A 72,089-nucleotide genomic window follows, 5' to 3' on the forward strand; every position below is an offset into this window, starting at 1 on the left:
ATATATAGTTAACCCTTTACATGATGGGTTAGGTGCTACTTTATCATGGCCTTGACATCATTGTAGCTGAATGTTTTAGTATGACATTTGTGTCCTATGCTCGCCATCCCCAGGAAATTGAGGTTTAACATGCCAGCTACCCGTGTGCTAACTTGGTAAGTATCCACCATTTGGGAGACCCACAATTGGTAGTGTGCATTGATCACCAAGGTTTTGTGTTGGTATGTATCCTACTTCACAAAGAGTGCTTCCAGACTTGTTATTGTGGGTAAATTGAGAGGTCGGACAGCAGTGTGAAGTTCAGGGAGATCTTTGTAGATGAGGAGTTGTTCACACTCTTGTCTTGTTGCTTTCATTGCTGACCTACATCATGTGTGTACTGATTCTGCATGACTTTCCTTCATGGAAGTATACTCCGTAAGGGTTATTGATGCAGTGTAATTTGTTAATGTTTCCTTACATTTTGCAGCATTATTTCTTATTTTAGTATTGCATGGTGCCTACATTTCTCAGCCACCATTAGTTGTCTAGAATAGCTATAGATGGTGCATCATTCTGTCCAACACAGCATGATTGTGTGTGGTTAGTCCCTTCATCAGTTATTTTCATCAAGATGGTAAGGCTATGATGCAATCCTGGCCACTGCACAGATGTTTCAGAATACATGAAATCAGGACAGTAGTATTGAGAATCTACATGGTTGCCACACAGGCACTTTGGAGTTAGGTACTGCACAGTTGAAGTGTGAAATAACACAGAGACATAATAGGTGTGCAAGTGCTATTTATTTATAGGTGCTGTAGTGCAAAATGTCCATTCACCATGTTTGCTGAGTCCGTTCTGGTGCATTCTTACATGGTGATCCTACAGAAGGGGTGTGGATGATGCTCCTGACATGCTGGGGTGATGTCACAGACAGTGCAGAGGGACAGGAATTGGCAAATAGTAGGAGAGAGACGTTCACTGGCAATGGGGACAAGTCATACAGTGGATTGCAGAACAGTCATTGAGTGTAGTTGTAGTGAGACTGGCATTTGACAAAACGAAGGACCTTGGTCAAAGTAGGCCATGGTGCAGGGACTAGTGCTTCCGGGTACTCTTCCGTGTGAATGTTATCTGTTCCATGTCTTCTTCTTCTGATGTGTGTGTTGCCTGGTTTGTCCTTGTTGTTGTTGGTTGTGAAGGGGCAACACACACCTCAGTGTTAGAAGACATGGAGGAAGACATCCCGGGGGCTGCTCCCTGTGGAGTTATGAAGGGCAGTACTGCAGCAAGGAGGGCCTGCTGGTTTTTCAGAATGGCAGCCACATCACGATGGTAGGCAGCCAGGTCGGCCCTGAGGGGTTCTATGTTGCATTCATGCACACGTTGACTGGATTGCAGTTGTAGTTGTTGTGTCAACTGGATGACAGCTGTGCAGATTTCCTTCTGTTTTTTGACAAGTTCCTGCAAGAGAGATGTTCGGGTTTGCATAGCAGCTGCCTGATCCTCAGAAGACATCATGCACGAACGCACCCCCTCAAGGCTGGCTGCCATAGTTTGCATCCCCACCCGCACTTCCTTGGCCAGCTCCCACTGTACCCCAACGACGGTTCTTTCGAAGCTGGTGCCAGTGTCGTCAGAGTCCTCAGCTGTGTTGGAGCTGGCAGGTCTTACAATTGGGGTGGTGGGTGGTTCTCCTGTGGTGGCTGCTTCTTCTGTGCTCCTCCTTGTGACTGAAGGTGGGGTTTGGAGGCTTTCAAGGACCATTTGGATGGTCTCCTGTGGAATGTTTATGGGCTCGTCATCCATGTCATCAGGGAAATCAGGGACAGGCATATCGTCAGGAGATCCATGTTCCTCTGCAAAGAAACAGGGTACAATTAGTGTGTCTGTGTTGTGACAATTTTGCACTAAGATACAAGCCTTTGGATGCCTTAACTTTGTGCTCTGTTTTTGTTTTGGTATCTGCTGTCCTTCATATGGGCATTGTTGTAGGCCTATGGCCCACCTGTGTGTCACATGTATGATATGGAGCTATCAGACTTGTCTGCCTGATCGCCTTTAGGTGTTGCTTTGTCAAAATTTAGGAATGGGCATGTTTTTGTCCTACTCCTCCCTCCGTGTTTAACTATTCTTATGGAGGGACATTTTGTTGGGTGGGCTCTCATTATCCTACATGAGATTACTGGCTTTCTAGGCAGCAGGATAGCTAATGGTGTGGGGGACTAAGTCTGACACACTTGTAATTAACTCTGTCACCCTGATTCTTTCTTTTTGCTCTGGCTAACTAGCAGTGCCTCTGGTCTCCCACAGCAAAGGAATGTTTAGACATCCGAGCGCATGACATCTTTGGAACTTCTCAGGGAAGTCGTGGTCACTCAGATCCTACACAATTCTCTCTTTTCCAGTATGTTCTCATACACAAATGACAAAGACCGTACTTGTTTAATATGATGATTTCATTGTACAACTGACTTGTACATATTTAGGTGTGAGCCACAATAACCCAAACAATACAAACTGTTAGAATTGGAATAGTCAGCAGGAGAGTAAAACATTTGTACAAAACTATCATGCAGCCTAACTGTTTCTACTATCCCTCTGCTTGTTCTATTATAGCACAGCATGTTAAGCTTGGAGCTTGCCTGTCTGAATCACTGGGGAGACATCATCCCTCATATCAGAGCAATGGCCTGTGATCTGGTTCTGCATCTGCAGCAAGGCAGGCAGCGTCTTGTTGTGGTTCTCTGTTTGGAAACTCCCTCTTGCGTGTCTTGGGACAAGGAAGTGATTTTATGAGTCATATGTCATCGTGATGACAAAGTGTCCCTACGCAGGAATGCCAAATCATAACCCCTACCACGTCTATCGGCAATGTACCAGACCGTATCCTTGACTGGGACACAGAGTGAATATGTTCTGGCAAACTCCAGTGCAGAAGTAGGCAAAACAGTGTGATTTGACTAATTAACAACACCGTAGGACTGGCTATTTGCTAAATTAACTGATAGGAAGGCCAATAAAAAGCATTTAGTGCAAAGTGCTCTGAGGCTCTTAGATGTGAGCAAATGAGTAAAAGTACATTCAGGGCAAGGTGCACAAAGGCCTAAAGCCTGAAGCTAATGCGCAAAGTATACGTTACACTTACAACACTACACTTTGACTGGCTGTGGGTGTTCTGAATGCCCTGGCAGCACACTTGCCTCTCAGGACCTGCCCCAAACACTTTTTATTCACATTGCCCGAAATGTACATGTGACGTGGCATATCCTATGCATGTCAATGTTAGGATGTGGTATGGATGTAAACATTGTTGATGTTTGAAGATGATGTTGGGTCATGCGTGTTTAATTGGATTGGCCTGTTTATCGTATGAAGGTTGTATTTGGTTGTCAGACTGTGCAGGTGTGTTTGAGTGACCAGTTGCCTGTGTCCCCTCCTCAATGTTGTTGTCTGAGCAGTATGACATTAGTGATGTAGCCTTGTTAGCCAGGCACGTGAGAGACCCTGACGTATGCAGCATGTGTGTGTCCTTAGTGCTGTGTGGCTCCTATTGCTGTTTACTTTGCCTTATGTATGTGTCAAGTATGGACATTCGGCATTTGAGTGTATTGGTGCCTTTGTATTATTTCTATGAATAGTTGCAGATGTCATCCTCACCCCCTAATTTAGGTATGTAGGTTCCTGCCATTTGGTACTATAGCTGCACAGAGATGAGCGGTGTTCTTGTCAACTGTTGTGGCAGTTGTTGTTTTGGCTACTGCATTACTGATAGGGACCTAGTTGATGTAGGATAGATTTTGCAAGACAAGTGCCTGGATGTGAGTTTGACGTAGTGGCCTTCACACCTGTCGCTGCTTTCCCTTGGCTCTATTGTTGTACTTACAGGATGGCCCCATGGGACTGTTGTTGGTGCTGTATTTTGTCGTGCCCCAGATTCAGTCTGTGCTGGCCATGCCCCCCTGCCGTGCCCCTTTACCCATGCCACTTCATATATGTGCTGACTTACATGCATTGTGTAGTAGGTATCCCCCCCCTGCTTACAGTCCCCATTATTGCAATTTAATTCCCCATGCGACTTACCCTGCATGTGCGTTGTCTCGTGGTAGTCTGCGCTGTCCTGTCCTTGAATCCCTGTGACGATCTCCTCCGGGATGACGGCTGCGACCATCTCCTCCATGTGGTCCAGGGCCTCCTGTTGTGCTGGATTCCCCCCACCAGTCTGCATTGCTGACTTCCTGTTCCTGGCCATTTTTTCTTTTGTCCTACGTTTGCAGTCATGCCAGCGTTTCTTACACTCGGTGACTGTGCGCCGTTCTTCAGCCACACTGTTGATCTTGTCCACAATTTGTTTCCATATGGCCTCTCTCCTACTGAGTGGCAATTTAGAGGTGATGAACAATTGATGCTCGTGTTCCGTCACCTCTTTCACCAGGATTTCCTGCTCCTCTGCACTGAAGCGACACTTTCTTTTTTTTCTAAAAATGTCCTGGTTCCGGTATGGATCCTCCTGGCTGGTTCCTGGTCTGCTGTCATCCTCCTGGGGTCTGTACTGGCTTCTGGGATCCATTTTGGCTCTCCTCTGCTGAAAGGGCAGTTTTCGCGCTAATATTTGACCCAATAGCGTCAAGAAAAACAACGCTTTCCGGTTTGCGCTGTCGTAAATCGACCCACGGTGATTTGCGTTGCGTTAACGTTGATTTCCTTTACGACGTAACGCCGCTGTGTGCGTCACGAAATAATGACTCCCACCTGTTGGTTGCGCCGCCGTACGTCAAAGTATAAATTTGACGCCCGCACGGCGCATCGAAATGGCGTTAGCCGGCACTAATTTTTTTGGCGCAAAACTGCGCTAGCGCAGTTTTGCGTCAAAAATTATAAATATGGCCCTTAATCTACAGGCCTGGGGGCACATGTAGTGCACTTTTACTAGGGACTTATAGCAAATTAAATAAGCCACTTGGGCATGAGCCATTGTCATCATGTTTTAAGGGAGAGAGCATATGCACTTTAGCACTGGTCAGCAGTGGTAAAGTGTGCAGAGTCCTAAAACCAGCAAAAACAGTGTCCAAAAAGTGGAGGGAGGCAGGCAAAAAGTTAGGGGTCACCACCCTCAGGCTGTCAGATCTAACATGAGGATATTATACATTCTTATAGACTTATATAGACTTAATTAGGACATGATCGAGGATTAATTTGGCAAAATTGAACGCAATTTGGAGCCCACTCCAGCAAGGTTGCATGTCGAACAAAGTCATGTGATGTTCTTGGTGGTGCTCCACCTACTTGACTATGGGTAATTCTAGAGCAGATATGCAAAAGTGGCAGGCACTCTCTGCATTTCTGCCATCTGTCCTAGATAGCCAGTCAGTCAAGCTCTATTCTGACAGTAATGACATAAAAGCACATACAATAAAAAGACATTGACACAAACAATCACAGTTATCAATATAAAAGTGGCAGGCACCCTCAATATAAAACACATTCAGATTAAAAAAGACATTCTAAAAACATAGAAAACCTATCATAAAACATTTATAAAATCATACATAGTTCATAACAGTCTCAAAAATTGATTAGCCCAATGGTTGGCGTGTATGGTAGATACAATGAGGCAGGTTTTATACAATTCGTACAGCGTTTCTTCATTAGGTCTCCTGGGTGGCACACAGTTTTTGTCTAACTTTCGAAATTGACATTTAGATAACAGGAGATTACGAAGGCCATTGACTGGCTAGAGATAGATTTTATAATTCTCAGAGCCACCTTGTGTTCTCTGACACCCTAGACTGCAGTGCAAGAGTAGTAGCTAGGTCTTCCTACTTCTCTGGTAGGCTTGGCAAAAAAATAAGACATGTTCAGGTGTTTTCTGGGATAGTCACAAGAAGGACACTGGCAATGCTCTGCCCTAGAGCTGGACACCCAGTCAGATGTGAAAAAAGATAGATGGGAAAGCTCCCATACTGGAACTGCAGGAATAGCCTCCTGGCTATAGTATGCTCAATCTCATCCAAGAATTGTTCTCTAAAAAAGTGTCCTTCACTGTTAGGAAGGCATTGGATAGGAAGCTGAGCTTTGTCTGAGAATATAATCATTCCTCTTTGTGGTGCCACTACTTGGACTTACTGGGCATCTAAGGAATTGCACAAGCCTTCTCTGCATTGCTCCAAAGACTCTTGCACTTGAGGGACGCTTTTATATACCTCAGCTAGGGTATATTGCAAGAGCCAGAAATATGCAATATTTTTTTAACCCATGGCAATAACAGCACAATTCAGTGATGGCCCAGACTATTTTTCAATAAAGGATCAGTCCTTGCTTCTCCGAAATGGGTCTAATCCCAAGGTCCAGCATGAGGGGGAATACTAATAGACAACCCTGTCAACTGGCACATAAATCCATTTTCCACTATTAGTAGTGAATTTGCATTCTCCATGTCCTCATAGTTCTGCATCATATAGAGCTGTACTTAAGGCCTAGTGAACGGAGATCAGAATGGGCCGTAAGAAAGGATGAAAATGAGAGCCTTGCAGCATTTTTATGATTCCCCTGATACTTGTTCTAATTTGAGCCTGCACTGGATTAAATGAGTGAGCCAGTGTAACTGCTCTGTAGGTGTAATCTCCAGATAGTCATATGCATGTACACACAACAAAGATGTCGCTAGTAGCATAGGATTGGGTCTCGTTGTATGACTGGGGTTCAGGACCCTGAACCTAGTTTCCCCTACATTAATCTCCAAACCCCTTTGTCTACAGAAGCATTCAAAATGGTCATATTATCTCTGGAGGCCAATTGGTGATTTTGAGAGAAAAAGGGTGCCATCTCCAAATATGAGGGAAGGAATCCTCATGTTTGCCAAACTCGGGGCATCATCACATTGCTCCAGGAAAGGGACTAATTTATTAATGTATAATGTGAACAGATTGAGTGTAAGTACACATCCCTGTCTGACATCTCGATTGACAAAAATTGGATCAATTAGTTCACCCAATTGTCTGCATCTGACTTGCACAAAATCGTTTTCTTGGAGTCTGATCATAACATTCAGTAGGTACCTGGGGATCCCTATTTCAACAAGCATGTGCCAGGGAAAGGATATCAGACCAGGTCGAATGCTGATCGCAAGTCCAAAAAGACAGCTTAGAAAAAGCCACTAGCTAAAGTAAGCTTTTTTCAGAACATCAGCTGGAGCAGAAACACTTGACCAATAGTGCTTGTTCATTCTCAGAAGCCCACTGGCAAAGGAGTCAGAATTTCATTGGCAGTCAACCACTCATGGAGCCTGTCTAAGATTATCCTACTAAACAATTTTTAGAAGCTATGCAATAGGCTTATGGGCCTGTAATTAGTTGGTATGGCTCTGGAGCACTTTTAAAAGATGGGAATGATTTCTGCCCCTGCCCAAGTTGGCAGGATGGGAGACTCTCTCATTATAGCATTAAAGATAACTAAAAAAAAAAAGGAACTCCAAATATCAACTTCATCCAAGAACAAGACCCTAGGGTTCTTATCTAGCCCTGGAGTTTAGCCCGGGGTGATTCTCTTGAGAGCCTCACTAAGGGGAATATTTGAGAGCCGCTAGCACCACCGATGCGTCACTCTTTTACGCTCCAGTGACGCTATGCCCTGGACCGTATTTACATGGTGGAGTTAGGCCACTTTTGTGGCTTAAAGTCACCTTGTAAATTTGGCCCCTTCACATGAAGCCCTTTGCTTGGAAGGGGCATGCAATGGGTGTTGCTGTGGGCGTGCCAAAGCAACACCCATTGCATTTTGGCGCTGCCTCAGATATACGACAAAAATCTAACACCACCACATGGGTGGCGTTAGCATGGCAAAACAAGGAGGAATGCTGTTATTCCTCCTCATTTTTTGCTTTTTCTTTGCGTGCTGCACTCTGCATCACGCACAGAATGAGCAAAATGCCAGACATGATTGTTTATGTGCGGGAAGGTGTCACTTCCTGCACATAAACAATCATTTCAAAATGACGAATTGGCACTTCTGCCAAAATGCCATTAGTGATTGTTTATGTGCAGGAAGGGACACCTTCCCACTCATAACCAATCAAACCCCTTAATGCAGACATCCTTGCACGATGGTGAAAGGATACCTGCGTTAGCGCTAGGCAACTTAATTTAGCGCCAGCGCAGGGGATAACACAGGGGAGCACTGTCATTTTCTTATAAATATGGGCCTAACTTTGAGAGATGTTATGTCTAAGGCTTCAATTTGAGCAACTGAATCAGTAGGCCCATACAACGTCAATGCAGAATTGGGCTGCTGGGCTGCTGTGGCTTCACATGATAGCCAACCAGCCAATAATTCTGCATGATTGCTACTGTGATCGTAGGGGTCTCCAGGCAAGGAATAAAGACTCGAAAAATGTACAACCCATCCTATTGGATGTTATTCTCAATAGGGCCTAATCATATTCGCTACCAATAGACACTACATTCCAGATGGATTGATGGTGCTTCCTCCTGGCAGCAGCTGGCAGTCCCTCCCATTTTCCTCATTCCCAAATCCTTTTTAGCTCAATGATGGTTTTTCTGTAGGCCCATCTGGTGACTAGGATCTGTAATCTGTTGTGCTTCCTTCTTGCATTAACCAGGGCTTTTCTAGCTCCTCTACATTGTTTCATGTACCATGAGGGAGGATTTCTCCATTTGACTGCACGTTTGGTCTCCATATAAGATAGATTCCTTAGCTTGTGGAGCAGCTGGATGTAAACCAAGGATGCCCCTTCGAGGGATTATTGAACATCCCATCTTAGATCAATCTACATTACAACCCAAATGCTGTTTGCTACAAGTCTGTTGATCTCCCCAACAGACTCCTTGGAGTGCTTCACAGTACTCCATTCAACTCTACGCTTGTTGATAGCTATCCTAAGCCTTCTGTCAAATGGCTCTCTGCAGTTATTGGATTTGGGATGGAATGATAACCGAATGACTGGGACAAGAGCCTTATGATCGCTATCAGGTTGTGGAGTTATGGTCATGTCAGTGAGGTCATAGCCTTACATCTAGCAATACATAGTCAATAAGACTTGTGCTGTTGATACGATTGAATGCATGACTGCCACCTTTGACTGATGGTGTTCAGACATTGCATGCTCTCAGGCCCATTTATTTACACTGCCAATGGAGTTAATTTCTTGATGGGAGGAATTTCCAGCCTCGGGATGGATCAAACACAGTCCTCCTCTACAGTTAAGGACACACAGTGGTTCGAACTGGCAGTTAAAATCACCCCCCCAATTTTGCTTGCAAGTGCAGGTAATGCAGTTAGATGGACATTTAAAAAGTCTATTACATGGGACTCAGTTTTGCAGCTTGCAGGTCTGCAATAGACATTGTCAGTATATTAGACTTTAATTAGGCGAGTGGTCAATCTGATGCATAAAATGTTGGGGGAACCCAGCTTGATCTCCTTAAATACAAAAGCTAAAATGGCCCTAGCCCAAACTTCGACTTCCCCCGGATGGCCTACCCTTCCCAGAAGATATAGCTTTCTGACTAAAATTCATAAATCCTGAGGTTTTATAGACCAATGGCCAGATTTACAAGGCCCTAGCGCCTACTTGTGCCACATTAGCATCATTTTATTTTAAAGTTAATGTAGCTCAACGAGGCAAGAATCGCTGCACCATATTTACAAAGTAGTACAATGTATGCATTGAGCCACTTTGCGATACTTTGCACCACATTATGTCTGCGTCAGGCATAATGCATGCACAGGGGACATTCTGGCGTTTGGAGTCCTGCAAAAATGGTGCAATTAAATCTACAAGAAGCCTTGTTAAAATAGCTTGTCAAGACCAATTCAATTAAAAATAATGTCATTAAACTTTCAGTTGTCATGAATCAAACACATAACCGTGTGTGGGCAAAAAAGTGAGCAGAGTTTCTTGCTGCGCCTGTTCACGTGATGTTAAATATTGCTGGCAACGTGAAGTACATCCTTGCATTAGAATTTTGATGTGAATGGCACCACAATTCTGCCATCTGCTTTTTGCTTTGCTGTGGTTCTGAGGCCTACTTTTATACATCTTCAATCTGTCCCATCCCACACTTAGAAAACTTTTTTTCTCATAACATTTGTTTATTATATTACATTTTCTTTTTGTGTTGTTATATTTTAGCGTTTTTCCTAATATGATTGTGTTTTTTTGCAACTTTTTGACTTTGTAAGTTTTTTTTTGCTTAACTTTCTTATTTTTCCTTTCTTATCTCCTCCCTCAGGTCCCCATCGCCATGCCAGAGAAGGGGAGCAGCCGCACCAGGCCCCGAGCCACCACTGGCAGCCGCCTTCCTTGTGGGCACCACCACTATGAAGTGGTAGAGTCCTGTGCCATTTCTTCGGAGGTGGAGGAGGCTGCATTGGTCTTTTATATTCAGTGCCACCTCTGCTCCACCTTGACAGCAGGCCCGGTTCTGGGTGCGGCCTCCAGGAGAGCCAGCAATGCTGGGACAAGGTGTGCCCGGCTGTGTGCCTCAGCTCTGGGGTCTGGTGCACCCAGCAACAGCTAACACACCAGTGGGCCAATATCCTGTACCGTAAAACGACCTTCTGGACCTGCTAGGCATAGAGGCTGTGGGGCTCAGTGAGTAATAATTAATTATTAGTTGTGTTTTATGCTAATAGTTTCTTCCCAAATAGCAAGCATGCTGCTCACATGCAGGTAAGTTAACTTTATGTTACAAATATAATATTATGTGATTGTCTCATCCTTTAGACAGGTGCTCGGTGCTACCTAATTGAACTTGTTGTTGGTGCTTGCTTGGGCTGATTAAGAAATAATGCAGAGACTCCTCCTGTGCCCTGTCCTGTCTAAGATAGTGATAGTTCATATTAGTATAAGTGAGTTAGCACATTCTCTCACTTCTCTGTGCCTCTATTTTTTGTAGCTCGTACAGTGCCAACTGCAAAGCAATTTTCCAGAGATGTGTAGCTATGCTTGCATCTTTCTATGCATTGAGAGATTCAGAATGAGCTGAGAACTGTAGAAATCAATCATTGCAATTTATTAGTAAATACAAAATGTAGTTTAGGAAATTTGGAACAGAAGTAGGAAATTTGGAATAGGATGGTCCACAATTCTAGTATTATTATACGGGCGCTCTGACATAGAAATGTTACTGTATTTGCCTTTTCCTTTAAAAAAACTAATATTCTTAGGGAGATTATTTATTAAGTGTACCATTAATCTTTTCAAATTTGTTTCTTATATCCTCCAACATCCAGGGGAAAGAAGAGGGCTGGTCAGGTGGGTGAGGGAGCTGAAGGTGCCCGTTCCACAAGTGTCGTGGCAGATGGCTCCGCTGGCCCCATGAAGTCCTCCTGTTGTTTTTAATATTTATATATATTTCCATAACTTTTACCGCTCCACATTTAGAATTATTTTTTAGCTTTTTACTCTGCCTGTCTCCTAATTTTTTCCAACTCTTCTTTCATTTATATGTTTCATAAATTCTTCTTAGCCCTGCATTATCCTATTTACTTATTTTCTATATTTTAAGTTTCTTTACTTCAAACTGTCTGATATGGCCCTCGTTATGACATTGGCGGTAAGTCCCACTTACCGCCATGCTGACTGCCGCTATACAGACACACGCATAAGTCCGCCAGCCCAAAGGTCAATGATTAACCGGCGGTAGCAAAACCCACACCGTTACGCCAACAGAACTACGCCCACAGCATTATTACCCACGAATCACCATGGCAGACATTCAACCGCGGTAAACCATTGGCGGTACATACCGCCTCGCTCAAAATACACACACACATACAACACAACACCACATTGGACAATTTAAACTACACACACCTGACACACATACACACACCACACCCACACCAATATAAAACACACACCCACACTACCCACAACCCTTTACGACTAGAAAGAATTGCCAACAGAGAGAGATACAGCTAGAGCAGACACACAACCCGAGCCACAGAGCACCATCTCCCATACACCATCCAGGCACCTCACAGCACACACCCCAACACATCACCCCACACACCACTAACACTACACCCACAGCACCACAAAGACACCCCAGGTTCTCAGAGGAGGAGCTAAGAGTCATGGTGGAGGAAATCATCTGGTAGAGCCACAGCTATTTGGAGCACAGGTGCAGCAGACATCCATTGCTAGGAAGATGGAGCTATGGCGGATAATCGTGGACAGGGTCAACGCCATGGGACAACATCCCAGAACAAGGGATGACATCAGGAAGAGGTGGAATGACCCAGAGGAGAAGGTGCGTTCTGTGGTAGCAAGGCAGCAGATAGCTGTACAGGGGACTGGTGGTGGACCCCCACCACCTCCCCCACTACAAACAACATGGGAGGAGCAAGTCTTGGCAATCATGCATCCTGAGGGCCTGGCAGGAGTAGCAGGAGGACCGGATTCTGGTAAGTCAAATCTCTATTACTATCACCCCCCTACCTACATGCCATCACAAACCCCTACCCTCACCCCATCACTCCACCACCTCACATACACCCCACCATCACATTCCACCCCTCCTACTATCAAGCCTTGCATGCAATACCAATACATGGACACCACTCACAGACCTGCATGGACACCCATCACCAAAGCATGCACACTTGAGACAATCACCTATCCAACCAAATCACCACTCACACAAGCCTGAGCTGCCAGTGCAATCACAACCATACAGGGCAACACACCCATGCACAAGATGGCACATGCAGAAACAATAACACTGCATTTACATCCCCACAGGTCCCCCACCAAACATCACCGGAGAAGAGGTGCCAGCAACATCCAGTCCCCCCACAAAAGAGGCCCATAGTGATGACAGCACCTCTGGTCACCTGGATCTGGATGACCAACCTGAACCATCAGGGATCTCCAGACAGTTGGTTACCGAGGCACAGTCCCATACCACCATAGAGTCTTCCCCCTCAGGAAACACCAGCACAGCACCCACCAAGCGGGCCCATACCTCTGTCCCCAGGACACGTCAATCAGCAGAGTGTCAACCACTACAGGGACCCCAGGCTACCCCACAAACACAGGACAATCAGGGACCTGGGGTCAGTGGGCACACGGTTCAGGGGACAGGGGCACAGGACAACAGGGAAGCTGGGAGGACTGCTGTGCGACAGGGGGAGGACAGGCCCAGGGAACCGACTCTCCAGGAGGCACTCACCAACATCCTGGGAGCATACCACCATTCTCAAGAGATGATGGGCCAGATACTGGCCAAGTTGTAGGAGACCCAGCGGCTGCAGGAGGGGCAATACCTGGGGATCAGGGAGGACTTGAGGGACATCTGCACCACCCTGGTCACCATTGCAGGGGTGCTGGCAGACATGGCCAACACCATGAGGGAAGCAGTTGCACACCAACGGGCCCCTGACATTAGTTACACCGATGAACAGCCTTCCACCTCTGCTGACGCTACAGAAACAACAGGCCACCAGCACCCCTCCCCCTGCAGAAGGAGAACCACCCGCAAATGGTCCCTGCGATCCAAGCAGAAGCCAGAGAACATTACCAAGAACCCGCCAGGAAATAAGACTCTCCTGATTGTCACCCTTGTGTCCCACTGTGTCACCCTGTCCACCTTGAACTGCCATTGCTCCACTTCCTATGCCCCTTTGGACAATGCACCTGTGATACAAATAGACCGGTACTCTTACCTGGACTCGCCTCCCCCTTCCCCCAGCCTATAGCAATACCCCATCCACCTTTTAGCACATAAATAAACATCCTTGTAAAAAATACAAGTACTGAGTCTGTCAAGTGATTGAACTATGTATTCATTTAACAATCCTTAGACATTACAATTCAACTGTACAGTAATGTATACATAGGTAAGACCTGTAGTTTGCTGCAGTCAATACACCAGGAGCCAGAGTGGGGCAAATATGTCTGTAAATAGACATGTCAAAGGGTACAGTAAGTGGCCATAGTAGTGGGAATATCAGCCTGCCAGTGACAATTTACAATACAAAACTGCAATGGAAGGTGAAGTTACAGTGTCTTACCTGTGTGTCACTGGAAGTACTGGCGTATGATTGATGTTCTTTTGTCCTTATCCCCATCTTCTGCCTCATCTTCGTCACTGTCCATAGGCTCCACCGCTGCCACACACCCATCTCCAGCCTCATCATCCTGCAGAAAAGGTACCTGGCGACGTAAGGAAAGGTTGTGCAACATGCCACGATGATCTGGCAGACCTTCTTGGGTGAGTAGCATAGGGAACCACCTGTTAGATGGAGACACCGAAACCTGGCCTTCAGGAGGCTGATGGTTCACTCTACAATTCTTCTTGTTCAGCCATGTTCCTCATTGTAACGTTCCTCTGCCCTTGTACTGGGATTCCTCACTGGGGTCAGTAGCCATGAGAGGTTGGGTAATCAGAGTCACCTGCAAATATCGAGGGATACCCGTTAGCCAGACACTAACCCTTAGGGCCAACCCCAAACCCATACACCAATATATACTGGGTGGAAACATGGGCTCACCTATTTGCCACACCCGGTGCCTCTGGAGTTGAGCCATCACATATGGGATGCTGCTATTCCTCAGGATAAAGGCATCATGCACAGACCCAGGATACTTTGCATTGACATGGGAGCTGTACTGGTCCTCCAGGAACACAATCTGCACATTCATCGAGTGAAAGCTCTTTCTATTTCTGTAAACCTGTTCATTTCTCCGGGAGGGGGTACAAATGCAATATGTGTACCATCAATTGCCCCAATGATGTTGGAAATAAGGGCCAGATGTAGCAAGGGTTTAGCGAGTCGCAAATGGCGAAAATCGGCGTTTGCGAGTCGCTAAAGCCTCATTGCTATGTAGAAATGCATTTTGCGAGTCGGAACCGACTCGCAAAATGCATTTCAGACTCGCAAATAGGAAGGGGTGTTCCCTTCCTATTTGCGACTCGCAATGCTATGTATTTTCATTTGCGACCGCGACTGCGGTCGCAAATGAAAGCGCAGTTACCATCCACTTGAAGTGGATGGTAACCCAGGCGCAAACGAGAAGGGATCCCCATGGGACCCCTTCCCCTTTGTGTCTGGAACAAAAAATAATTTTTCAGAGCAGGCAGTGGTCCAAGGGACCACTACCTGATCTGAAAAATACCGAAAATAAAGGTTTCGGTATTTTTTTCAAAGTGCAGCTCGTTTTCCTTTAAGGAAAACGGGCTACACTTTGAAAAAAAAAGACTGCTTTATTTAAAAGCAGTCACGGACATGGTGGTTTGCTGTCTCCAGCAGGCCACCATCCCCGTGAGTGCCCTGAATCGCTATGGGGTCGCAAATTGCGATCCACCTCATTAATATTAATGAGGTGGGTCTTTGCGACCCCATAGCGACTCGCAGAAGGTGTCTGAGACACCTTTCTGCATTCCAAATTGCGAGTTGCAATTTGCGAGTCGCTAGGACTCGCAAATTGCAGCTCGCAATTTGGAATTTTGCTACATCTGGCTCTAAATCCCATTGCATAGAAGTCAGCTTTCACTCTGGCCAAATCATCCACCTGGGGGAAAACAATGTAGCTCAGCATGTGTTTCATCAGGGCAGACAACACACTTGTTAGCACTATTGAGAACATAGGCTGTGACATTCCTGCTGCCAAGCCCACTGTCACTTGGAACAAACCAGTTGCCAAGAAATGGAACACAGATAGGACTTGCACAAGAGGGGGGATCCCAGTGGGGTGACGGATAGCAGAGATCAGGTCTGGCTCCAATTGGGCACACAGCTCCTGGATTGTGGCCCTGTCAAGTCTGTAGGTGAGGATAATGTGCCTGTCCTCCATTGTTGACAAGTCCACCAGGGGCCTGTACGTGGGGGGGATGTCTCAGTGTCTTATTCATCCTCAGCGGTTGTAATCTAGGGGGCAAAATGATGAGCATCTGGTCAGTATTCAACATTTCCAAAATGTACAGTGCATTGCATGTTGTGACTGAAACAGCGTGTTGTTGTACAGGCCCAAATGGTGCCTATGCGTGCTTTGACACAGTTAGGTGCCATGGCCTGCCTCCCCCCTTGAAATGGCATCCGCCTGTCCTGTGAGGATGGCCATGTGGAAATGTTGTGTGCCGTCGAGTACCGCCGTGCAAGTCCTCACTGGTTGTCTATGGCCCTATGGGTTACAGTAGCCAATGGTGATGTACGCTGGTGTTGACGGTACGCACTACCGCGGACTTAACTGACATTTTCTATCTGTTCACTCACTTGCTACTTGACCTTCAACAGGAGAGGGCCTACACTGCATGTGCTGCTGTGACCTGTGTCTGGAACCGACCATGGCTCATGTCACTGGGAAAGGGCCCCTGTCTTCACCGCTGCAGAGTTGGAGAGACTGGTGAATGGGGTCCTACCCCAGTACTGAATATTGTATGGGCCTCCAGACCAACAGGTGAGCACACTGTGAGCACGATGCATGGGGCATGAATGCATAGAGTGCTCTATGTGAGGGCTCATTATAATGGGGTGGTTGTGGGGTCCTGGGCAGTGTGCTCCATGTATGGTGGGCAATGTATGTGCATAAGGGGATGGGAGGGATACGGTGGGCCAATAGTGTAACAGGCCGGACGGAATGACTGATAAATTTTTTTTATGTGCATTTCTCTGCAGGTCAGCGCCCATCATAAATAGGGTATATGGCGTGCCATCGACAAGGATGTTCGGACCCTGGGGGTCTACGGCAGGCAGAGCACCCACTGTCACAAGCGGTGGGAGAACCTGAGATGCTGGCCAAGGAAGACGGCGGAGGCCCAGCTGAGGATGGCCTCCCAACGAGGAAAGGGTGCCCATCGAACCCTGACCCCCCTATTGGCCCGCATACTGGCAGAGGCCTATCCAGAGCTGGATGGGTGCTTGAGTGCATCACAGCAGCCACAAATGGGTGAGTACAGTGCCCATCATCACTACTTACGCATGGTAGGGTGTTATCCGGGTGGGGGATGTGTGTCTGTGGGTGCCCCGAGGCTAGGACTGATATCGCAGAGTAGGTCCCATGTTGGGCAGAGCTCTGATGTGATATTCCTCCTACCTAGCTAGTAGGCATCCACTACTGGGCAGGGCTCTGTGGGTCTCAGGTATGCTGTAATTGGCGTTAGGTATTACTGTCCATGGCAGGGTGACTAGCATTGTGACTGGTAGTGCATTGCCTAGGGCGTAGGGAGGTTCCCTGTGTGTCGTGTATGCCAACGGTGGTATTATTGCTGCCATTAACCAAGTGTATCCTCTGTCTCTTCTCTCCCTTTTTGTTTTGTCATCCTGTCCGTCTGCATTAGCATCATCTGGCAGAGGAGCAGAGGCACCGGAGGGAGCTGCATTCCACAGGGCCCATGAGGTCGAATCCACCGACGGTGAGGGCACCTGTGGGACGGAGGGCGGGGGGAGCACCACGGTGGAGACAGGAGGGGACAGTTCGGAAAGTGATACCTCCTCCGATGGAAGCTCCCTAGTGGTGGTGTACAGCTCTGTGCCCACCCCAACTACTGGTACAGCCGCCACCCCGCACCCGCACCACCCTCCCAGCAGCCCCTCAGCAATTTTCCCGTGCCCTCTCACCCAGGAGGGTGGGCATCTCCTTCACCCCAGGCACCTCAGGCCCTGCCCCAGTTAGCCCTGCTGCCCTGAGCGAGGAAGCTATTGACCTCCTGGGATCCAACTCAGTTGGGCCGTCAACCATAATGAATGCCATCCAGGGTCTGGCAGGGCATTTGCAACAAACAAATGCATTCCTGGAGGGCATTTACTCTGGCATGGCGGCCCAACAGAGATCAATACAGGCTCTGGCCTCCTCCCTGATGGCAGCCATTGTTCCTGTCTCCCCCTCAACTTCCCCTTCCCAGATCCATTCTCCTGAACCCCAACCTATTCCAAGCACACATTCAGATCAGCATGCACCCAAGAGAACACACAGGAGTGGCTCAGGCAAACACAAGCACCACACATCATCCCACAGGCACTCACACAAACACCATCCAGATGCAGACACACCAACATCCACTGCCTCCTTGTTGTCCCCCTCCTCCTCATTGTCCACCTCCCTCCCAGTAGCGTCTACACTCACACCTGCATGCACTTCATCCACATCCACTGCCTCCATCACCATCACGCCCCTCACTGGCAGTCACCACCCCCACATCCATGCACACGTCCCCTGTGTCCTCTACCACTGTGTCTGTGCCCCCTCCTCCCAAAGTACACATACACAAGCACTCAGACACCGAACAGCCATCAACCTCACAACAGCATCCAGCCCATGCACCTGCACCCAAACTCAGCAGACACCTCCAACAACCACTACCTCTCCCTTCACTCCCAAACCTTCACCCTCTTCCTGCCCCAGTGTCCCTAAGAAGCTTTTCCTCTCCACCGTTGACCTTTTCCCTACCCCTACCCCCGTCCTTCACGTCGGGCCAGGGTGGCCAGAACCCAGGCTAGCACCTCAGCCACCCAGTCCACTGCCACAGTAGCTTCGGCAGCTACAGCAGGTGTGAGAGGCTCCAAGGAAACACCCATCAGCACTGGCAGTGTGCCTGCACCAGCTGCCAAGGGGAAGGGCAAGGATGCACCACCAGTTGGCAAGGGCAAGGAGGCACCACCAGCTTACAAGGGCAAGGAGGTACCACCAGATGTCAAGGGAAAGGGCAAGGAGGCACCACCAGATGGCAAGGGCAAGGGTAAAGGGCAGTAAGGACAGGAGGCCTGGTGCTGGGACTGATTCTGAGCCCCCAACACCAACCATGATGCTTCAGCCATCCAAGGCTGCAGGGGAAGGGCTGGAGTGTCCCCCCACCACTGGCAGCCCCGACACCCACAATGCCACCAGCACCGCCACCTGTACTGCCACCTGCACTGCCACCAGCACCGCCACCAGCAGCAGCAGCCCCAGTGGGCAGCCGTCTAAGGCTGCAGGGGAAGGGCTGGAGCCTCCCCCCACAACTGCTTGCACCGTCACTAGCACCACTGCCAGCAGCAGCAGCCCTAGTGCGTAGCCGTCTGAGGCTGCAGGGCAAGGGCTGGAGCCTACCCCCACCACTGGCTGCCCCAACACCAGCACTGCCACCAGCACCTGCATCACCACCAGCACCATCACCAGCAGCAGCAGCCCCAGTGGGCAGCCGTCCGAGGCTGCAGGGAAAGGGCTGGAGCCTCCCCCCACAAGTGCCTGCACCGTCACCAGCACCACTGCCAGCAGCAGCAGCCCTAGTGGGTAGCCGTCTGAGGCTGCAGGGCAAGGGCTGGAGCCTACCCCCACCACTGGCAGCACCGACACCAGCACTGCCACCACTGAGCAGCCGTTGCCACCGGCACGCAGTGTGTAGTCCTGCCTCCATGGACTGTAATGCATCCTGACCACTGCAAATCATGTGGGTCTGACACCCAGGTGAGTGACTGACTTTGCACTCCCCAAGATCTGCATTACAGGGCACAAAGTCTCCTCCAGAACAAGTGGAAGAAGTCATCCACTCACCCCCTCCTTGCCAGGATGAAGCACACTGGGCACAAAGCCCCCTCCAGAACCAGTGGAAGAAGTCATCCACTCACACCTTCCTTGCCAGGATGAGGCAACCTGGCACAAAGCCCCCTCCAGAACCACTCTGTGAGAAAGTAGCCTCTTTCTAGCATGGTTACCCCCACTTTTGGCCTGTTTGTGATTGTATGTCAGTGTGTTTTTACTGTGTCACTGGGATCCTGCTAGCCAGGACCCCAGTGCTTATAGAAAAAAAACTATTTATCAGTGTGTTTTGCCTGTCTCACTGGGATCCTGCTAGCCAGGACCCCAGTGGTCATAGTTTGTGGCCTAATGTATGTGATGTCAGTAGTACTTTACTGTGTCACTGAGGCTCTGCTAACCAGAACCTCAGTGCTTATGCACTCTCTGCTTTTAAATTTGTCACTTTATGGCTAGTGACTTCATTTATCATTTTCAATTGGCACACTGGAACCTCCTTACAGGTCCCTAGTATATGGTACCCAGTTACCCAGGGCATTGGGGTTCCAGGAGATCCATATTGGCTGTAGCATTTCTTTTGCCACCCATAGGGAGCTCAGACAAACCCTTGCACAGCCCTGTCATTGCAGCCTGCGTGAAATAGCGCACACGTTATTTCACAGCAATTTTCAATGCACTTAAGTAACTTATAAGCCACCTATATGTCTAACCTTCACTTGCTGAAGGTTAGGTGCAAAGCTACTAAGTGTAAGGGCACCGTTGCAATAGGAAATGTGCCCCCACATAGTTCGGGGTCATTTCCCCAGACTTTGTGAGTGTGGGGACACCATTAAACGTGTGCACTACATATAGGTCAATATCTATATGTAGCTTCACAATGGTAACTCAAAATATGGCCATAACATGTCTAAGATCATGGAATTGTCCCCCCCATTCCAAATCTGGTATTGGGGAGCCAATTCCATGCATCCTAAGAGCTCCACCATGGACCCCCATTACTGCCATACCAGCTCTCTGAGGCTTGCACTGCAGCTACAGCTGCTGCCACCTCACAGTCAGGGTTCTACCCTCCTAGAGCCTGGGCAGCCCAGTCCCAGGAAGGCAGACCAAAGTGTTTCCTCTGAGAGCAGGGTGTTACCGCCTCTCCCTTTGGAAATAGGTGTTACAGGCTGGGGAGGGGTACCCTCCCCCAGCCTCTGGAAATGCTTTGAAGTGCACAGATGGTGCCCCCTTTGCATAAGCCAGTCTACACCGGTTCAGGGACCCCTTCTCCCCTGCTCTGGCGGGAAACTGGACAAAGAAAAGGGGAGTGACCACTCCCCTGTCCATCACCATCCCCAGGGTGGTGCCCAGAGCTCCTCCAGTGTGTCCCAGACTTCAGCCATCTTGCTTTGCAAGGTGTGGGGGCACTATGGAGGCCAATGAGTGGCCAGTGCCAGCAGGTGACATCAGAGACCCCTCCTGATAGGTCCATACCTGATAAGGTAGCCAATCCCCCATCTCAGGGCTATTTATGGTCTCTTTTGTGGGTGGTTCTCTTCAGATTCTGTTCGCAAGTTTCCTTCAGGAATCCTCTGCAACAACTTCTGACTCTTCTGACCTCGGATCAAACATAGCCTGCTCCAAGAAATGCTGTAACTGCAACAAAGTGTCTACAAGAGACACTTTTCTTCAGCAACCTCAGCTCCAAGTCAGCAACTGCAACAGTTTCCATGGTGTGCACGCTCTGGGGACTCCCTGTCTTCATTCTGCACCAGAATAACCGAAGAAATCTCCTGTGGAGGACGGAGTCACTCCCCTGCTCCAAGCAGGCACCTTCCAAGACGACGACTGGTACCCTTGGACTCCTCTCATAATGACGAGCATGCTCCTAAGGACACAGAGGATGAACACCATCAACAGAGACTGTCCTGAGGTCCTGCTGATGCAATTTGGAAGAGGTAAGACCTTTCCTTCACCGAGCACGACGGTACCCCTGTGTACTGTGTCTTCTTCACCTCATGAGGCCTCTGTGCACTCTTTGCTAAATTTCTTCATGCACAGCCTGGCCCAGGTCCCCACCACTCCACTCCTCTTTTGTTGTGCTGCATCAACCACGTTTTGCACATCCTTCGAACCCGGATCCTGCGGCTTCTCTGGGTGCTGGCTGGCATCCTGAGGGCTCTCTAATGTGCTGAGAGCCCCCTCCCTCTTCCTCCTCACATAGAGTTGAGGCCCCCAGTTCCATCCTGGGTCCATCCAGCGCCATTCTTAGGAAAAACGCACTTTTGTCATAGCCAAGCCTTGTTCCAACACGAAATCTCGTCTGCAACGTTTTTCACTCCGTGGGACATCTTTTGCGTTATGCAGGAATCCACTGGCATCTTCCTAGTGTGCATTTCTTCAGTCTTCAACTAATTGGGGACTCTTCTTTTGCACCCTCTTCTGGGTTGGCAGGGGCTCCTGTCCTTCCTGGAACTTCTTTTGACTTCTGGACTTGGTCCCCTTCCTTTGCAGGTCTTCTGGTTCAATAATCCAGCAGTTGTTCTCTGCAGACTTGGTTGACTGCTGCAAAATCCCAAAACCAAGGTGTAGTGTGTACTAAGCAAACTTGCAGTACTTTACTCCTGCTTTTCTGGGCCATGGGGTGGGTTAATTTACTTACCTTTACTGTATTCTTACTCTCCCAGCGATTCTGCATACTCTACACTTGTCTAGGGGCGAATTTGTGATTCACATTCCACTTTTTTAGTATATGGTTTGTGTTGCCCCTAGACCTATTTTCTCCTGTTAGGTGGAGGAACAGGAACCTGGCCTTCAGGAGGCCTAAACTTCTCTCATTGATCCTTCTGGTTCACCCATGTGCCTCATTATAACATTCTTCTGCCCTTGTCCTAGCATTCCTCCCAGGGGTCAGCATCCATGATAGGTTTGGGTTACAAGAGTCACCTGCAAATATTGAGGGACAACATTTAGCCACACACTATCCTATATGTCCTATATGGTACTGAAAATTCTGGACGCATGTTATAAACATCGTCGTATCACAACGATTTTGGTATCAGCAGACTGAGAATGATTAGAATAGTATGCACAAGCATTGTATTCATATTCGGGTGACGAAATCAACCGAATATCAGAGTTTCCGTCCTGAACCCTCATGTTCCATTTAAACGACAGCCATTTTGTGATTGCCCTTACATAGGCCAATGACTAATGCTGAAAACGAGTCTGAAGGACACGTACATCTTTGCTGACTCCTCTGTGACCTGGGCAAGCTGACTCCACTGCCTGAAGCCAAACCTGTTCAGCCAGTTTCTTTCCCAGTGGCCGAATGAGATTAGTATCAAGGCACAACACATCATAAAACCTTTCATCACACACAAACCATGCCTAATCTTACACGCACCTGTCCCTGTTTCTTTCTTTATGACTTGCTTTACAAGGAGGAGGTGCCTGTTTATATTGGGGGTCCGTTGATATCTGACGACAGTTCTGAGCCTTGCTGGGTAATTGATTGAGGGCTGGACAAACTGAAATATGGGCTTGTCATCATAACCCTGCTATTTCTTTGTAGTGAAAATATGTGAATGGTCAACTGTAAAATAAGGAATGTTTGCCCAAAGCATAATGTTTTGTATAAAAGAGAAGGTTAGCTTTGCAAGAGCAGCAGTCTCCTGAGAATATACACCGTGTTGTACTTCTAGGATACCTGTTACTGGCTGCAGCCAATAAACAAGATCTTTGACTTCACCAAGAAGACTCTGGGGGTTATTCTAACTTTGGAGGAGTGTTAATCCGTCCCAAAAGTGACGGTAAAGTGACGGATATACCACCAGACGTATTACGAGTTCCATAGGATATAATGGACTCGTAATACGGCTGGTGGTAAATCCGGCACTTTTCCGTCACTTTTGGGACGGATTAACACCTCCTCCAAAGTTAGAATAACCCGCTCTGTGTTTCTGTAGTCTGAAACAGGAAGGACTCGAAGTCTTAGGGTGTGTTCCCTGGCACCACTGGGTTCTGAAAAACCCAGTACTTCACACACCATACCCATACAACAACATATACTTGGTGGGAACCAGAGCTCACCTATTAGCCACACCCTGTGCCTCTGTAGTTGGCCCATCACATTTGGGATGTTGCTATTCCTCAGGACAAAGGATATCAGATCAGGCTCCAACTGGGCACACAGCTCTGTGATTGTGGCCCTGTCCAGTCTATAGGTGAGTATTATGTGCCTGTCCTCCGTTGTTGCCAACTCCACCAGGGATCTGAACACAGGGGTATGTATCCATCTCCTATTCATCTGCAGCGGGAGGTATCTAAGGGACAAAAGAGTAAGGAGGCTGTCCCAAACTGAACATTGGAGGAGCCACAACAGTAGTTTGCATTCTGTAAACATGTAATGGGTCAGTGTGATTTGTCCAGTATGTGCCTATTTCTCCTAAGACTCCTCATGATTCCATAGGCCTGCCCCCCCATGAAATGGCATCTGCTGTCCTGCATGGATGGACAAGTGGAAGTGAGGTAATTCTGCTGATGTTGTGCGCTATGGTGGGAGGCGGTCGGTAACCGCCGTACAAATTCTCATTGGTAAATATTGGTCCCTATGGGTTACATTGGCCAGTGGTGATCAACACCGGAAAGACGTGACCACCATTTTGTATCTGATTCCTCACTTGTTAACTAACCATCCATAGGAGAGGACCTACACTCACAAAGTCCGGGGAAATGGCCCTGAACTATGTGGGGGCACCTTTGCTAGTGCAAGGGTGCCCTCACACTTAGTAATTTTGCACCTAACCTTCAGCAAGTGAAGGTTAGACATATAGGTGACTTATAAGTTACTTAAGTGCAGTGAAAATGGCTGTGAAATAACGTGTGCATTATTTTACTCAGGCTGCAGTGGCAGTCCTATGTAAAGGATTGTCTGATCTCCCTATGGGTGGCAAAAGAAATGCTGCAGCCCATAGGGATCTCTTGGAACCCCAATACCCTGGGTACCTAGGTACCATGTACTAGGGAATTATAAGGGTGTTCCAGCTTGCCAATTGAAATTGGTAAAAGTGGTCACTAGCCTATAGTGACAAATGTAAAGGCAGAGAGAGCCTAAGCACTGAGGTTCTGATTAGCAGAGCCTCAGTGACATAGTTAGTCACTACACAGGTATACACATTCAGGCCACAAACTATGAGCACTGGGGTCCTGGCTAGCAGGATCCCATTGAGATAGGCAACAACAAACTGAGATGCAAGTAAAAATGGGGGTAACATGCCAGGCAAGATGGTACTTTCCTACACAACCCCCCCCCCCCCAAACGAGGGACAATAAGGCTAACCTTGCACAGATGAGTCTTCATTGTCTAAGTGGAAATATCTAGAGAGTCCATCTGCATTGGAGTGGGTACTCCCAGGTCTATGTTGCACTGTATGTTCCATTCCCTGTAAGGAGATGGACCACCTCAACAATTTAGGGTTTTCACCTTTCATTTGTTTAAGCCATAATAGAGGTTTGTGGTCTGTTTGAACAATAATGTGAGTACCAAAGAGGTATGTTTGGCCTCAACTTTTTCAAGATCCAGACAACAGCAAAGGCCTCCCTCTCTTTGGCAGAGCAACGCTTTTCTCTAGTGGTCAACCTCCTGCTGATAAAAGCAACAGGTTGATCCTGGTCCTCGGTGTTAAGCTGTGATAGAACTGCCCCCACCCCTAATTCAGAAGCATCTTTCTGAACTATTAATTTTTTGGAGTAACAAGGGCTTTTTAGGACAGGTGCAGAGCACCTGGCCTGTTTGAGCTCATCAAAAGCCTTTTGACAGCCAGCTGTCCATAATACCTTTTTAGGCATCTTCTTTGATGTGAGGTCATTAAGAGGGGCAACTATAGTGCCATAATTCTTTATGAACCTCCTGTAGTTCCCTGTGAGGCCTAGGAAGGGAGTCCATTCCATAATGGTTTGGATCTCACCCTTCTGTGCTGCAATCTGTTCCCCACCTACCAGGTGGCCCAGATAAACAACCTTCCCCTGCCCTATCTGGCACTTTGAGGCCTTGATAGTGAGGCCTGCCTTTTGCAGGGCCTCCAAAACGTTCCACAGGTGGACCAGGTGATCATCCCAGGTGGAGCTAAAGATAGCTATGTCGGCTAGATATGCTGCACTAAAGGCTTCCAATCCCTGGAGGACTGTATTCACCAACCTCTGAAAAGTGGCAGGTACATTTTGCAATCCAAAGGGCATAACAGTAAACTGATAGTGCCCTCCAATGGTTGAAAATGCTGCCTTTGGTTTAGCATCTTCTGATAACTTAATCTGCCAGTACCCTGCAGTTAAATCGAAGGTGCTTAGATACTTGGCAGAAGCCCGTGTATCTATCAGCTCATCTGCCCTGGGTATAGGGTGAGCATCAGTTTTTTTTTATTTGATTGAGACCTCTATCGTCCACACAAAAACTCATTTCCATTTTTCCATCTTTACTATGAGGTTTGGGGACAAGCACCACTGGGCTGGCCCAGGGGCATTCAGACGGTTCAATCACTCCGAGATCTAACATTTTCTGTACCTCTTGTTTCATACAGTCTCTGACATGGTCGGCTGTCTATAAATTTTACTTTTGACAGGTAAACTGTCTCCAGTGTCAATTGTGTGCTCAATCCAGGTAGCTGTACCTGGAATTAGTGAGAGAAGGTCAGAGAACTGGTCAAGCAGATTTGTGCAGTTTTCCAGCAGTAAGGCAATATGCTAATATAACTCCCTCTACTAAGCCACCAGTTTCAGTGGTGGAGAAGAGGTCAGGGAGAGGGTCACTCTCTTCCTCCTGCCCTTCATCTGTGGCCATGAACAGGGTTACGTCAGCCCTGTCATAGTAAGGTTTCAGGCAATTGACATGAAGCAACCTAAGGGGGCTCCTGGCAGTGTCCAGGTCCACCAAGTAGGTGACCTCAGCTTTCTTTTCCACAATGAGATGGGGTCCACTCCATTTGTCCAGGAGTGATCTTGGTGCCACAGGTTGCAATACCCACACCTTCTGTCCTGGGTGGTACTGAGGCAGGACAGCCCTCTGGTCATGCCATTGCTTTTGGAGCTCTTGGCTGGTCTGAAGGTTTTTACTGGCCTTTTTCATGTACTCAGCCATCCTTGATCTGAGGCCAAGTACATAGTCCACAATGTCTTGTTTGGCAGCTTTTAAAGGTTGTTCCCAACCCTCCTTCACAAGAGCAAGGGGACCTCTCACAGGGTGTCCAAAGAGGAGTTCAAAGGGGCTGAAGCCCACTCCTTTCTGGGGTACCTCCCTTTAAGCAAAAAGGAGGCATGGAAACAGGACATCCCATCTCCTCCTGAGTTTTTCAGGGAGTCCCATGATCATGCCTTTGAGAGTTTTAGTAAACCTCTCAACCAATCCATTTGTTTGTGGGTGAAAAGGGGTGGTAAACTTGTGGATAACACCAACTCCTTCCACATTGCCTTGAGATATGTAGACGTGAAGTTACTACTTGTGTCTGATACCACTTACTCAGGGAAACCCACTCTGGAAAATATTCCCAAGAGGGCTTTTGCCACTACAGGAGCTGTAGTGGTCCTTAAGGGTATAGCTTCAGGATACCTAGTGGTATGGTCCACTACCACAAGGATAAATCTATTTGCTGAAGCTGTTGGAGGGCCAATGATGCCAACAATGTCAACCCCTACCCTCTCAAAGGGTACCCCAACCACTGGGAGTGGAATTAAGGGGGGCTTACGTGTGCCACCAGTCTTGCCACTGGCTTGGCAGGTCACACAGGAGCAACAAAACTCTTTGGTGTCCTCTGACATATGAGGCCAGTGAAACAATGGAACAAGCCTGTCCCAAGTTTTACTTTGGCCCAAATGCCCAGCCAAAGGAATTTCATGTGCCAAAGTCAGAAGAAACTCCCTATACTACAAAGGGATGACCAATCTCCTGGCAGCTCCAGGTTTAGGGTCCCTTTACTCAGTATAGAGAAGGTTATCTTCCCAATATACTTTGTGGCTATCAGTGACATCCCCATTCTGCTGTTTGACAGCTTGCTGTCTTAAACCCTATAGTGTGGGACAGGTCTGCTGTGCCACACTCAGCTCTTCCCTAGCAGGCCCCCTGCACCTAAAAGCTCAGTAGTGTCTGCTGCCAGCTCATCTGGTGTAGGTTCTGCACAGGGAGAGGATTCCTCTTCCTCAAAAGGGAAATCTTCTGGAGAGGGAGCGATAGTGGGCAAGGATTTACCCTTTCTACCCCTAGCTTTTGGGAGCACTTGGTCCATTTTTCCAAGATCCAAGTTTCCCTGTCCTCCTTGTTGATGGACCTGAGCCCATGTGAGAGCGAAGATATGCCCTGGAATGCCCAGCATTGCTATATGAGCCTCCAACTCCACTTCAGCCCAAGCTGATGTCTACACATCATTTCCTAATAAGCAGTCTACAGGTAAATCAGTGGATAGCACAGCTTCTTTGGGCCAGTAACACCCTCCCCCCCAAGTTGAGATTCACAACAGCCATGGGGTGGCTAAGAGTGTTGTTATGAGCATCAGTCACTTGGTACTGCTGACCAAGTAGGTGTTGTTCAGGGGCAACCAGTTTCTCTATCACCATGGTGACACTGGCTCCTGTGTCCCTGTAGGCCTCAACCTCAACACCATTTATTAAGGGTAGTTGCTTGTACTTACCCATATTAAGGGGACAGGCAACCAAGGTGGCAAAATCAATACCACCATCAGAGACTAAAACAGCATCTGTGGTCTCTCTAACAAGACCAGCCTCACTACATTACCAATGGTGAGCCCAGGGACACCCTTTGACTGGCTATTTGTAGTGTTCTTCCCACCACCACTGCTATTATTAGGGGCACTAGTGGAAGCAGTTGGGGTTGTGGTGGTGGGAGCCTTGGTGTTTTTCTTTGGACAAGTGGAATCACTTACCCAATGGCCTTTATTTTTACATAAGTAACACCATGGCTTCTTTTGATAGTGTGAAGAGGATTTAGACCCACCTCCCCGAGAGGATTTTTGTGGGCTTGAAGAAGACTCAGAATTATTTTTGTCTTTGTCCCCACCCTTGTCATGAGCCTTACCATCCTTCCTCTTGCCATCCTTGTCACCACCTGTAAGAGCCTTTCTGCTGACTGTTGTTCTGACCCATTTGTCTGCCTTCTTTCCCAATTCTTGTGGAGAGGTCAGATCTGAGTCTACCAAGTACTGATGCAACAAGTCAGACACACAATTATTCAAAATATGCTCTCTCAAAATTAGATTATACAGGCTTTCATAGTCAGTCACCTTACTGCCATGTAACCATCCCTCCAAGGCCTTCACTGAACAGTCTACAAAGTCTGACCTGTTTCAAGAGGACTCTTTTCTGGTATCTCCGAACGTTATCCTTTATTGTTCAGTGCTTAAGCCAAATCCATCTAAGAGTGCATCTTTCAAAACTTTGTAATTGTTGGCATCACTCTCCATGACAGTAAGGAGTATGTCCCTACCTTTGCCAGTGAAAGATAGCCACAATATAGCAGCCCACTGCCTTTGAGGGACCAACTGTACCTTACAGGCCCTCTGAAGTGCAGAAAACCACTTGTTTATGTCATCCCCCACCTTGTAAGGGGGGACAATCTTATGCAGGTTTCTTGAATCTGTATCTCTAACAGGATAACTATCAAGATTGCTGCTGCTGCCACTATGGGGAACTAACCCCAACTATTGTCTTTCTCTCTCTACATCTAAAGACTCCCTATCTGAGGCCAACTGCTGCTGTCTTAGCTTCAGTCTGGTCTATTCCAACGTCAGATTTCTGATTTCCCTGTCTGGGGTGTTATCCTCAGGGTGGGAGGTTTGGGAATTCTCTGATACAGAGGTAATGTGAGAATTGGCAGAAGTGGACCTTTCTCTAACTACCTGAACCCTAGGGACCTGGCCTTTTGGAGTGAAAGGTGCCCTACTGATGTGTGACCCCCTTCTACTACCAGCTTCACTAGGTGGCCTGACAAGTGAAAGGTCTTTGGGAGTACCCTCCCCAGAGTTCTCAGGACCCTCCCCTAAATGTCTCTGAGTACCCCCCTCCTCTACGTCCTGATCCTGGGTTTGACCAGTCTGACTTTGGTCACTTTCAAAGAGAATGCTAAGAAGTAGATCTTTGGTAGGGTTCTTACCAATCCCAAAACTTATTTCTATGCAGAGACCTCTCAGACTTTTAAAGTTTAGATTATCATAAGCTGTCTGCAAAACTTTGGGAGTGGCCTCTACCAGAGACATGGTGAAAGAAAGAGGTTAGGAGTAAAAGAAAAAGTTTAGAAAACGTTTAAAGAAAAGAGAAAAACATTTTCAAAATTTTCTGAAACTTTTTAGAACTTTTTAGAAGGAAAGTAAGAATGTTAAGGTTACTTGTGTATATTTATAAGTATTTAGAATATGGTTTTCCTATGAAAAGCCCCAATGACAAAGTGGTAAAGCAGTTACAATTACTTATTCCACCGCTGTACCACCAATATAGGAGGCTGGCCTGGCTTGTAGTGGGTACCAATGGTACTTAACCCTTGTGCCAGGTCCAGTTATCACTTATTAGTAGAGTAGTAGTGTTCTAACAGCTTAGGCTGATAGACGTAGCTATAGCAGAGCAGCCAAGGCTGAACTAGGAGACATGCAAAGGTCATGCAATACCACTTATATCATATAGGTACCATATCATAAGAAAGACAATACTCAGTGTTACTACAAATAAAGGTACTTTATTTTAGTGACAATATTCAAAAAATATCTCAGAGGATATACTCCCTTAGGAGGTAAGTAAAATACACAAAATATACACAACAAACCAAATCAGGTAAGTAAAACAGTCAGAAAGAAGTGCAAACACTGTAGAATACAATAGAATGCAATAGTCCTAGGGGCAACACAAACCATATACTAAGAAAGTGGAATGCAAACCACAAATGGACCCCTAGGCTAGTGTAATGTGTAGACGGTCACTGGGAGTGTAAGAAACACTAAGGGTGTGTGTCAAAGATACCCCACCCCAAGACCCTGGAAAGTAGGAATAAAGTACTACTATTTCCCCAGAAACACAAGAAACACACTGAAGTTGTGATAAGGGATTTTGCAAAGACCACGACAGACTGCAAAGCACTGAAGATGGATTCCTGGACCTGAGGACCTGCAAAGGAAGGGGACCAAGTCCAAGAGTCACAAAAGTGTCCAGGGGGGGCAGGAGCCCACTAATCCCCGGATGAAAGTACAAAATGGCTGTCTCCAGGTGGAAGAAGCTGAACATTCTGCAACAACGAAAGGAGGTAGGAAGTTCTTCTTTGTGCACAAGATGTCCTACTGTGTGCTGGAGGATGCAGAAGTGTTTCCTTGGCAAAATAATGCAAACAATCCCTGCTAGCTGCAAGAGTTGCTGTTGGAGAAAAAGGGTTCTGCCCGGGCCCAGGAAGGACCAGGATGTCGCCACTTAGGAGAGGAGACAGAGGGGGCCCTCGGCAATGTAGAGAGCCCACGCACAATCAGGTAGCACCCACAGAAGTCCTTGAACACAGGTTCAAGTAGACTGAACACAGCAGTTGTCTCAACACTGCAAAAGGAAGTCCCACTACATCAGAGATCAACTCAGGGAGCTGAGCACCGCAGGACAGAGTGCTGGGGCCTAGGCTCAGCTGTGCATGCCAGATTTCTTTGAAATGTGCACAGAAGCCCTTGCAGATGCAGTTTACACTGTGCACAGGATTACTGTCTGGAGAGGGGAGGCAAGGATTTACCTCCTCCAAATTTGGACAGTTGGACCACTGGACAGTCTGGGTCGCTTGGGTCTACCACCTGTGTTCCAGGGGCCACGCTCGTCAGGATGAGAGGGGTCCCAGAGTACCGGTGAAGCTGAAGTTTGGTGCCTGCTGAATCAGGGGGAAGATTCCGTGGACCCACAGGAGATTTCTTTGTGGCTTCCAGTGCAGGGTGAAGGCAGTCAGTCCCCAGAGCATGCACCACCAGGAAACAGTCGAGAAAGCCAGAAGGATTAGGCACTACAATGTCGCTGGTAGTATTCTGGCTACTTTGTTGCAGTTTTGCAGGCGTCCTGGAGCAGTCAGCAGTCGATCCTTGGCAGAAGTTGAAGCGAGAAGTGCAGAGGAGTCCTGCTGGATTCTTACAAGTCATTATCTGAGGAAAAGCCCACTGGAGAGACCCTAAATAGCCCTCAGAGGAGGATTGGCCACCTAGTCAGGTAAGCACCTATCAGGAGGGGTCTCTGACATCACCTACTGGCACTGGCCACTCAGAGGCCTCCAGAATGCCCTCACACCTCTGGAAACAAGATGGCAGAGGTCTGGGACACACTGGAGGAGTTCTGGGCACCACCCCTGGGGTGGTGATGGACAGGGGACTGGTGACTTCCCTTTCCTATGTCTAGTTTAGCGCCAGAGCAGGGACTGGGGGTTCCCTAAACTGATGTAGACTGGCTTATGTAAGGAGGGCACCATCTGTGCCCTTCAAAGCATTTCCAGAGGCTGGGAGAGGCTACCCCTCCCCAGCCTTTAACACCCATTTCCAAAGAGAGAGGGAGTAAAACCCTGATCTCAGAGGAAATGCTTTGTTCTGCCTTCCTGGGCTGCCCAGACCCCAGGAGGGCAGAAACTATATGTAATTAATTTTTACATCTACTTAAATCACCATAAGGTGTACTGTATTTAGTCATATCGATACAATCTAGAAAAAAGATTTTGATATTGAGACCTCCGGTTTTGATTACGTTTTTGGAATGATTATGGCCTGATATAAAGAGCTCTAACATTTTCTAATTGAGCAAGAGTACATAATTCTATTGATAATCTGTATTGCTTTTGTGTAGGGACTTTAACTTATCCGAATGGTTACTTGTTGTTTTGATTATTATGTTGGTCAATTATGGACATGTAATAGATATATTTTTTTTTAAACCTTTTTTCGTGGCCATATATTTAATATATGTTTGAATTGATGATTTACTGTGGACTTACCGTGACATTCCAATAACTATCAACATTATTATTATTTGTTTATTTTAGAGTTACTTCAAGTGTTTTTTGTTGGATGACCTTTGCAAGACGAGTGGGATCGCCCATTTCTATGTGTTCTACTTGACAGTTCACAATCAATCGTCACACAATCAAATTAATGCATACAGGTTTGTTGATTGGTTGGGGTCATGTTTTTGATAGCCATAGTATTCGCAGTGTGTGTTGGTTTAGTCTAATATTGTTTGTATACGCGTAGGGATTCGAGACTAGGATATGGAGGAATATCTTTTCAAGAGGTACTGAAAACTCTTTGTCATGGTGGGATTTTTGTTTTTTTCTAAATGCATACTAATTCACAAGAATGGATTGCAATTACTAGTCGGGTCCTTTCCTTCTCCAACTATCGGGTACACTGCTCTATGACCTGGATTTTGTTGTATTGAGTACCACATGTGTGGGTGATCATGGTATTTGGCTTTACTTTCTTTCTGCATGTTTTTAGATGGTGACTAACCCAACACCCTAATTAGCACAGATTTGGCCAATGCTAAAAGATGACTAAATTACTATATTGTTGGATATTTTTGAATTACCTTAACCTTTTGTAATGTTTGCGATTGTTTATTCAGCCTTGATAAAGTCCGTAATAGGACGAAACACGTGTCGGCTGAAGTTTCTGGCTGCATTTTCAAATCAGAGTGAACTTTGTAATTACAAGCAGAACTATTCCTGACTGAATTCTATGATTGGATGGAACTTTATTTACACAAACAGGACCATTTCCGGATGGATGTATCATGGATATTACAGTTTTTTAAAAATATCTGTATGTAATGTGCATTGTGAGGGTAATACTTCAAATGTTGTCTAGGGTGTTGTTATGATTTGTTGTCTGCATTGAAACTAGAGATTTGGTTTCAATGGGTTGCATCTTTTAATTTGTATGTAGATATGTATTAAAGAATTGTATGCATTTGTTTTGCCCCATACATGCAGTTTTTATTGGTTCTTTTTTCTAGATTGACTCGATATGACTAAATACAGTACACATTATGGTGATTTAAGTAGATGTAAGAATTAATTACATATAGTTTTTGAGTGCTCCACATGTTTTTCTATGTAGAAGTCTATTTACTGGTTTAGGTCGCTTTTCCAGTAGACATATTCAGCAACAAATATCTTCATGTGTATATGAGCACCTGCACTGTGTTTATACAATATAGGAGTATGCAGCCAACATAAAGGTTTTTTATTGCCATTTTCATATTAATTCCCCCAGGAGGGCAGACCCCTGTTTGTGGGGTGGAAGCAGCGGTAGCTGCAGAGAAAACCCCAGAGAGCTGGTTTGGCAGTACCCGGGGTCCATAGTGGAGCCCCCGGGGATGCATGCCATTGGCTATCAAATACCAAATTTGGCATGGGAGGAACAATTCCATAATCTCATACATGTTACATGGCCATATTCGGAGTTACCATTGTGAAGCTACATATAGGTATTGACCTATATGTAGTGCACACGTGTAATGGTGTCCCTGCACTTACAAAGTCTGGGGAAATGGCCCTGAACTATGTGGGGGCACCGTTGCTAGTGCAAGGGTACCCACACACTTAGTAACTTTACACCTAACCTTCAGCAAGTGAAAGTTAGACATATAGGTTACTTATAAGTTACTTAAGTGCAGTGAAAAATGGCTGTGAAATAATGTGTGCGTTATTTCACTCAGGCTGCAGTGGCAGTCCTGTGTAAAGGTTTGTCTGAGCTCCCTATGGGTGGCAAAAGAAATGCTGCAGCCCATAGGGATCTCTTGAATCCCCAATACCCTGGGTACCTAGGTACCATATACTAGGGTATTATAAGGGTGTTCCAGTTTGCCAACTGAAATTGGTAAAAGTGATCACTAGCCTATAGTGACAAATTTAAAGACAGAGAGAGCATAAGCACTGAGGTTCTGGGTAGCAGAGCCTCAGTGACACAGTTAGTCACTATACAGGTACACACATTCAGGCCACAAACTTTGAGCAGTGGGGTCCTGGCTAGCAGGATCCCAGCAAGACAAGCAAAAACATACTGACATACATGTAAAAATGTGGGTAACATGCCAGGCAAGATGGTACTTTCCTACACATAGTCATAATTTGGCGGTAGTTACTTCCCGCCTGCTGGCGGTATTACCGCCACTTTATCATCTACCGCCAAGGTCGTAATGAGGGCTTATGTCCAACTCCATTCCAACTGTTCTTGAGTGTCACAGTCTCCCAACCCAATTGAGATAGAGTGACCTGTGGTGCATAGCTGTGTTTAACAACAAGAGAAACATTGATTATTTCTTTTGTGTAAACTAGATTTGCGTTTGCTAGCTAAATGGACTGGTTGGGTCTTTGATGAATGTGAACCAGAAAACAAAGCACCAGAAAGCAAAGCAGTGTGAAACCGCCAGCAAACAAATCTTGCTAAGTGTCAAAGGGGAAGGAAAAAAGATCCCCTTGAGGAAAAAAATCATCACCCATTATTAGGCAACCAGCATTGTAAATCAATCATGACGCAAACACAATGAAGCGTAACAATAAACACCAATTCTTCCTATCTGCCACCATCAGAAATGAGTCACATAAACCATCTCAACTTTGAAACAAGAAACTCTCATCTCACTCGTTGGGGCCTATATGATTACTTACCTGTTCCAATCTAGAATGGTGGTACATTGTTGATCTTTCTTTGATTCACGAAACGAAACACACATTGGTCAGTAAGTTGTAAATCAAATATCTGGGACAGTCCTGCTAGGGGATAAAAGGAAGGCAAGACACAGGATGGAGACAGGCATTGCCTCTCAAATCTCCTTAAAGTGATTTTGGGCTTGGGGGAGGCATCTTCACTGCACACTGGTCCAACAACAATGTGGCCATACACATGCCTAAAACAGTTGCAGTTCATTAGTCATTGAGGCAGAAACAAACAATATAAAATAATAATGTTCCCCCAGCTAGTTATTTATTTTTTCTCAAAGCAGTTCATCAATAGAATAAAAAAGAAAGTTCTCTGGTGGCCCAGGTCTACTAAGTAGTAAGGGAAGTAGAGTTTGTCCTGAAACTCAGGTGGTTTACCCAGATGTTGGTCAGCTAACCCACTACCATGACCTGAGTCTGACCAATCACCCTCAACCACCTCCTATCGTACTTTAGGTATGATGCAATTTGGAGGTATAAAGTACGGATTCATTTTGATCATGGTCAATCTCTCAACGTTTTGGGGTGAGGGACTGGTACTTGTCACTGCGAAAACTGCACCAGCTACACTGAAAATACACTCTGCAGAAACACTGGCTACAATGCAAGTCAGATACTTTATTGCCAGCCTGCTCAGCAGTGCCCATTTGTACCTCTTCCCATACCAATACACCAATGGATTTTGATCCAGATAGACCTCCGTTGGGTCATCCAGATAGGCTTAGAACATCCTCTCAATAGTCATTGGTGCTCTACCATGCTTGACCTCTTTTGCCTTCACCTCTGCAATGGACTGAAGCCCTGTCTTAAAAAACAATCAAATGCAGATTTTGGGGCCGCTGCTCCTTTTCCTGTTGTTGTTGCTGGTGTTGGTTTCTGTTGCTCGAGCCAACAGCGATGTCCACAGGCTCTATTGAAGCTGGAGGCTGCACACCAGAACCTCTGCCCATGAGTTGCCCTCTAATTCTCAGCTGTTCTTTTTCTAGGTTGCTGGCTTGCTTAGCAATCCATGTCTTGTAGGTTGAAACATCGTCTGAAAAAGAATTAAAAGTGGCCAGTATTTGTTTGTACCGTGGCTCAAGAATAGTGGCACAGATATGTTTGGATGACACAATGGGGGTCATTACAATATTGGCCGGTAAAAGCTGCTTACCACCGTGCAGAAGACCGCCAACATACCGCTGTGGATTTCTGCCACAGTCATTATGACCCACAGCTCTGGATCCGCCAAAATTTAGTCACCCACACAAGTCCGTCACACCAAAGGTCAGTGATAAACTGGTGAAAACAAAACCTCCACTGTCACGCCAACAGGAATACACCCACACTATCACGACCCACAAATCCACACGCTCAAAATACACACACATTTACAAAACACAACCACATTGGACAATTCAAAATACACACACCTGATACACATACACACACCACTCCCACACACCCAAGACAATATAAAACACACACCCACATCACCCACAAACCCCTACTACCAGAAATTCCGAAAGAAACACACAGAGAGACACCACAATCTACAAACAAGCATCCACAGGCACTCAACACCATCATTCACACAACATCCACGCACCTCACACAACACACCACTAAATATCACCCCACACATCACAACACACACCAACCCACACATCACCCACACCACCCCATGGCACTGCAAAGACAACCCAGGTTCTCTGAGGAGGAGCTCAGGGTCATGGTGGAGGAAATCATCCGGGCAGAGCCACAGCTATTCGGATCACAGGTGCAGCACACCTCTATAGCTAGGAAGATGGAGCTATGGCGAAGAATTGTGGACAGGGTCAACGCAGTGGGACAGCACCCAAGAAATAGGGATGACATCAGGAAGAGGTGGAACGACCTACGGGGGAAGGTGCATTCTGTGGTCTCAAGACACCACCTTGCGATACAGAGGACTGGCGGTGGACCCCCACCTTCTCCCCCACAACTAACAACATGGGAGGAGCAAGTCTTGGCTATTCTGCATCCTGAGGACCTCAAAGGAGTAGCTGGAGGAATGGACTCTGGTAAATCAAATCTTTACTATTACATCCCCCACCATACCTGCATGCCATCACATACCCCCACCCTCGCCCTCACCCCCATCACTCCAGCTCCTCACAAATGTCCCATTATCACAAACCACACATCCCAATACCAAGCCCTGCATGCAACAACAAAGCATGGACACCCATCACCAATGCATGGCCACTGCACATACCCATACACCCCCCTAAACCATCATCACACAAGGTCCCACACAGGAATGCAAGCACTGGGGTACATGGTCACCCACCCATTCCACACCATGGCACACACAGATGCAATAATCATGCTTTTACACCCCTGCATGGCCCCTACCCAACGTCACCAGACAGGAGGGTCCAGACATGTCCACTCCACCCACAGAAGAGGCCCACAGTGATGACAGCAGCTCTGTCCAACTGCATCTAGACGACCAGCCTGGCCCATCTGGGACCTCAGGACAGTCGGTTCCCCTCCCCCTCTAGAAACACCAGCACAGCACCCACCCAGCGGGCCCATACCTCTGTCCCCAGGACACGTCAATCAGCAGTGTGTCCACCACTACAGGAAACCCAGGCTAACCCACCACCCCAACAACAACAGGGACCTGGGGGGAGTGGCAATGGGCACACGGTTCAGGTGACAGAGGCCCAGGGAAACAGGGGAACTGGGAGGGCTGCTGTGCGACAGGGGGAGTACAGGCCCAGGGATCCCACTCTCCATGAGGCCCTCTCCAACACCATGGGAGCCTACCATCATTCCCAGGAGACGATGGCAACGGTACTGGGCAAGTTTCAGGAGACCCAGCGGCTGCAGGAGGAACAGTATTTGGGCTTCAGGGAGGAACTCAGATCCATCAATTCCACCATGGGCACCATCATAGGGGTGCTGAAGGAAGTCCTCAACACCAGGAAGGACACTGTGGCACACCAAGGGGCCCCTGACACTAGCCTGGACGATGAACTGGCTACCACCTCCGCCGGCGCTAGTGGACAGGAGGCACCGCCACAGGATCACCACACCAGCACCCCACCGCCTGCAGAGGGAGAATCACCCCACAAACGGTCCCTGAGATCCAGGACAAAGAGAGAGAACAATGCCAAGACCCCCGCAAAGAAATGAGACCACTCTGAATGTCATCATTTTATCCCACCTTGTAACCCTGTCCATCCTGAAACTGCCCCAGCTCCAGTTCCTATGCCCCTTTGCACAATGCACCTGTGATACTAATAGACTGGACTCTGCCATGGGCATTCCTCAACCATCACCCCTCACCATTTTACAACACCCTCCAATATTGAGCACTTAAATAAACACCCTGAAAGCACAAAACAATCTGGAGTCTGTCTGTGATTTTGAAAATGTGTATTAGCAATTACAGTGGCAAAATGCTCCTTCAATTATAATGTCAACATATCTATGTCACACAGCTCTAGTCCATGAGGAAACAAAGCAGATGTCACACAGTGGGACCCACATCTATGAAATCGTAAGGGAAAGTGACAACTCAGTGACCATACACTGGTTGAAAAGGACAGACAGTAGAGAGGTAGTAGTGTTAAAGTACATGTAGTAGGCAAGTTTGTCTTCTTATCTGTGTCTCACTGGAAGTATTGCAGGATCACACAGTTCCTGTTGTCGATGTCCTCTTCTTCTGCTTCCTCTTCTTCACAGTCCACAGGCTCCACAGCTGCCATAACACCTCCATCTGGACCATCCTCCTGCAGAAAAGGCACCTGTCGTCGCAAAGCCAAGTTGTGAAGCATACAGCAGGCCACGATGATCTGGCACACCTTCTTTGGTGAGTAGAATAGGGAACCACCTGTCATATGGAGGCACCAGAACCTGGCCTTCAGGAGGCTGAAGGTCCGCTCTATAATCCTCCTAGTTCGCCCATGGGCCTTATTGTAGCATTCCTCTGCCCTTGTCCTGGGATTCCTCACTGAGGTCAGTAGCCAAGACAGGTTGGGGGAACCAGAGTCACCTGAAAATGGTGAGGGACAACTGTTAGGCGCACACTAACCTGTAGGGATATCCCCAGACCCAGACAACTATTCCCACTGACTTGCTTCCAGGTGCTCACCTAATAGCCACACACGGTGCCTCTGGAGTTGACCCATCACTTAAGGGATGCTGCTATTCCGCAGGATGTAAGCGTCATGCACTGAGCCAGGAAATTTGGCATTCACATGGGAGATGTACAGGTCTGCAAAACACACCATCTGCACATTCATCGAATGGTAACTCTTCTGGTTTCTGTACACCTGTTCACTCCTGCGGGGGGGGGGTACCAAGGCCACATGTGTCCCATCAATGGCACCTATGATGTTGGGGATATGTCCCAGGGCATAGAAGTCACCTTTCACTGTAGGCAAATCATCCACCTGAGGGAAAACGATGTGGCTCTGCATGTGTTTCAGCAGGGCAGACAACACTCTGGACAACACGTTGGAAAACATAGGCTGGGACATCCCTGATGCTATGGCCACTTTAGTTTAAAAAGACCCACTTGCAAGGAAATGGAGTACTGACAGCACCTGCACTTGAGGGGGGATTCCTGTGGGATGGTGGATAGCTGACATCAGGTCTGGCTCCAACTGGGCAAACAGTTCCAGGACTGTGGCACGATCAAGCCTGTAGGTGATGATTACATGTCTTTCCTCCATTGTCGACAGGTCCACCAGCGGTCTGTACACCGGAGGATGCCGCCATCTCCTCACATGTCCCAGCGGACGGTGCCTATGGAGGACAACAGCGAGCACAGAGTCAACCAACTCAGAGGTACGTACACACAGCTTACTCAGAAAACTATTCATAACCCGAATTTTGCCTGTATGAGTGTTGAGCCAAGGCCTAGGTATGTGTGACGCACTTAAAAATAAAGCCATGTGGGTCCCTGAAATGGTGGCTGCCTGACCTGTAAAGTGGGACAAGGGGATATGAAGTAACTGTGCTGGTGTTGTTCACCGTCGCGGTAGGCGGTCGAAGACCGCGGCGCAATTCTGCATTGGTTAGCATTGGACCTTATGGGTCCCAGGAGCCAATGATGATGTACGCCGCCAGTGACGGTACGCACCGCCGTGGGGTCTACCACAGACGGAGCACCCACTGCCGGAAAAGATGGGAGGACATTTGCCGCTGGAGCAAGAAGACGGCTGGAGATGGCCTCCCAACGTGGGGGGGTGCCCGTTGCACCATGACCCCCCTGATGTTCAGGATCCTGGCGGTGGCGTATCTGGACTTGGATGGGCGCTTGAGGGCATCACAGCAGCAAAAAGGGGGTAAGTACACTCTCATTCTGCTGATTCAGCGTGCAGTGGAGGTGTCTGGGTGGGGGAGGTGGGTTGTGGGTTTCCCTAGGCCAGGGCGAATGTGCTAGTTAAGTCCCCTTTTTCAGGCAGACCCTGTGGCACCCCACCTGGGTACAGTGCCAACTACACCTAGTCAGGGTCCTGTGACATCCATGTGTGCAGATATCGGCCATAGCCTTGTAGGCCGTGTCCCAGGGATTGAATAGTGGACCCCAAGAGCGCGGCGTAGTGCAGGGGGATTCTGTGTCTGTTGTGTCCTCCAACGCTAGCGGTAATGCATGCACTCAACATGTCTTTCCTCTGCCCCCCCCTTTTTGTGGTCTCCCTGTACTTGTGTGCATTATCATCATCAGGCGGAGGAGCAGTGGGACCGGAGCAGGAGGGAGCTGCATCCCACATGGCCCTGGAGGGCAACACTACGGAGTCTGATTTCCCCAGTGGGACGGAGGGCGAGAGGAGCTCCACGGCGGGGACAGGAGCTGACACCAGTGATACGGACTCATCCTCTGATGGCAGCTCCCTTGTGGTGGAGGCCCCATCTGTGCCCCCCCCATCTACAGGTACAGCCGCCACCCCCCTCCAGCACCACCCTCCCAGCAGCCCCTCAGCCTTTGCTCCGTGCCCGCTCACCCAGGAGGGTGGGCATCTCCTTCGCCCCAGGCACCTCAGGCCCTGCCCCAGTCACCCCTGCTGCCCTCAGTGAGGAGGCCATTGACCTCCTCAGGTCCCTCCCTGTTGGGCAGTCTACCATTTTGAATGCCATCCAGCGAGTAGGGAGGCAGTTGCAACAAACCAATGCATTACTGGAGGGCATTCATTCTGATCAGGCAGCCCTTTTCAGACTTTGGCCTCAGCACTGATGCCAGCCATTGTCCCTGTCTCTAGCCTCCCCCCTCCACCCAGACCCAATCCCCTGTACCTCAGCCTATCCCAAGCACACCATCAGACCAGCGTGCACACACCTCAACACACAAAGGAAGCTCAGGCAAACATAAGCACCACACATCCAACAGGCACTCACGCAAGCATCACACACATGTAGACATAGCAACATCCACTGCCTCCACTGTGTCCCCCTCCTCCTTGTCCACCTCCTCCCTCCCAGTCTCGTCTCTACTCACACCTGCATGCACTACATCTACAGCCACTACTTCCATCACCAGCACACACACCACCACACCCCGCTCACGTGCAGTCACCACCCCCACTACCATTCACACATCCCCTGTGTCCTCTCCCAGTGTGTCTGTGAGCCCACCTCACAAGGTACACAAACGCAGCCACACACCCACCCAACAGCCATCCACCTCACGACAGCCTCCAGCGCATGCACCTTCACCCAAAGTCATCAAACGGACACCTCCTACAACCACAACCTCTTCCTCCACTCCCAAACCCCCTCCATCTACCCATCCCAGTGTTCCTAAGAACCTTTTCCTGGCCAGCCTTGAACTCTTTCCCTCACCTCCTCCACCCTGTCAGTCTCCTAGGGCCCGACTCTCCAGGTCCCAACCTAGCACCTCAGCCACAACATCGGCGGGACCAGTGGTGCCAGTAGTCACCGGATTCTGGAGTGCACCAGGCAGCAGGGCAGCCAGTGTGGCAAGGAGCCACAGCACAGACAGTCCCCCACCTGTCAAGCATCAAAAGTTGGCTAGTGCCCGGCGGGAGAGGGGGAAGACAACAGCCACCAAAGCCGCTCCCAGGGGTACAGGTGGGAGTGTGGAGTCACCTTCCAAGGTGGGGAAGGGGCACAAGAAACCCGGCAAGTCTGGGAAGATCAGCACGGCGGAAAAGACTGCCATCAGCCCCGCTGCCCAGGAGCCGGCCAGCAGCAGCCCCGCTGCCCCAGACAGGACCGCCAGCAGCAGCCCCTCTGCCCAGGAGGCGACTGCCAGCAGCCCCGCTGCCCAGGAGGTGACCGCCAGCAGCCCCGCTGCCCCAGACAGGACCGCCAGCAGCAGCCCCGCTGCCCCAGACAGGACCGCCAGCAGCAGCCCCGTTGCCAAGGAGGCGACCGCCAACAGCCCCGCTGCCCCAGACAGAACCGCCAGCAGCAGCCCTACTGCCCCAGACAGGACTGCCAGCAGCAACCCAGCTGGCGACCGCCAGCAGCCCCGCAGCCCCAGACAGGTCCGCCAGCAGCAGCCCCGCTGACCAAGACAGGACCGCCAGCAGCTGAACCGCTGCCAAGGACACCGCCGCAACAACCTCCGCTGCCAAAGACACCACCGCCACAAGCACCGCTGGCAAAGACTCCGCCACCACAAGCACCGCTGCCAAAGACACCACCGCCACAAACACCGCAGGCCCATGAGCGCCAAAAGGTCTGACACTACTGAGGCCGCCACGAGAAGGATGAAGCACTCTGGGCACAAAGCCCCCTCCAGAACCAGTGGAGAAAGACATCCACTAACTCTGTCCTTGGCAGGATGAAGCACTCTGGGCACAAAGCCCCCTTCAGAACCAGTGGAGATTTACATCCACTACCTCAGTCCTTGGCAGGATGAAGCACTCTGGGCACAAAGCCCCTTCCAGAACCAGTGGAGATTTACATCCACTACCTCAGTCCTTGGCAGGATGAAGCACTCTGGGCACAAAGCCCCCTCCAGAACCAGTGGAGACTGTTATCCACTTGAGGGTCTGTGGCTTTGCACTCCCCAGGATTGAACAGTGGGCAACCCACCCACTGTAGAGACTTGAGAGACTGTGGCTTTGCACTCCCCAGGATTGGACAGTGGGCAGCCCACCCTCTGTAGAGACTTGAGAGGCTGTGGCTTTGCACTCCCCAGGATTGGAGAGTGGGCAACCCACCCACTGTAGAGACTTGAGAGACTGTGGCTTTACACTCCCAGGATTGGACAGTGGGCAAACCACCCACTGTAGAGACTTGAGAGACTGTGGCTTTGCACTCCCCAGGATTGGACAGAGGGCAAACCACCCACTGAAGAGACTTGAGAGACTGTGGCTTTGCACTCCCCAGGATTGAACAGTGGGCACAGGGCCCTCTCGTGGATTTGGCGTCATGCACTCAACCGGCTGAGGTGCCCACCCTTTCACTTCCCCCTGAGGTGCCTGTTTTATTTCTATCTGATGCCCCTGCAGTGTTCTCTCAGTCTTGTTCGGGTATCTTGTGTGGGCCACGCCCATGCATTGTGGGCCCAGTGGTCCACAGACTTTAAGGGTGGAATACCTTGGACTAATATTCTTGGTGTATATATTTGTAAATAGTGTATGTAAATTATTTGAGTACTGAATTTTAAGATATTACAATCGTTCACCTCATTTCCTTTTGTCTTTGCATTCTTCCAGGGTGGTTGGGGGGTGTAACTGTTATGTATCATGCTGTATTAGTGTGTGTGTTGTTGTGGGTGAGGGTGGGGGTGTTGCGTGTGTGTGTCACTGTTTTTTCCCTCCCTCCTCCCCTGTGGCGTAGGTGCAGTACTCACCGTGGTCTTCGCCGCCGGCGTTCATGCTCCTGGTAGAGGAGCAAGAAGATAAAGGCTGGAAAAATGTGGAGCTCTGGTTCCATGGCGTCCTGGTTCCTCGTGGGGTGTGCAGAGGTGAGCGTTTTCCCTTCGAAGTCCTGTTTCCGCCGTGTTTTTGTTTGCACTGAATCCGCCCCGGAAAAGGTGGCGGATTGGTAGGTTGTAATTCTGTGGGCGGTACATTGTCCTCCGCTTGTCTGTTGGTGGTGACCGCCATGCTGTTTGTTTGTACTGCTGTGGTGGTCGGAGTGTTAAAGTGGCTGTCTTTGTTAGAGGTTTCCGCCACGGTCGTAATTCAATTTTTTCTGCCGGCCTGTTGGCGGTCTTACCGCTGCTTTAACACCGACTGCCAGGGTTGTAATGACCACCAATGTCTCTTTGCAGCCTTGCATTAACGGATAAGTGAAGGATTAAGCTCTCTGCCAACTCCTGCGCATCATTTTTTTCTTCCACACCTGCGTACGTTTCAGACACCTCCTTTAGATGTTTCTGGGGCATATGCACCAATGGGATAGCTTGGCCTGTGGTACAGTTCTTGTTGCTGACTTCCCGTGTGAAACTTTAAAAAGGAAGCAGCATCTCCGTCAGGTGTTTGACCAGGTCTCATTGGTCCATCTCAAGGATCATGCCTTTCACAGTTGCATCCCCTCTTTACATGACATATTCATTGATTGGTCTGTACTGCTCAAACAGACGTTGCAACATGTAATAAGTTGAATTCTGATGTGTTGGCACCTCCTGTATGAGAATTCTATTATTAAGCTGGATAATCCTCACCAGCTTGCAAAGTTTAAAAGAATGGCTAAAATTAGTGAGGATTCCTCTTCTTGTGGACAATAAGCTGCTGACTCGGGATTCTTTTTTGAGAAAGTCCTGTACAATGACGCTTATGCAGTGCGCCAAACACAGTACCCTGAAATAGACACCATCTGACATGGCCTTAACTATATTACTGCCATTGTCCATGGCAACAAATCCAATGTTAAACCCTCTGGGGTGCAGACACTCAAAGACCTTGTTGTTAAAGTCATTCAAGATGTTTGCAGCTGTATGGGATTTCTCAATGGCGAACATAGCTACCATTGCATGCTTCCAAACACCAATAAAAATGTCAGCAGTGTCAACACTTGCAGATATCATTTCTTTAACCCGCATAAAAGAGATTCAGTGTGCAGTGACGCACATGTAATCAGTGGCTTGGCAACTGGTCCACATGTCTGTCATGAGATGGATTGTGTGGACAGCACTCTGCTGCAAAGCTTGTCCAAATAATTCCAGAAAATTGCGATGTAACGCTGGAACAGCAACTCTGATGAAATAGGTCCAGCTGGGAGGCTTCCATTTCAGGCAGATGGCCACCACAAATTCTAGAAAACCCACTTATACCATGAAAGAAAAAGGAAGAAGGTCCAACACTAACATTTTAGCTCGCTTCCCATTGTACAAACATGCCTTTGGTAGGTTGTGTTCATACTGCCCCTCCTGCCTAAACATGCCAGTAATAGTAGCGTGGATTTTTTTCTTTACAGGTGCCACTTCAAAGCAGATGGTGGTGATAGGCGCAATGTGCGTTTCAGGAGGGAAGCCACTGCATGTTCCTGCCTTGGTGTTTCGACCTGACTCTGAGTCTTTTTGTGCCATTGCGATGTTGCTGATGTGGGTGAAGATACTACTGCACTTCTGGGGTCAGGACTGCTTTGTGTAACAAAAATGTCACCCTCTTCTTCACCTTCACCTTCACCTTTCAGCATGATAGGATCAGATTCCCTGCTTTCACCGCCTTCACCAACACCACTTGCAGGTTTTTGCCCGCTAAGGTCAGCCTTCCAGCAGATTGCGTGGTGTTTTCTCAAATGGGTTGTTTGGCCTCGTGTACCATAGTTTGTACCAAACTTACAACGACTAACACTAGCTCGGCAAATGGACCTTAAGGCAATGTTCGGCTCCTTTTCACTAATCATAAGTATGCCCCACCCTGGGGAGGTCATCTTGCTAACACTGGTGCCACTGCCAATCAATGTCGGAAGAAGTGGCAGTAGGTGGGTGTTGTTTTGATGATGATTGTTTCTCTGCAGTGCCTATTTCTACTGAGGTGGCTGTGGATGTAGGTCACAGCCGGGGCCTCGTAAATATGGAAACTGGTGGAGGTGGTGGTAGTATCTGTGCCACATCCCTCAGAGCAGGTTTAGAAGATGGGGTAATGTCAGACTCCCCTGGGGCTGGGCTAACATCCATTATGACTGTCTCATCATCAGACTTGTCAACCTCCTCTTCTTCATCCATAACTCTAAGGGGGTCATTACAACCCTGGCGAATGGTGTTAAAGCGGCGGTAAAACCGCCAAAAGGCCGGCGGTAAAAATTTTGGAATTACGACCGTGGCGGAAACCGCCAACAAAGACAGACACTGTAACACTCCGACCACCACGGCGGTACACACAAACAGCGTGGCGGTTACCGCCAACAGATAGGTGGGAGACATTGTACCGCCCACACTATTATGACAGGCCAATCCGCCACCTTTTCCGGGGCGGATTCACTGCGGATAAAAACACGGCAGAAACAGGCAGTTCGAAGGGAAAACGCTCACCTCTACACACTCAACGAGGTACGACGACACCATGGAGCCGGAACTCCATATTCTTCCTGCGCTAGTCTTCATGCTCCTGTACCACGGTGAGTACTGCACCTACGACATAGGGGAGGGGGGAAGCAAAAAACAGGGACACACACACGCAACACCCCAACTCCCACCCCCACCCTCACCCACTACAACACACACACCAATGCATATCCAAACATTACAGTAACACCTCACAACCCCCCCGGAAGAATGCAAAGACAAAAGGAAATGAGTGTAACCATTGTAATATATCAAAATAGAGTAAGCAAAAATATACAAATCGGCAATAATTAACAAGAAACTTGACCAGCCTGTAGCCAACCATTTTAACCTTGTGGACCATTTACTATCAGATTTGAAGATTTTCCGTGTGGAACATGTTTCAAAGGAAGAACTACTGGACATCAGAGAAAATTTCTGGATGTACCGTTTAAAATCACTGCATCCAGATGGACTGAACATCACTGACAATACCACTTGATTTCTGCATATCTGAAGAGTTCTCAGGACTGCATTGATTCCACATTCCAATTGGAATCTTCACTCTTGATGCTTTTTGAAAATCCACCAGTGTCAGCTGTGCAGCCACTGAGCAAACAATCTTGTACTACCTGAGGAAGGCGGAAGCTGTACGTTGTAGTAGAAATATATTTTTGTTCTTTGGTGAGATCATCTGTTTGAGTCACTTCTTTCTTGGATATACACTATTAACAAAATATACACCACGAATAGTAGTCCAGGTAATGCACCATTCATAGTCCGTGGACCACTGGCCCAAAATGCGTGGGTGAGGCCCACACCGCCTCCCGGGACCCCTATGAGCGGCTTGGGTGGTTGGAGTCTTCCCCATCTCCCCATACCTGTGACAACAGGCACCACTGGTCCCGGTGATTTTGTGGCTGAGGTGCTAGTACGGGACCTATGAGTTGGACGGGGTGGTGGGAAATAGGTTAAGGGTGGACATGAAAAGTTTTTGGGAGACACTGGGACGGGTAGCTGGAGGGGGTCTGGGAGGGGAGGAAGAGGTGGTGGTTGTAGGAGGTGTAACTTTTGTGGATTTGGGTGCAGGTGCATGCGCTGGAGGCTGTCGTGAGGTGGATGGCTGTTGGGTGGGTGTGTGCCTGCGTTTGTGTATCTTCAGAGGGGGCGTCACAGACACACTGGGAGAGGACACAGGGGACATGTGAATGGTAGTTGTCGGTGGTGACTGCACATGAGTGGGGTGTGGTGGTGGGTGTGCTGGAGAGGGACGTAGTGGCTGTATTGGTAGGGCATGCAGGTGTGAGTGTAGACGAGACTGGGAGGGAGGAGGGAGAAGAGGAGGAGGGGGACACAGTGGAGGCAGTGGATGTTGGTGTGTCTGTATGTGTGTGATGCTTGCGTGAGTGCCTGTGGGATGTGTGGTACTTATGTTTGACTGAGCTTCCCATGTGTGTTGAGGTGTGTGCAGGCTGGTCTGATAGTGTGCTTGGGATAGGCAGAGGTACAGGGGATTGGGTCTGGGTGGAGGAAGTTGGAGGGGGGAGGCTAGACACAGGGACAATGGCTGCTATCAGTGCTGAGGCCAGAGTTTGAACGGTTCGATGAAGGGCAGCCTGACCAGAATGAATGCCCTCCAGAATGCATTTGTGTGGTGCAACTCCATTTCTACACCCTGGATGGCATTCAAAATGGTAGACTGCCCAACAGTGAGGGACCTGAGGAGGTCCCTGGCCTCCTCACTAAGGGCAGCAGAGGTGACTGGGGCAGGGTTGAGGTGCCTGGGGTGAAGGTAATGCTCCCCCTCGTGGGTGAGCGGGCATGGGGCGAAGGCTGAGGGGCTGGTGGCAGGGCGGTGCTGGTAGGGGGGGTGGCGGCTCTACCTGTTGAAGTGGGGGGCACAGATGTTGCCGCCACCACAAGGGAGCTCCCATCGGAGGACGAGTCCGTGTCGCTGGTTGCAGATCCTGTGACCGCCGTGGTTCTCCCCTCACCCTCCGTTCCACTGGTGTATTCAGAGTCCGTAGTGTGGGGCTCCATGCCCATGTGGGATGCAGCTCCATCGTGCTCCGGTGCCACTGCACCTCCGCCTGATGATGCTAATGCACACAAGAACAGGGAGACCACAAAAAAAGGGGGGGGAACAGAATGGCTTACCGCTACCGTTGGCGGACAAGGCAGACACAGCAGACCCCTGCACTACGTCGTGCTGTTGGGCTCTACAGTGCAATTCCTGGGAAATGGCCTACAAGGCTATGGACGACATCTGCACACATAGATCACACAGGTGCATGCTGTACTTAGCACTTTACAGAGGTGGGGTGGGGGGGCCACAGGGCTATGCCTTACGAAGGGGCCTAGCCTACGGAACTAGCCCTGGCCTTGGGAAACCCACAGCCCTCCTCCCCCACCCAGACTCCTCCACTGCGCGCAAAGTCAGCAGAAGGAGAGTGTACTCACCCCCTTGTGTCTGCTGTGATGCCCTCAAGCACCCATCCAACTCCGGGTAGGCCACCGCCAGGATCCGGAACATCAGGGGGGTCATGGTTTGACGGGCACCCCTCCCACGTTGGGAAGCCATCCCCAGCTGAGCCTCCGCCATCTTCTTGCTCCAGCGGCGAATGTCCTCCCATCTCTTCCGGCAGTGGGTGCTCCATCTGTGGTGGACCACCAGGGTCCGGACGTCCTTGGCGATGGCACGCCAAATATCCTTCTTCTGGTGGGCGCTGACCTACAGGAAATGTACAGGGGAAGAAGAGAAGTCATTAACAACTGCACCGTCAAAGTGAGTGGCCCCCATCCCTACCCTTGCCATGTGGCACATGCCCCCACTGTCTTTCATGCATGCAGAACTCTGCCCCCTTTCTTCTTACAACCAGCCCTCTCCACACAGGCATAGCCCATACAACATGCTCCCTGTGGTCTGGAGGACCGTAGAGTAGTGTGTACTGGGGGAGGACCCCATCGACGAGCTTCTCCAACTCCTCCGATGTGAAGGCAGGGGCCCTTTCCCCAGACGCACAAGCCATTGTCTCTTCCAGACCGAGGTCACAGCAGTACTTGCAGTGTAGGTCCTCTCCTGTCGAAGATCAGGTATCGAGTGATTCAACAGCTAGAAAATGGCGGTCACGTCCACGGCGGTCACGTCCGCGGCGGTGCGTACCATCACCGCCGGCGTACATTGTCATAGGCTCCTGGGACCCATAGGGTCCAATGTTAACCAATGCAGCATTGCGCCGCGGTCTCCGACCGCCTACCGCAACGGTGTACAACGCCAGCACAGTTATCTCACATCCCATTGTCCCGCTTTACAGGTCAGGCAGCTGCCATTTCAGGGGCCCACATGGCCTAATTACCAACTGCGTCACACATACCTAGGCCTACTCTCAACACACATACAGGCCAGATTTTATGTATGAATCGTGTTCTGTGTAGAATGTGGGTACATACCTCTGAGTTGTTTGACTCTGTGCTCGCTGTTGTCCTTCATAGGAACCGTCCCCTGGGACATGTGAGGAGATGGTGGAATCCTCCGGTGTACCAACCGCTGGTGGACCTGTCGACAATGGAGGAAAGAAATTTGATCATCACCTATAGGTTTGACCGTGCCACAATCCAGGAAATGTGTACCCAGTTGGAGCCAGACCTGATGTCAGCAATCCGCCATCCCACAGGAATCCCCCCTCAAGTGCAGGTGCTATCAGTGCTCCATTTCCTTGCAAGTGGGTCTTTCCAAACAACTGTGGCCATGGCATCAGGGATGTCCCAGCCTATGTTTTCCAACGTGTTGTCCAGAGTGTTGTCTGCCCTGCTGAAACACATGCAGAGCTACATCGTTTTCCCTCAGGTGGAGGACTTGCCTATAGTGAAAGGTGACCTCTATGCCCTTGGACATATCCCCAACATCATAGGTGCCATTGATGGGACCTATGTGGCTTTGGTCCCCCCCCACTGGAGTGAACAGGTGTACAGGAACCGGAAGAGTTATCATTCGATGAATGTACAGATGGTATGTTTGGCAGACCAGTACATTTCCCATGTAAATGCCATGTTCCCTGGCTCAGTGCATGACGCCTACATCATGCGGAATAGCAGCATCCCTTATGTGATGGTTCAACTACAGCGGTACCGGGTGTGGCTATTAGGTGACTCTGGTTACCCCAACCTGTCATGGCTACTGACCCCAGTGAGGAATCCCAGGACCAGGGCAGAGGAGCGCTACAATGAGGCCCATGGGCGGACTAGGAGAGTGATCGAATGCACTTTCGGCCTCCTGAAGGCCAGGTTTAGGTGCCTCCATATGACAGGTGGATCCCTATTCTACTCACCAAAGAAGGTGTGCCAGATCATTGTGGCCTGCTGTATGCTTCATAACTTGGCTTTGCGACAACAGGTGCCTTTCCTGCAGGAGGATGGTCCAGATGGCGTTGTTGTGGCAGCTGTGGAGCCTGTGGACAGTGATGAAGAGGAAGCAGAGGAAGAAGACATTAACAACAGGGGCTCAGTCATCCAGCAATATTTTCAGTGAAATACAGGTGAGAATACATTTCTGCCTACTACAAGTACTTTTACACTTCTACCTCTATCCTGGCTGTCGATTTCACCCAGTGTATGGTCACTGAGTTGTCACTTTCCCTTACGGTTTCACAGGTGTGGGTCCCAACGTGTGTCATCTGCTTAGATTCCTCATGGACTAGAGCTGTGTGACATAGGTATGTTGACATTACTATTTCCTGGAAATTTTGTCACTGTAATTGCAAATACACTATTTCAAAATCACAGACAGACTCCAGATCTTTTGGTGCTTTAGGTGTGTTTATTTACATACAAAATATTGGAGGGGGAAGTTAAATGGTGAGGGGTGATGGCGGAGGAGTGTCCATGGCAGAGTCCAGTCTATTTGTCTCATAGGTGCATTGCCCATATGGGCATAGGAAGTGGAGCTGGAGCAGTTCCAATATGGACAGTGTGACAAAGTTGGACAGTGGGTTGACAATCAGGATGGTCTCATTTCTTGGCGTGGGTCTTGGCATCGTGCTCTGTCTTGTTCCTGGATCTCAGGGACCGCTTGCGGGGTGGTTCTCCATCTGCAGGGGGTGGGGTGCTGGTGTGGTGGTCCTGTGGCGGTGCCTCCTGTCCACTAGCACCGGCGGAGGTGGTGGGCAGTTCATCGTCCATGCTAGTGTCAGGGGCCCCTTGGAGTGCCATAGTGTCCCTCCTGGTGTTGAGTACTTCCTTCAGCACCTCTACGATGGTGCCCCGGGCAGAGCTGATGGTTTTGAGTTCCTTCCTGAACCCCAAATACTGTTCCTCCTGCATGCGATGGGTCTCCTGAAACTTGGCAGGACCGTTGCCATCGTCTCCTGGGAGTGGTGGTATGCTCCCATGATGGAGGAGAGGGCCTCATGGAGAGTGGGTTCCCTTGGCCTGTCCACCCCCTGTCGCACAGCAGCCCGCCCAGTTCCCCTGTGTTCCTGGGCCTCTGTCCCCTGGACCGTGTTCCCACTACCACTGCCCCGGGTCCCTGTTGTTGTTGGGGTGGTGGGTTATCCTGGGTTCCCTGTAGTGGTGGACACACAGCTGATTGACGTGTCCTGGGGACGAAGGTCTGGGCCCGCTGGGTGGGTGCTGTGCTGGTGTTACCAGAGGGTGGAAGGTCTGTGGTGGCCTGTGCCTGTGTGAGGGGAACCGACTGTCCCGAGGCTCACGATGGTCCGGGCTGGTCATCTAGATCCAGTTGGACAGAGCTGCTGTCATCACTGTGGGCCTCTTCTGTGGGTGGGGTGGAGATGTCTGGACCCTCCTGTCTGGTGACGTTGGGTAGTGGTCCTTCAGGGGTGGAAAAGCATGATTATTGCATCTGTGTGTGTCATGGTGTGCAATGGGTGGGTGACTGTGTACCCCAGTGCTTGCATTCCTGTGTGGGGGCTTGTGTGATGATGGTTTAGGGGGTTTATGGGTATGTGCAGTGGGCATGCTTTAGTGATGGGTGTCCATACATTGGTGTTGCATACAGGGCTTGGTGTTGGGATCTGTGGTTTGTGATATTGGTATATTTGTGAGGAGTTGGAGTGATAGGGGAGGGGGTGAGGGGGGGTATGTGATAGCATGCAGGTAGGGTGTGGGATATGGTAGTTAAAGGTTTGACTTACCAGAGTCCATTCCTCCACCGACTCCTGCGAGGCCCTCAGGATGCAGAATCGCCAAGACTTGCTCCTCCCATGTTGTTAGTTGCAGGTGAGGAGGTGGGGGTCCGCCGCCAGTCCGCTGAACCTCCAGGTGGTGTCTAAAGACCACGGAACACACCTTCCCCCGTAGGTCGTTCCACCTCTTCCTGATGTCATCCCGATTTCTTGGGTGTTGTCCCACTGCATTGAGCCTGTCGACTATTCTTCACCAAAGCTCCATCTTCCTTGCAATTGAGGTGTGCTGCACCTGTGCTCCAAATAGCTGTGGCTCTACCCAGACGATTTCGTCCACCATGACCCTGAGCTCCTCCTCGGAGAACCTGGGGTGTCTTTGCCGTGCCATGGGGTGGTGTAGGTGATGTGTGGGGTGGTATGTGTGGTGATAAGTGTGGTGATATGTAGTGGTGTGTGGTGTTTTGTGCGTGGAAGTTGTGTGGGTGATGGTGTTGAGTGCCTGTGGATGCTAGTTTGTGGATGGTGGTGTTTCTTTCTGTAGTTGTGGTCGTAGGGGTTTGTGGGTGATGTGGGTGTGTGTTTTATATTGTAATGGGTGTGTGTGAGTGGTGTGTGTATGTGTATCAGGTGTGTGTATTTCGAATTGTCCAATGTGGCAGTGTTTTGTAGAAGTGTGTGTATTTTGAGTGTGGCGGTGTGTACCGTCAATGGAATACCGCGGTTGAAAGACCGCCGTGTGGATTCGTGGGTTGTGATAGCGTGGGCATATTTCTGTTGGCGTGACGGTGGATTTTTTTTTTTTGCCAGTTTATCACTGACCTTTGGTGTGGCGGACTTGTGTGGGTGTCTGAATTTTGTCGGATTTCGAGATGTGGGTCATAATAGCTGTGGCGGAATTCCGCGGCCGCGGCGGTGTATTGGCGGTATTCTGCACGGCGATAAGCGGCTCTTACCACCAATGTTGGCTTCAGGAACCTTTCTTTTCATTCCTTTCCTCTCCTGGCAAGTCTCAGACTGAGGTGACATCCAAGTGGCGTCTTGATCATCAGAAGAGGAGCTTGAAGAAGAAGACGGCAGAGATCTGGGAGACAGTGGATTTTGTGAAAGAGCGGCTTCTTTGGCTTCCTCAGCATGAAGCTCATTAGCCTTATGTGCTTTTACTTTGAGATGAGCTGCTATTGCTGGCTCCAGCTGTTGTTGTCCACTGCGCTGGGTTTCTGGCAAAGATTTGGTATCACTTTCCAGTTCAACGTCACTGCTCGTCGGCATTGCTGTGATTAGAGAGGCTGCCTCTATGCCAGACAAGGGCTTGTGCCTAGTTTGGAGTGGGGCCATTGATGTGGGAGTGCTGCTACCCGGTTTATTCCCCAGAGGCTGGTGAGGCAGGCACACGTTTTTGCCTGAAAAAGTCTGGTGCTACATAGCAGTGATGGGAAGCTACTTTTTATCACTGGCCGCTTTCTTGGTAGCACCTTTCTTTGGTGCCTTCTTGAAGCTGTCAGTTGGCAGTAGCACTTAGCTTCACAAGCTGAAGAGATGTCTGTGTGGTCGTGAGTGTGGTCACGCATCAAGTCGTGCACAGGCCTTCTGTCTGGCAGTTCTGTAGTTAATGTCTTTCTCTTCGTCCACCTAAAAGCAAGCATGCAAGAAGGAAGTCAGTGAAACGTGGCATTGTTGCAGTTATTAGTAGTAGAAACAATATTGTTTAGTGGTTACTTTAAATTATAAATAATTATTAAATAATACAGTGTATCTATTTGTAAAACCACACCAACATTAACTTTCATCATCATGTACACTCAGGAAGAATAAGAAAGAGCAACAACTACAAAATACAGAATGTAACTGTTGGCATGTGGCATTCAGGGAGGTGCTGGTGAAAAATTGAATAATCCTTGAATAATGTAATCTTGTGCAGCCCATAAACCAATGGCACACATTGGTATAATGGGAAAATGGAAATTTAAAAGAAAATAAATAAATACATAAAATGACATACAAAATTGTATTTCTGTTTTACAAAATCTAAAATCAAGAAAAAAATGTTAATTATCATTAAATTAAATTAAAAAAAGTTTGTGAAACAAATTATTAAAAGAAAGGTTACAAATTTAAAAACAAAATACAATTGCTAATGTACTAGGGGAAGGAGACTACCATGAAAAACTACTGGCATTTGGGAGGCAAGGAGTGGTACAGGTGAAAAATATAAAACAAGTATATCATAAAATATAAAACACTTTTGATACAGTACATTTCGTAATAAGCATTGAGCTACTAGGCCTCAAGTATGACACACAACATGTCCCCCAGCCACATGTTCAAACAACAACCAACAAGGAGGCATGGCCACCGCAACAAAGAAGAATACATGCAGGCCTAAAAGCATACTGTCTACCTATACAAAATAGCCGCCAGCGACATGGTCAAACAACAACCAGCAAGGTGGCATGGCCACCACAGCAAAGAAGAACACATGCGGGCCTAAAAGCACCCTAGCTGCCTACACAAAATGGCCACCAGTCACATGGTGAAACAGCAACAACCAGCAAGGAGGCATGGCCACCACAACAAAGAAGAACACATGCAGGCCTAAAAGCACACTGGCTGCACACAAAATGGTGACAAGCCACATGGTCAAACAGCAACAATAAGCAAGGAGGGATGGCCACCACAACAAAGAAGAACACATACAGGCCTTAAAGCAAACTGGCTGCCTTAAAAAAATGGTCACCAGCCACATGGTCGAACAGCAACAACCAGCAAGGAAACATGGCCACCAAAACAAAGAAGAACACAATGGTGGTTGGAGAGAACATGGTGGCCGGCTGACGAGGGCCGGGGAGGAGCTCCTGTGCCAGTTTGGAGGTGCTCGTGCGGGTCGCGCTCCGGCTCCCGAGCAGTTCTTTTGGGCAGCTGCTGACCTGGAGGGCAAAGTGACGGGGGAAGCGGCGGCTTTTCGGCTTGAGATTTGGGCACGGGCCATTCGCGAACTGCAACGTGGTAGACGCGTTGCAGCCAGAGTTCCCCTCCGGGGGACTAAGGGAAGTGTCAGCACAAGCTGCACTCCCGTTTTTTGCACTGCTGTTATGAGGATGCTGCCCGAGGAAGGGGACAGAAGGATTGGGAGAACTTTGCTCCACCACCGAATTTCAGTCAGGAAAAGAGGTATTGGGACTCTGCAGGGGGGGTGACTACTTTTTCTGGCCTCCTGCTACTATTTTTCCCCGGTATAGAATTGATCCTACCAAAAATATTAGGATGCAGAGTACAAAGGCTGTAAACCTAGGCAGAAGGAGAGGTGGAGGTGGAGCTTGGAAGAGAGGAGAACTGGGCTATTCTTTGATAAGCAGCAAGAAAAGCCCAGGCTTAAAAAAGAGTTTTACACCTCAGGTTGCACCCCCCCATGTAAAGAACTGGAGAGCTATTGAATCCGATGTGGTGGATGTTCAGGCAGTGGGAAACAGTGACAGTTCTAGACACACAGGGGTGGTTCTGCTAAACTCCAGGCACCCAGTTTCGGATTCTAGGAGGACAAGAATGACCCATTGCTTAGGACATATTTTAAAGTCCTCCCCGGAATGCAGGAGAAGGAAAAATCGATGGAGGTAGAAGGTCTTGGTACTCCTGATGTTAGTCCAGGAGGGAGGATTGAGAGCAGCCAGGTTCCACAGATTGAACTCTCCCCCAATAGGTTTCAGCTGTTAGAGGCAGATAATCTACACCACAGCAGCAGTAGGAGGAGGGTTTTGAGTCAAGAGGGGGGTCCTGGACTCTCTAACGGGTGTTCTATTATGCATAACCAGGATTCAGAGTCAGGAGGGAAACAAGGTGGGGAAGTGGTCCTGCAGGAGAAAGAGGCGGTATCTATCCAGGGCCAGGACTCAAAGGATGAACCTCTTGTCCAATCTATCGCAGGGATGATACGGGACCTAGCAGGGGAAGTAACAGGAGGTTTTGAGACCTTGAATACAAACCAGAAAGAGATCAGAGGTTTATGTGAAACTCTCGGGCAGAAGTTTGACGATCTAGCCGAATGAACGGCTGCTTTGGAATTTGAAGTCTCTGATTTGAGGAGAGTTACGGTAGAAAATACAGAGGCAATTCAACAGGTGAAACTAGGGCAGAAACGTTTACAAGTGAAGCTTGAAATGATGGAGAATAAAATGAGGAAGAACAATTTGAGACTTCTAAGAGTCCCGGAGGAATTTGAAAAAGGTGATCTGAAAAGCTTGGTAGTCTGTTCGATTAAGCAAGGTACCCAGGTTGAAGAGGAGGAAGACGCCTTGTTAAAAGACATTCAGCGGGTGCACAGAGATCCTTTCAGGAAACCCTCCAACAGGGATAAACCTAGAATGATACTGGTCTGCTTTCATACATACGCCATTAAAGAACTGATTTTAGATATGGCACTGAAGAAAAAGACTTTAACAGCTGAGGGTATAAATTTTGAGATCAGATCAGATTTATCTACTGCAACTTTGAATAAACAGAGGGAGTTGGGGAAAATAATCGATGTCTTGAAGCGCTTAGGGGCTATGGCACAGCTGAAATTCCCTGCATCTTTGAGGGTGATGGCAAACAATAAAATGTATACATTCAGAGACACCAGAGAGGTAGACGGTGTGATTAAGACAATGGATAAGGACTATCAGTCTTTGGAATAAGGAGCATGTTTTTATTTAAGGTTGATTCTGGGCCGGCAGGAGCCTCCCACGGCGAGGTGCCGTGTGATGAGAAACGGTGGGTTCTCTCAAGCCAGGCAAAGACCCCACAAGGTGTGAATCATACATATCTCCCTATTGAATAGCGATTAAAAAATCTTTGCAAAAGTTTTGTCAAAAAGATTGGGTAAGCTTGTAGGGAAACTGATCCATGTCGATCAAAACAGGTTCATAAAGGTAGACACATGCATGAGTTAACACACGGTCTGATAGGGGCAATAGATTTGGCAAGCATGTGTAAGCTACCTGTAGCCGTGGTGATGATCGATGCATTTGACATGGTTAACTGGCCCTTCCTGGTTACGCTCTGCGAATATCTTAATTTGGGGAGTAGGTTTATAAAGATATTACAGTTGATATACCATGATCCTGTGGCAAGAGTTTTAGTGAATGATTCCCTAACTTGTTCCATCAGGATTGAGAGGGGAATGAGACATAAATGCCTGTTATCCCACCAATTATTCAATTTATATATTGAACCCCTGGCTTGTAAATTCAGAAACAACTCATTGATACTCCTGTTCCAGTATGAAAATTGGTATAGGAAAATAGCTTTAAACGCGGATGATCTGTTGGTGTATACGAGTAATTTAAAACAATCCCTGCCTGTATTGGAAGAATTGATAACGGAATTTGAGGGAATAGCCGGGTATGTAGTTAATAAAGTAAAACGGAATACATGGCTTGGAATATGCCCAAGACTATTCCTCTGGGGAACGTTAAGATAAGTAGAACGTTGAAGTATTTGGGCATTACGATAACAGAAGACTTGGGGTGATCGCTGAAAGAAACTTTGTGAGAGTTATGACTGATGCTTGCAGGCAGATGAAGAAACGGGTTAACCTGTCTCTTATGATTTTAGGTACGGTCAATTTGGTTAAAATTATGCTTTTGCCGAGAGTGCTATTTATTTTAAGCGCACTACCTTTTAGATTTGATAAAGAATGGATAGATACATTTCAAGGCAAGATTAGCAGCTTTATACGGGACAATAAGAGAGCTCGTATAGCATGGGAAAAGCTGTGATGGAGGAAAGAGAAAGGGGGCTTAGAACTGCCAGATTTGCAACTATATGCGTGGGCAACTTTTATAAGGAACATGAGGAAGACTTGCGTGGTGCTTTTACCTCTGAATTGGGGTTACTCTTAAAGGGAATGATGAAAGTGGGGAAGGTTGCAGAGGAGGGTTTTCTGTACAAATTTGGAGACCCAACATTTTTTCAAGAAAGTGAGGCTTAGAATATAAGCTGATTCAGCAAAAATCTGGCATGAACTAAGAAGGGGCACTAACCTGCCATATTATAGTAAATGGGCCTGCATATGGAACTCACCAGGATCACCCGAATGGTCAAAAGACATTTTAGCTGTTCCGTTGTGGGAGTCTGGGTTGTCGCAATGGGGGCAGTTGAGTATGGTAGAAGGTTTGATTCCCTATAGTGATCTTCTAAGGGGCACAGCAGGAAAACTATCTAAATTTAAATACTGGCAAATAAGGAGTTTCATAAATCAAATCAAAGAGGGAGTGGGTGGCATAAATCCAGTGGAGGAGACATTAGAGAAGGGGGGAATCGGTAAAAAAGATCTATCACGATGGTATTAGACCCTCCTGAATATGTTGGATGGTGATTTGTCACTGCGGGAAGATACCTGGAAAGAACACCTTCCAGGATAACAGATTACGGAGTTGTGGCAAGTATCTGTAGCTATGTTATATTCTGCAGTCGAACCGGCTTGTTTAAGAAGTAACCATCTATTTACAATTTACAGGGTTTTTTGGACCCCCGATAAATTGTCAAGATTGGAGTTGGGCAATAAGATCTGTTGCCGGAAGTGTGGTGCTGAGTCTGTAGGGGATCTGCATATGTTTGTGGATTGTCCCTGTCTCCATCGTGTTTGGACTGAGGTGGGTGAAGGCATAAACCAGATTTTGCCTATGAAGTGCAAGGTAAGCCCCTCTCTGGTCATCTTTGGTTGTATCCAAGGAAATAATAGAATATAAAAAGACAATGCTAAATTACTTTTTAATAAGATTTTGTTGGCTAGAAGAGAGCTATGTAGGAAATGGATTAGCCCGGTGCCCCCAAGTTTTGTGGAATGGAAATACTTGTTACGGTATAATTTAGTATGTGACATAAAAGGGGGAGGAATTATAAGTGAATGTTCCGGATTTTGGGAGCCTTTAATTAATTGGTTTGCAAAGCAGCAAGTTGGTCCTATGATTATACTCTTAGAAGTCCAAGAAACAGTACACTTAGGGCCTCATTCTGAGGCTGGCGGGCGGCGGTAGCCGCCCGCCTGGCGGGAACCGCCAAATGGCCGCTCCGCGGTCGAAAGACCGCGGAGGCCATTCTGGTTTTCCCGCTGGGCTGGCGGGCGACCGCCAGAAGGCCGCCCGCCAGCCCAGCGGGAAACCCCTTCCCACGAGGAAGCCAGCTCCGAATGGAGCCGGCGGAGTGGGAAGGTGCGACGGGTGCAGTTGCACCCGTCGCGAATTTCAGTGTCTGCACAGCAGACACTGAAATTCTTTGTGGGGCCCTCTTATGGGGGCCCCTGCAGTGCCCATGCCATTGGCATGGGCACTGCAGGGGCCCCCAGGGGCCCCACGACACCCCATACCGCCATCCTGTTCCTGGCGGGCGAACCGCCAGGAACAGGATGGCGGTATGGGGTGTCGGAATCCCCATGGCGGCGCAGCAAGCTGCGCCGCCATGGAGGATTCCGTCGGGCAGCGGAAAACCGGCGGGAGACCGCCGGTTTACCACTTCTGACCGCGGCCAAACCGCCGCGGTCAGAATGCCCTGCGGGGATCCGCCAGCCTGTTGGCGGTGCTCCCGCCGGCCCCGGAAGGACCGCCGGGGTCGGAATGACCCCCTTAGTGTTCCAGAGGGTTACCCAGCCCAGAGATGTGACAAATTATACAAGTATTTTGAGATGTTTCAGACCAGGGAACTAAGGGTTTTAAGACAAAAAGACAAAGAAGAACACATGCAGGCCTAAAAGCACAGTCTGCCTACACAAAATGGTTAACAGCCACATGGTCAAACAACAACAACCAGCAATGAGGCATGGCAACCACAACAAAGAAGAACACATGTAGGCCTAAAAGCAGACAGGCTCCCTATACAAAATGGCCACAATTCACATGGCCAAACAACAACCCACCAGGAGGTATGGCCACCACAACAAAGAAGAACACAAGCAGGCCTACTGACTGCCTACACAAAATGGCCACCAGCCATATTGTCAAACAACAAGCAGGATGAAAAGAAAGCAATAAACACATATATGCATAGGACTCTCATTGGCTATTCAAAAAGGGCTCTAGGTCACGTGGCATGGAGAACAAAGACATATGATTGCCGGTGACAAGCATTCTTATGCCCTGGCCAGACAAAGAAGGCATTGGTACTGGAGAAAAAAACAGTATTAAGGCCCTCATTATGACATTGGTGGTAAATTCCACTTACTGCCATGTTGACTGACGCCAAAATACCACCACCATGGCAGATATCCGTTCACCATATTATGACACACATACACCAATCTGACAGAATAAAGCCACATACACAAATCCACCAGCCCAAAGGTCAGTAATAAACTGGTGGTATCAAAACCCACACAGTTATGCCAACAGAACTACGTTGACCACAAGATGACCCACGAATCACCACTCCAGACATTCAACGGCAGTAAACCATTGGCAGTACATACCGTCACAATGAAAATCAATACACACAAACAAAACAACACCACATTGGACAATTCAAACACACACCTGACACCCATACACACCACATCCACACACCCACACCACTATAAAACACACACCCACATTACCCACAACCCTTTACCATTACAAACAATTGCCACCAGAGAGACAGCAAGAACACTGTCACAACCAGAGCCACACACTACTCACACCTATACACTACTCACGCACCCCACATCACACACCCCAACACTTTACCCAACACACCCTCACCTACATACCTCACACAATAACAATGGCACCACAAAGACACCCCCGCTTCACAGAAGAGGAGCTAAGGGTCATGGTGGGGGAAATCATCAGGGTAGAGACACAGCTATTTGGAGCACAGGTGCAGCAGATATCAATAGCTAGGAAGATGGAGCTATGGCAGAGATTCGTGGACAGGATCAATGCTGTGGGACAGCACCCAAGAACTAGGGATGACATTAGGAAAAGGTGGAACGACCTACGGGGGGAAGGTATGTTCCACTGTGGCAAGACACCAGCTCGCTGTACAGAGGACTGGCAGTGGACCCCCACCTTCTCCCCCACAACTAACAACATCGGAGGAGCAAGTCTTGGTAATCCTACATCCTGAGGGCCTGGCTGAAGTAGGAGGAGGACTGAACTCTGGTAAGTCAACTCTCCACTATTATCGCCCCCTAACTGTATGCCATCACATACCCCCCACCTCACACTCACTCCCATCACTCCACCACTTCCCACACACCCCATCATCACATCTCACTTATCCCAATGCCAAGCCCTGCATGCTCTACCAATGCATGGACACCACTCACAGCCCTGCCTGGACACTCATCACTAAAGCTTGCACACTATAGATAACTAATCATCCCACCATACACCAACGTACACAAGTGAAAGATGCCAGGGCAAATACAACCAAAATGGGCAAGTCATGGATGCACAATATGTCAGACACAGAAACTGTAGCACATTATTTACATCCCCACTGGTACCCTAGCCAATCTCAGCAGAGAGGAGGTGCCAGCAATACCCAGCCCCCCAACAGAAGAGGCCAACAGTGATGACAGCAACTCTGGTCTTCTGTATCTGGATGACCAACCTGGCCCATCAGGGACCTCTGGACAGCCGGTTACCAAGGCCCAGTCACACACCACCACAGAGCCTCCCTCATCGGGAAGCACCACCACAGCACCCACCCAGTGTACCCATACCTCTGTCCCCAGGACACATCAATCAGCAGTGTGTCCACCTCTACAGGGACCCCAGGGCACACCTCATACCGAAGACAATCAGGGACCTGGGGTCAGTGGCAGTGGGCACACCGTTCAGGGGACAGAGATACAGGCCAACAGGGAAACTAGGAGGAGTGCCGAGCGCCGGGGGAAGACAGGCCCAGGGATCTGACTCTCCGGGAGGTACTTGCAGAGATCCTGGGAGCATATCAACATTCCCAGGACATGATGGGCCAGATCCTGGACAATGTGCAGAAGAACAGGTGGCTGATGAGGGAGGCAGTCACACAACAGCAGGACCCTGCCACTAGCTAGACAACTGAACAGCCTTCCACCTTCGCTGCCTCTAGTGGCCAGGAAGCCCCGCCACAAGACTGACAGGCCACCAGCACCCCCCCTGCAGAAGGAGAACCACCCTGCAAATGTTCCCTGTGATCCAGACAGAAGCCAGAGACACTTGCCAAGACCCCCACCAGGAAATGAGACTCTCCTGATTGTCACCCTTGAGTCCAACTCTGTCACCCTGTCCACCTTGACCTGCCATTGCGCCCCTTCCTATGTCTCCTTGGACAATGCACCTGTGCTACAAACAGACTGGAAAAATACCCTGGACTTTCCTCTATCATCACCCCATCCCATTGCACGTGCCCCTCTATATTTTAGCAATTCAATAAACACCATTGGAAAAAAAACGAAGTGTGGAGTAATGTAGGAAAGTACCATCTTGCCTGGCACGTTACCAACATATTTCACTGTATATATGTTGTTTTAGTCTATGTGTCACTGGGACCCTGCCAGGCAGAGCCCCAGTGCTCATAAGTATGTGCCCTGTATGTGTTCCCTGTGTGATGCCTAACTGTCTCACTGAGGCTCTGCTAACCAGAACCTCAGTGGTTATGCTCTCTCTGCTTTCCAAATTTGTCACTAACAGGCTAGTGACTAAATTTATCAATTCACATTGGCATACTGGTACACCCATATAATTCCCTAGTATATGGTACTGAGGTACCCAGGGTATTGGGGTTCCAGGAGATCCCTATGGGCTGCAGAATTTCTTTTGCCACCTATCGGGAGCTCTGACAATTCTTACACAGGCCTGCCACTGCAGCCTGCGTGAAATAAAGTCCATGTTATTTGACAGCAATTTACCACTGCACCTAAGTAACTTATAAGTCACCTATATGTCTAACCTTCACCTGGTGAAGGTTGGGTGCAAAGTTATTGAGGGGCATATTTATACTCCGTTTGCGCCGATTGTGCGTCAAAATTTTTGAAGCACAATCAGCGCAAACGTTGCCCCGTATTTAAACTTTGACGCCCGCAGACGACAAAATTCCGCCGTGTGCGTCATTTTCTGGATGCGGCAACCCGCCCTGCGTTAATGATATGCAGGGTAGGCGTTCCCGTCCAAAAAATGACTTAAACGGCCGTGCGTCGTATTTATGCTTTCGGGCAAAAATGACGCACGGCCGGGAGGCGGAGTGAGAAAATGACGCACAGCCCGATTTGCGTCAACATTTAACGCCTGGGTCAGGGCAGGCATTAAAATGGGGCAAACACACCTGTATTTAATCAGAACGCACAGAACAAACAGCAGAGCAGCAGAGCAGCAAAAGGGAGACATGGAGGTGATTCTTATCCAGCGTGCACGCAGACACAGAGCCCAGCAGCAACAACAGCAGCTACAACAACACCAGCAGGGACCCCAAAGGCAGCGCAGAAGGCAGGAGAGGATATTCCGCCCAAGAACCACAATTCAGGGCCTCAGGGAACACAACATCATACAGAGGTACCGGTTGAACTGGCAGGCCATACAGCAGCTGCTGAGAAACATTGAACAGCAGTTGGCCCCCACTTTGGTGACACCCCACACCATACCAACAGAAACAAAGCTGCTTGCCGTACTTCACATGCTGGCAAGTGGCTCTTTTAAAAAAACTGGTGCCCTGGTTGGCGGAATATCACAACCATCATTCTCCGCATTTCTGCCCAAAGTACTCGATGCCATCATTCGCCTGACACCCCGCCACATCTGCTTCCCTAACACACTGCAGAAGCAGCAGGAAACTAAACAGGGGTTCTACGCAATCAGTGGCTTCCCACACGTCCTTGGTGCAATTGACTGCACACATGTACGCCTTGTGCCACCTGCTGCAACTGAACACCTCTACCGCAACAGGAAGCACACACATTCACTCAACGTGCAGGCCATTGTCGATCACCAAGGAATGTTCACCAACATCGTGGCTAAATATCCTGGGAGTGTCCATGACTCATTCATCTTCCGTCACTGCACCATCAACCAACACTTCCAGGATGGACGGTATGGCAATGGACTACTTGTTGGTAAGTACTAAAACCTACTAATATACACACTGCACAGCAACCCTCTAGGACACACAACACATACACCACAACAGCAACATCTAGACAGGAACACACTGAGGTCCTGACATCACTAGCCATGTTTCTTAAGTCACCATTGAACCTGTCACACATCGGAATTTACTGTACAGCCTAATGTGAAGACATTAATGAGTGTGGTAGCCGAAATGTCACCTTGCAAATTGTAAGTGTCCCAATGACCTTTACATTAATACACTGCCTAAGTCTAAAGCTATGGGATGTCCAGGGTACTTTCATATGAACGTGCTAACAACACTTATAAATGAAACTCTACATTGAACTATCTACTCACCCCAAGTGAAGACACAAGGACACCTGTATCACAAGTCACAATGCTAGGGAGGGCACACTGCACTGAAAATCCCAAAACATACTGATGACAAACTGTTAGCAGACAAACACTTGCTCAGCCAAGGAAACAACACAATGCAGATGGTATAGCCTACAAGTATAGGATTTCACATTAGTACACTAATTAGTCACAGACAACACAAGACAAATACTGCCATTGAAGGTCTTTTCAATGGTGCAAGCTATATCAACATGATCCCATTCTTTTTCTCTTTCATCTGATCAGGGATATGGCATCCAGCCATGGATAATGACACCATTTGGCAACCCGAGTACTGCTGCAGAGCGGGCATACAACTACGCCCATAAGAGGACACGCAGCATTGTCGAGCAGACCTTCGGCATCCTCAAGTCAAGGTTCCGCTGCCTCGACATCACTGGTGGTAGCCTACTACATTCCCCTGAGATGATCTGTAGGATCATCCTCACATGTGCAATATTGCACAACATTTGTGTCAAAAGAAACATTCCCCTCCTCGAACCAGACCCATACATGCCTGAAGACGAGGAAGAGGAGGATGCTTGCCTGCAACAGGAGGGGGAACAACCAAACACGGCTGCTGGAGTGCGTAGGTGCCAACACATTGTGAACAATTTCTTTTCATAATTATCACCATCACCACTTAATGAGCTATTGTAAATAAACACTGATAACAAACACCACATCATGGTCTGGCTATTCATTTCTGCACACCTTTAGCTCTAAATATCAGAAGAAGAATGTCGTCTCATGGAGTATTAATGATATAACAATCAGGACACAGAAAAATACACTACAAACGTAATGCCTATCATACAACGGTCACATATACACACAATGTAAATGACTGACATACTGTACAGTTCACCTTTGAAGGTCAATAGCTGAGGACCACACCTATTACACACATACATGTAGGAAACATGGTTCATCGCAGTAGATGGCACACAACTAAAACACCATCACTCAACTAGGGGAAAACAGGCCTCATACATCAGGCAGTTGACATGCTTTTGCTTCAGGAACAGGAATGTATTACCAGACTCTTGGCAGCAGTAATTCCAACTACTTACAATCTTTGAAATGACTATCTGTCACTAGAGTTACACATAAGCAGAACATACACAGCACAAGTGCCACACATATGACAAGCATCCAGCACATCACATCCCATCTACATGCCAGCCCTTTTCTAAAAACCTTACACACCTATGCGGCTGGTCACAACCCACCTGTCTGAAGAGGTCCCTGGAATGCTGATATGTGTACCCTGAGATTCCATCATCTACATACACACACTCACAAGAGTCATCCAGTGTGCCACACCCTTTCCTATGCCTACCATTGTCATAGTACCCTCTCACTGCATGGAACTCAGCTCATATAATACACTGGCTTGGAGTTTTTAAGGCCTGGTATCACCTGTAGATTGATTCTCGTGTGAAAGGTACTGTAGGCCATTTTAAAGCAAATCTCATCCGACAGGACTAGTGAGACACTGATGGAGGCCACACCAGTGATCCCCTCCATGAACACCACCCAAATTTACATTCCCCGTCCCTGCTGATGCCTCCTACAGCATATATGTAGACATTTGGGCAATTACACCATTAAGCATTGCTACTAATGTTGCTGTGTAACACTTTATCAGGGTTCATGTGTCACCTTCAAGACAACACAGGACATACACAGTGTGACATGTCAACTGTCTAGTCCTCCCTCTGACCAGTCCTAGTCAGACCACTGATCATGTAATTTGTGAAAAAGCTGGCTCCTGATTGATCAAGCATCCTGTCAGCCTGACTGGCACCTGTCCGTGGGTCACCCTAAAGATACCCGGTGTCCACCTATGGACCACACTTGCTGTCCAAAACCTCTCGTACCTCAGAGGCTAATTTGTCATTTGCCTCATCAATGTATACTCAAATACATTGTATTGCATCATCTGACTGTTATTTGTATCATATTTGTGACAGTGCCCTTGAATAGCTAAATCATGGCCCTTCCGTTGTCTGGGCCTCATTAATGCCTAAACTACAAAGTGTGACAGTGTACCTGGCCCTTAGCTTTTGATGGTGTACGTGGCCTCCAGCAGAACCAGCAACCTCAGATAATGTCCATGAAAAGTCAACACATATGAGGACCCTGACAGTTCACACGCTGAGTAACATTGTTCAAATAATAGAGATGAGTCGTGTGTGCTGAATACCAGCCATTTACTTCTGCACAGAGGCTATGATGTTTCCTGATGCATTTCCATCCACAGAGGCCAACTTGAGTACAAATGTTGCAATGACACATGATGATCTAGACACCTGAGACATTCTCTCACTCAGCACACCACGGTTGCCCAGTTGAAAGTCTCATTACACGTCTTCAGTGACAGGGTGGGACCATCCACGTGTAGGTTACCATGTCCTCAATGACTTTTGTCACATTTAGCTACAAACGATACTCATTAGATACACATTTAGCTGCCAATAACTCATGATGAGATGTGGACGTTACAGTGACAACATACACCTTAACAGTTGATACTGGATCAACATTGGACCACACACATGTACATGTACCATCCAATCAACAAAATGGTTGCAAGCAGCCTATCACAGTAGTGTCCCAGTTGTAATCTAGCAGGAAGAATGAAACATGCCACTAAACCAGATAATACATAAAGGGCCACATACATCAACAACCTATTTGCTAACATGACATAAGGAACGTTGAGATTTTGCTATTAAATCAATGCTAAATGGTATGTCAGAATTCTCCAAAGAATCAATAGGGCAAACGTCAAATGGGCAAATGGGATTACAGATTAGCAAACAGAGAATCATACTCAATTTGCTTCCATGGGCCTGCTGCCAATGGTTTAGCATTACTGAATTTGGGAAAACCTTGGATAAAGTTGCAAGTCAGGAACAGCAAACCCCAGGGTGCTGGGGGCCTAAGTCCCCCTCTGCTGCATACATTTTTTATGCACATGTGAAGCACATACATGCATAAGGCGCATGTGTGCCCTTCATGTCAATAGTGAAACACATTTTAGCTACATTAACTCGTAATTAGGACATGGTTACCCCCAAAAAAGGTTTAGGCGACAATTGCATTACCTAATTGGCCTTTATGCAATTTGGAATAGCTTGATACATGTGCTCACAATTTTACTAACGAATACATCCTGGTATCTCTTTCATATTTTGAAATTTGCAATCAGCAATTACCTACATATGTGCACAATTATGAGTAATATCCATTCTGGCCAATCATTACTATTGCACTGTGAATACCTTCTATACATCCTATAAGGGACATTTGCTATAGCTAACCCCAAAGTTTATCACTTAGCACCGTTTGGTCATGCAAAATTTCATTTCTCATTTGGACAAATGAAATACATATTTGTCATAATACGTCATATTTTCACGCATACTGCTTGTGCGTCATAATTTTTGACGCACAGGAGTCAAAAATATTTTTCATAAATAGATATCATAATTGGCTGCGGCTTAATTTTCACCTATAGAACTGTAAAATATGCCGCAAACAAATATTAATTCCCAATTATGAAAAATATTTTGACTCTGCATTATCTGCACTCCTGTGCGTCAAGAAATATGACACACAACCTGTATGCGTGAAAATATAACGCATAATGGAAAAATACAGCGGCCATGTTATGCAGGATGTGATGTAATAGGATATCCTGTTTGCAGATTCTGTACAGTGGGTGTACTTTCACTTTCACTTTACAGTCTCTGATTATTCTAGACTGTGTGGCTGTGTGCAAAGTGTTGTCCTGTGTATTAGTGCTTTTGTGTCCAGAGTGCCATCTTACTTGTTGTTTTGTCATCAATATATTGTTGTAGAATACTGTCTGAGTCTGTGTTGTATAAATTTGTCCAGTCCAGTGTTGTATTTATTGTCTGTGGGAGTCTGTTGTGGGTACTGTGATATTGGGGATAGTTGGGCTCTTCTATTTGTTAAGTTTTCTTTGTATTTCCTCACTCTAACTTTCCACATTTCCCCCTTTTCTTTTTTTCTACCACTTTTTCCCCTTTTTTAGTGCTTAAATGTCTGGTAGGCCACGGCTTTCCAGGATGGGTGAGGAGGAATTGGGGGGGGTTTATATGGCTTGTTTGCCATTTCCTCCCACTTATGCTGGAGGCTGGGGGTAGGGTGATACATGGGTATCACACAGAGGCCCAAAAAGTCAGGTGGGGGAAGGTGTGCCATCACTTGGTGCGTCTGTATGGGAGCCAACGGAATGACCATCAATTGAAGCACCGCTGGCCTGACCTGATCTCCAGGGAGCTAGATCTGCTGTACCACCTCGGAATCAGGATTGGTGGCCATGTTGGTGAGTACAGATCATGTAAATGTTCACAATTTAAAGCTGTGTAGTGACATGTGATGATTGGTACCCAATCTGCCAGATAAGTGGCTGACTGTGTGTAATGCTAGGGGAACATACAGGGTAATTGATGCACTATGTGAAGGATGACAAATGCTAGCAGTCAGGCAGCTCATGTTTTCCACACATACAGGTTGCTTGTAGCAGAATGTAATGTAGTGCCGCCTTTGTGTCAGACAAGCGACACATTAATGAGGCAATCAGGACTCTACAGGTCACAATAGCCAGTGAAGTATGAATGTAGTATCATCATACCTACATATGTTGACGCTATAGCTAGACTGACATTTGAAACCCTACATGATGCTGAAAATGAGTGCTGCCTTCACGTCAATTGAAGTTAGCAATGTGGCCCACACATATGTCACATGTGTGTCTGGTTAGTGTGTAGGGAAAGTGTTCACGGAAGTGCCATGCCTGTTCATGATAAATGTGCTCCTTCACATTTTGTTGATACATGGCAGATCTGAACATGAACCATAGTTGTAAAGGACTCAGGTGCCCTCAGCTAACATATTAGACAGGTATTTATTGTCACTTGTGCCAAAATCCGAATAGGGATGGCAGTCCAAAGGTATGGACTAGGGTACAAACATCTATGTTTGGTGCCAATCACCATTGTTTGGACACATCAATTTATGAAACTGTAACAACATGAGGTATTGCCAAAGTACCTTGCCCTCTGTACCATGTACCTAACTGTCACAAATGTGTCATGACCACATAGGCTGTTTGACAGGTCATGCAGTCCTCAAGTAACCAGCTTTTGGATGTCTCTCTTGGATGCACATGATGAGATGAATACACACCTATATTGTTGCTGCACACTAATGGAGGTGCATGTTTGCCACCACATGACAATCCGGGACACTGCATGTGTGTAGAAGTGTGTGTAACTGTAGCAGGAGACCCATACTATGTAAATGTTGCACAGGAATTATTCCATGCAATATGAGCATGTGTGAAAGTGTTTCATTACTCATGTCAGATTATCACATTGTGTTTGTATTTGAAATTGTTTGTCAGTGCACGGATTCTGAGCATATTCGTCCTTCCATGCTTTACAGGTGGACCTGCACCGTACACAGTGGGAGAGGTGGCTCGTTTTGAGGACCCCAACACCTACAGTGAGTGTTGACATGTGTGGTATGTTTTGTGTTTGCTGGTGATGTGTGATCGACTACTGTGTGTTGAACAGATTGCAAGGTTTGATGCGCTGCCCAATCATTAGTCTTGTTCCGTTAATGGGATTTCAGTTATCACTCCATTTTGACTTGACCTATGCTTATCCATTTATCTGATCTTGGGTCTGTAGGCCATTCCTGTAGGGTCCGCTATGGGAAATGGGGTGAGTCAAGTGGAATACACTAGTTACTTTAAGAGTTGCACTGGGACTCATCTTGGACTGAGTCTGCATGTCAGACTGACATTCTCCCAGATAGCTTCTGCAAATGGCTTGTCTGAAATCTGCTGCTTCCCTATTAACCGATGTACTGAGTACACTGTAGGTTGGATCTTCCGGGAGCACGTACTTCCACAAGTTGTACTAGAAGTTTGTGGGACTAGAGTGCAACGGCCTAGGTGTGCATGCTATTCATGATCATGGGTGTTCTTGCTCCTCTGTGTCTGTTGAAAAATATGCCTCACTGGAAGTATGTGATGTTGGCCTAGGTCAGTACATTTTGACATGTGTGGACCTTGGATAGGACAAGGTTTAGCTGACTACAATTTGTTGATAGCCCTTCCCTGGTGGTGTGTGTGTGGAGGCAAAAACATGTTGAGCTTTCTATACACTCCTGGGTGTGCATCTATTTTGGGATTGTTTGTTGTTCTTCCCACCCCCCCCCCCCCCTCAAAGACAGGCATGGGTTTGTGAATAGGGTACCTATGACTGAAGCAACCAGTATGTTACACATACTTGTGATTATATGAAATATGGTTTAGAACCTAGTGTACATTCAGTTATGGCACATGAGTTCTATACTAGCAAATCCCATTACAAATTGCAGACCTTGAAGTTTGTGATTGTTATCACATACACTGGCATATGTAGTCCAGGCAATAGGCGGAGGAGGTGCAGCATGATTGTTAGCTGCAACTGTAATTACTTCATGACAGGTTATTGGCAGTTGTTACCCATCATGTAGATTAATGTATACGCTATGTGTGAGATGACCTTTGTATGCAGGCTTCCCATGTACTTCCTCTGAGACTTTCAATGAGCTGTATGGTGATATGAGCTGTTACAAGTACAGTAAATGTATTGTCAGATTGACCTCTTGTGCTATTCCACACAATGCAGTTCCTATGGTAAATAGTTGCCCTTTGTCTTCACAGCTGCAAACATGAGTGCCGCACAGAGGCATGAATTTGAGAGGCGGGCCATGAGGTACCCACACATCCTGCAGGTGCAGTCAGGGTTCCGACGGATGGCCAGTAAATACCAGTCGGATCGGGCCTCCGGAGCATGGTGGGCTTCACCACAGGGTGGCCCAACGTTGC

The sequence above is a fragment of the Pleurodeles waltl genome, chromosome 1_1, assembly GCF_031143425.1.
Source record: "Pleurodeles waltl isolate 20211129_DDA chromosome 1_1, aPleWal1.hap1.20221129, whole genome shotgun sequence".
Classification (NCBI taxonomy): domain Eukaryota; kingdom Metazoa; phylum Chordata; class Amphibia; order Caudata; family Salamandridae; genus Pleurodeles; species Pleurodeles waltl.